The 69,050-nt window shown below is 46.2% G+C and overlaps 7 protein-coding genes, 2 long non-coding RNA genes, 1 other non-coding gene and 1 pseudogene across 17 annotated transcripts in view; 9 read left to right on the top strand and 2 right to left on the bottom strand.

Annotated features, from left to right (window-relative positions):
- Window positions 1-5,658: 5,658 nt before the first annotated feature.
- LOC117843785 (uncharacterized) lies at window positions 5,659-7,416 on the top strand. The gene is made up of 2 exons (XR_004637834.2): window positions 5,659-6,649; window positions 6,941-7,416. It is a non-coding gene; the product is annotated as an uncharacterized lncRNA (long non-coding RNA).
- A 6,898-nt stretch (window positions 7,417-14,314) lies between these two features.
- Window positions 14,315-15,831, top strand: LOC117864840 (uncharacterized). The gene is made up of 2 exons (XR_011897111.1): window positions 14,315-15,018; window positions 15,432-15,831. It is a non-coding gene; the product is annotated as an uncharacterized lncRNA (long non-coding RNA).
- A 7,538-nt stretch (window positions 15,832-23,369) lies between these two features.
- LOC117840648 (protein G1-like1) lies at window positions 23,370-25,882 on the top strand. Its single transcript, XM_034721196.2, has 2 exons — window positions 23,370-23,793; window positions 24,721-25,882. The coding sequence occupies exon 2, from the start codon at window positions 24,750-24,752 to the stop codon at window positions 25,557-25,559; it is 810 nt and encodes a 269-aa protein (XP_034577087.1). The 5' UTR covers window positions 23,370-23,793; window positions 24,721-24,749; the 3' UTR covers window positions 25,560-25,882.
- A 6,620-nt stretch (window positions 25,883-32,502) lies between these two features.
- LOC140221530 (protein ALP1-like) lies at window positions 32,503-33,435 on the top strand (annotated as a pseudogene).
- A 4,384-nt stretch (window positions 33,436-37,819) lies between these two features.
- On the top strand, window positions 37,820-41,678 carry LOC117864159 (biotin--protein ligase 2). Of its 3 annotated transcripts, none has more exons than XM_072291927.1 (10): window positions 37,820-38,166; window positions 38,464-38,915; window positions 39,005-39,066; window positions 39,515-39,663; window positions 39,774-39,894; window positions 39,978-40,133; window positions 40,334-40,379; window positions 40,625-40,691; window positions 40,762-40,838; window positions 41,045-41,678. In XM_072291927.1, exons 2-10 carry the CDS (start codon window positions 38,503-38,505, stop codon window positions 41,088-41,090), a joined length of 1,137 nt encoding a protein of 378 aa, XP_072148028.1. In that variant the 5' UTR covers window positions 37,820-38,166; window positions 38,464-38,502; the 3' UTR covers window positions 41,091-41,678. The 3 variants fall into 3 exon arrangements, with proteins under 3 accessions (XP_072148028.1, XP_072148030.1, XP_034604068.2); XM_072291929.1 differs by having other exon boundaries at window positions 38,295-38,915; XM_034748177.2 differs by having other exon boundaries at window positions 37,820-38,915.
- A 1,871-nt stretch (window positions 41,679-43,549) lies between these two features.
- LOC117859651 (thiosulfate/3-mercaptopyruvate sulfurtransferase 1, mitochondrial) lies at window positions 43,550-47,244 on the top strand. 2 transcript variants are annotated; one of them, XM_034742817.2, is made up of 12 exons: window positions 43,550-43,708; window positions 43,854-43,971; window positions 44,231-44,290; window positions 44,370-44,432; window positions 44,671-44,795; window positions 45,067-45,229; window positions 45,314-45,373; window positions 45,644-45,702; window positions 46,259-46,340; window positions 46,415-46,478; window positions 46,692-46,759; window positions 46,838-47,244. In XM_034742817.2, exons 2-12 carry the CDS (start codon window positions 43,903-43,905, stop codon window positions 46,943-46,945), a joined length of 921 nt encoding a protein of 306 aa, XP_034598708.1. In that variant the 5' UTR covers window positions 43,550-43,708; window positions 43,854-43,902; the 3' UTR covers window positions 46,946-47,244. The 2 variants fall into 2 exon arrangements, with proteins under 2 accessions (XP_034598708.1, XP_034598714.1); XM_034742823.2 differs by having other exon boundaries at window positions 43,557-43,708; window positions 43,896-43,971.
- A 156-nt stretch (window positions 47,245-47,400) lies between these two features.
- LOC117859640 (pentatricopeptide repeat-containing protein At4g20770) lies at window positions 47,401-50,400 on the bottom strand. Its single transcript, XM_034742806.2, has one exon. It carries the CDS (start codon window positions 50,386-50,388, stop codon window positions 47,965-47,967), a length of 2,424 nt encoding a protein of 807 aa, XP_034598697.1. The 5' UTR covers window positions 50,389-50,400; the 3' UTR covers window positions 47,401-47,964.
- Window positions 50,401-56,084: 5,684 nt separating this feature from the next.
- Window positions 56,085-57,176, top strand: LOC117853347 (putative germin-like protein 2-1). The gene has a single exon (XM_034735737.2). It carries the CDS (start codon window positions 56,471-56,473, stop codon window positions 57,143-57,145), a length of 675 nt encoding a protein of 224 aa, XP_034591628.1. The 5' UTR covers window positions 56,085-56,470; the 3' UTR covers window positions 57,146-57,176.
- A 2,543-nt stretch (window positions 57,177-59,719) lies between these two features.
- On the top strand, window positions 59,720-62,679 carry LOC117851794 (tubulin beta-1 chain). The gene is made up of 3 exons (XM_034733696.2): window positions 59,720-60,233; window positions 61,113-61,382; window positions 61,783-62,679. Exons 1-3 carry the CDS (start codon window positions 59,840-59,842, stop codon window positions 62,457-62,459), a joined length of 1,341 nt encoding a protein of 446 aa, XP_034589587.1. The 5' UTR covers window positions 59,720-59,839; the 3' UTR covers window positions 62,460-62,679.
- Window positions 62,680-65,220: 2,541 nt separating this feature from the next.
- Window positions 65,221-65,292, top strand: TRNAD-GUC (transfer RNA aspartic acid (anticodon GUC)). The gene has a single exon. It is a non-coding gene; the product is annotated as a tRNA-Asp (tRNA).
- Window positions 65,293-65,529: 237 nt separating this feature from the next.
- The window catches only part of LOC117844460 (SUPPRESSOR OF ABI3-5), a 7,754-nt gene continuing 4,233 nt past the window's right edge, over window positions 65,530-69,050 (bottom strand). For 3 of the 5 annotated variants that reach the window (XM_034725161.2, XM_034725167.2, XM_034725172.2), the window contains 6 exons: window positions 68,911-68,979; window positions 68,654-68,824; window positions 68,113-68,281; window positions 67,030-67,965; window positions 66,493-66,683; window positions 65,530-65,895 (listed from right to left, as the gene is read on the bottom strand). In XM_034725161.2, coding sequence (XP_034581052.1) covers window positions 65,716-65,895; window positions 66,493-66,683; window positions 67,030-67,965; window positions 68,113-68,281; window positions 68,654-68,824; window positions 68,911-68,979 — 1,716 coding nt within the window. In that variant the 3' untranslated portion in view covers window positions 65,530-65,715. Of the gene's footprint in view, window positions 65,896-66,492; window positions 66,721-67,029; window positions 67,966-68,112; window positions 68,282-68,653; window positions 68,825-68,910; window positions 68,980-69,050 lie in introns of those variants that run through there. The other 2 variants (XM_034725186.2, XM_034725179.2) reach the window with 2 other exon arrangements.

Below are 69,050 nucleotides of genomic sequence, written 5' to 3'. Positions count from 1 at the left end.
TTTCACAGTTCTTATCAAAGTAACAATACTTTCACATGTTATTCTGTGCAGCAGATTTGCTAATGGACCTCTAGTGATCAGGTAAGTAAACGTGTTGCCTCTTTAATTTGATCCCTTGTTACTTGTTGAGTTGTTTGAGAACATTTTTCATCCTTTTGCTTTCCTAGTTAGCTAGGTAGCATGAATTGTTGCATCATTGCATGCATGCTTACAAGTAGAGCTTCAAGCTTTTGGTTAGTAGCAAGGAATTAATGTCAATTGCTCATTGAGTCGTTTTAGCACCCACATTTTCCATGCTTTACCTTTCTTTCCTTTTCTTTTTTCTAGAGTTTTAGGGAGCATGCTCCAGTAGGTCCATCATTTTTGCATTGATGCATTGGAAAAACAGGGATGAAATCGATCAGTTTTACATCATCAATCTTTCACAGACAGCAATAGCTTGCCAACTGAACATTACCTTTCTTATTTTACATTTCTTTGTTGATGTATGCTTTAACTTCCTGCTAGATACAATACAATGGAGAATTGCATGTGCTTAGAATATACATGTCGTTGGGCAGGCCCTATGGCACACCCAGGCTTTGCCCACACCCAAAGACACATCTCCATGGCCCAATCCTCAACCTCCCCAATTTCAGCCATGTACATATGCCCAAACCCATTGGAAAATGGGGAAGCTAATGGATGAGAGGTGATTGTATGATTGCTGATGCCTACTGCCCTGGTTCTAATTACACACTAACCACAACCATATATTTAAAGACAGATTTAGTGCTAAGCCTTAGCTAGCGTTGAAGGCGATCAAGGGCATTTTTTAGTTACTTACCATGTTCTAGCTATTCCTGAATGTGCAGTTTTACTTTTTATTAGAAAAGAAAAGAAGGCAAAATCAAGATGATCTTAATGCTGCCTCCAGTACAATATGCAGTAGTAGGTGTTTGTTGATCATGCATTAGAGTTGCCATGTACACGAGTGTACCAGAAAAAAAAAACACCAGATCTTGTGAACATATACAAATACGGTGGAAACCACATACTAGATGGAAATGTAGAAATCCTTTGAGAAACCTGATTAGAAGTTATGAAAAGAAAACTAAAACCTACTATGTGAGGAGGAATTGATGATGTGGAAGCATATAAATTTTCGAGATCAAACTCGACGTCTTTTGCGAGCTAGATATAAATGTGAAAGATAGTTAAGAAAGGGTCAAATTCAGGATGCATGAATGGTTTTGCTGAAAGATGTCCTTTTCTTTGCTATTTGTCTATTTCACATCTGACAAACTAAGTTGGAGTTCGATCTTGAAAATTTGTACTGTGTTCCTGTATACTATTACTTCCTCTACATATTATAGTTTTCTTAAATCTTTTCATAACTTCTAGATATGTTTTTCAAAGATGTTTTCTTGTTTCCACCTAGTAAATGGTTTCCGCTACATAATTTCCCTGCCAGTGTACACATATACTGCTATCTGGTCAATTAGGAAAGATTGCACATTTTCATCCTCGGTCAAATTTTAAACAAACTTTGCATTTTCGCAATATATACCTCTAAAACAAAATGCGGACACAGTAATTTAGTAGTAGTATTAGAAAACTCTCCAGTTCATACGGAGACTGCGTTCTCATAACCAATGTCTATAGCCACTCTTTTGCATGGATAATGGATGGTAATTATATAGATCCTAATTTATGAATCTGCAAATAATTTTTACATTTTCTTGAATACTGGAGAGTTATATATATTGATCTAAAAAGGCAGGTAAGTAAAAAGTGCATGCCTGTTATTTTTTTTCTTGCTTGCTTGTTGATTCTTTTTTTTTGTGCTCTGTACGTATTTTCTTCCTAACTAGCTAGCTAGCATATATGGATCATCGCATAATTGCATGTATGCAGTATGCTTACACTTGGGAGTCTCAATCTTTTTGGTTAATTAGTAGCAAAATATGAATAATGCAAAATGTTTTTTTCTCCAGAAACACATATGAGCACAAGCTCATGTAATATTGTTTTTTTTAACGAACAGGATCATGTAATACTGCTTGCGCCACTACAAAACCTGAACATGGAGAAAAACAACAACAGGGTGTCCTTATAGTAGCAGCATATACTGTTTGTTCACATGACTATTAAGCATGATGCACTTAATTTTATGTGTTGCTTGTCTGCTTCATTCCTACTAAATTGTAACTGACTACCTTTTGTGACCTACCTTCCTTCTTCCATTTTGCAGTGATCATCAGCACTTCAGCATATAATCACGCACTGTCTCGATCCCTGAGCTGTCTTTGAAACAAAATGTGGAGTAGTTAAGTAGGAAGGTTGGAACTTTGTAAGTGTTACAAGTTTCTTCCATGCTAATAACTCGATGGCTGATGTGCAGGTTATCATATATAGTAAAGCTCAACTTCTACGGACCAGCCATATATAGTAATTAAAGCTCAAGCTCAAGTCGTCCAGATCACAGTTCAGCAATGCATATTCATGCTGTGCACTCATGCTGTGCACTCATTTTTAGACTCAATCCTCTTCGTTCCACTCCAATACTCTTCTATCCAAACAAAGGTCTAAGCATATCATTTGTTAGTCGTTCGGCAGGCAAAATGATTGCAGAGGATGGATCATTTGTCAGTCCTGGTGGCCCGGGTGCCGCTCCTTTCTCCGAGCAGCAGCTGCGTTCTCGGCGTCCTCCTCTCTGGTCGTTGCCAATTAAGTAACGTTGCGTTCGATCGACGCACACACCACCAAAAACATTCCAAAAGGAACATTACGTCAAGTTTGTCCATCAGTGTGCCTTAACCTACCACCAAACGAGAGTGTACGTGCCTGCCTATGATAGTACGTTTAGGTCTTGTTTACAGTTCAGTTGTTCACATGGCAACTTGTTTACGGTTCGCTCTCATCACTTGGCAACTTTGGAAGGAACGCATCAGCCGGCGCTACTGCTCAGGATGATCAAGCAGGAATGGGACAACTGGATCGTCGCAGGAGCAGATCACCTAGGTCGTCTGTTCAGCGAGTAAAGCACATCCATCTTGTACCATTTGCCTGTCCCGGTTGTGTAATATAATATCTCCCTGTTGGTTCTGGCGTGCGTCTCATCGGCCACGTGTTATGTAAAAAAAAAACTCACTGTCTCTATCTTCTTAATTCAATAATGTGCAGCTCTCCTGCGTATTCAAGAAAAAAAATTGGTCACATGGCAATTGCAGGCTAACCGTGGACTACCTGCCACTTGCAGTCTCCGTGACCGTGCATTACTAATTTGACTTGACTGCCTAGTGTAGTGATGTACTGTAGTCACCAGCACTCTACTCAGAGGAGCCATTTAGCTTCAGACTCTGCTATATTTGGTATCTCCTTCGGCACGATTTTTGCGCGTTTTCCTGATCTGACTGGATCTCCAATGTCGATCCCGGGAGTGGTTGACGTTGATCATCAACTGTGGGAGCTAGCCATGGAGGTTGGGCTTGGGCCGTGGGAGCTCATGGGAACTTGGGAAGTGATAGTGATGGTGAAGGTGTTCCCGGGGCCGGGTTGCAGGTCGTCGTGGACGAAGAAGCCGGCATGAGGCTAGGGTCAGAATCAGACATCGTCGACGTCGAAGGTAAGCAGACTAGACCAGTACCCCAGGTTGCTAGCTGCTCGCTCGTTCGTCTTTTTCCTTCGATGTTCGATGATGAGGTAGCCTCCGCCCCCGATTCGAACTGCAGATCAGCAGTGAATGAGTGAAGAGCCAGCAGCCGCGGCGACGCCGAGTAATTCCACAGAGAGGACGGCTCTGGCCGTCGTCCGCCACAGCCCGACAGCCGCCGTCGAGCTGGCCAAACTGTTCTTCCTCCTCCGCGGCGAAGCCGTGCGGCACTGTAGCTGGATCGGAGGAATCTCCATGCTATTTTCGCGTTCGCGGGCTTCCTGTCCGCTGCCGGCCATGTTCTCTTCAGGCACGCCGCGGGACACGGGACGATCGTCACCGCGGCGCCGCCGGCGGGTCCTCTTGGTGGCTTCTGCCGCGGCGCTGTTCGCTCGCTCCCTCCTGCTGAACGCTCAAGAAGGATGGCGCGACACGGGGTTTTCCTGGCTGAGCCCATATGCCGAGCAAGCCAGGATGGATGGGCCTAACAAGATTTGAATGGAAATTGTCTTTGGGCCGATACCTGCGAAGTGGGATCGACAAGATAGAATGCTCTCTCATTTTTATTCCTCTTCTTTTGGCAAATTATTTAAGATTCAAGAGGGAAGAAATTCGTGTAGCTTTTATGTAAACTAGCACGTCTCGTTAAAGTTTACCATTTTTATTTTTACATGTACAAGTTAAATTTTAAGTTCAAACTTTTTGATCGACATAGGACATCATGAATTATACTAGAAAAATACATTAAGAATTCTATTATCTCACAAAACCTAAGCTTAAAACTTGAATTTATTTGGAGAAATGAAAATGAAAATTTCAGTAAGGAATATATTGATCCAGTTCAAATAGGTTACAAGAGTAAATTGAACTAAAATTTTATTCATGGGTCAAATATAATGGAAAAAAGTAGATTGCTCAGGCCAGTCAAGTAACCGAGTTTTTGGATCACCACCAAACAGACTGATACCATTATCCAAACATTTGAAAGAATCGAAGCCGGCAGAACACATTTCCAACTAGCCAAAATCCCGCGCGTTGCCACAGGCACGATAATAAATCTTAGGATAATATTGAAAAGTTTGAAATGATGATGTACAGTAGTTGTGGGATAAGTGATAGTTAAAAATATTAGCATCTATGTAGGGATCATGACGGGTAAATATTTCAACAAGTACAAAAACATGGATCTCTTTTACGAAATCACAGGAACTGTATGGAAAGTGGACATGCTATTTTGCTAGAAACAAAAGGGGTGCAAGAGGAGTTATAGTAATAAATAGTCAGGTCGGCGCATGATGCGCGCCTAGATGTTGAAAATAAGATAATAATAAAATATGAATTTGTCATGTTACTGTGCTCAAAGTAGCATCTCATCGATCGATGCATTGAATCAAATAAATAAATAACACATAATCTGAAATCAAATTGGTCACATCTAATACTTAATTCGAATATTTTTTAAATGCTAATGGTCATTAGAGAACTGTATAACAATTTATTTATGAATTCACTAATTTTTGGGTGTTATTAGATATAGTTGATGGATCAACGTGCTATGTTACATTGATTCTTGATTTTGATATGAGTAAAAGATAAAATTAGTAATGAATGAATAATTCAATCATATTTTACGAGTTGATGAAGTAGTGAAAGTAAAGTCCAAAAAGTAGTAGGGCTACTGAACGTAGTAGACAAAATTTAGTTAAATATATTTTATACTTTTCATACTAAAGACAAATAATGAAAAAACGGACATCAATAATTTTTTAAAAAAAATTACGAGACCCACTCAATAGTACAGTGGGTCCCACTAAATAATGTGCGGGTCCCACTGAAAGGTACATTGGTCCTGTGGATCCCGCTTGAATAGTGTGTGAGTTCCACTAAACAAATGAACCAACTCTGTTGAAAGCCAAATGAACCAACAACCTCAGCAATTTGATTGCATAGAACGAACTGTGAACTGTTGAGCTGGTAATGTTCGTGAAAATTGTCCAGGACTTCGTCCCCGGGTCACCGACTCACCGAAGCGTCACGTGACGTGTCCGCATCGCGGCATCGGTGCCGTACGGTCGTTTGCGCTCACCGATCTCGACAACCGCCGTGCCACGACGACGGCGGCAGTTAATGCTGTCGATCATTCCGCATTTCCACGTAGCTTCAAATCCAAGATACCGGCATGACAAAGGGGTTGGTTCCTTTGCTTAGGGGTGTTGTAGACACATCGGATGCTAATTAGGAGGACTAAACATGAGCTAATTATAACTAATTCGTGAGACGAATGTATTAAGCTTAATTAATACGTACCACACCCGACACGGCAACATCATCGGTAAAGCCAAGGGCGTTGAAAATAGGAGCATATCCGTTGCATCGGCGTCGATTGCTTCGAATACAAGCAAGTTTCGTATAAAACTGCATCGTCCGACGATGAGAGAGAAGAGCCTTCGTCTTCGTATAGACCATGACGGGCACCAAACCCCACATGCTCTCTTTTGTTTACTGATGTTAGCACGTCATATTACCACAAATATTGTTGATTTGTTGGACAAAAATATTACTACCACGAATAGCCGCTGCTGATGCCACTTGCGGAAGCTCTTTTGTTGGCGACTTGCCTGCAGCAAGATGCTTCACGGAAGCTGCCACCCTTGACCGTACCACGCGGCATTGGAATTCTTTTTTTGGGGCCATCCCCCGACCGTCGTTATAAAAGAAGAGGAGAGGCCCACGGGCCCTTCCGCAAACTGCGGCCCCGGCCGGGGCTCTCTTGTCGCGATGGCCCAGCACCTCCTGCCCCTCCTCGTCCTCCTCCTGACCGCCGCCGCCTCCACCTGCATCACGGCGCTCACGTCGGCGAGCCCGCTGCTACCGGAGTTGTTCTTCTCCTTCTTCATGTGGGCCCTGGCGTCGGCCGCGCTCGCCGTGCACCTGCCGCGTGTGGGCCGCGGCGGCGCCGAGTGAGCGAGCTCGCCGATCGACGGCTGCCGGCCCACTCGCTCACTCATTATCGATGTCAGTCCCTTTGCCTCCTCCTCCCCCTTAGTTTTTTCTCTCTTTCCTTTTGCTCTCCTTGTGCTGTGCTGTCCGCCGGACGGGAGTCAGGCCGTCGTCGACGCCGGTCGCCGGATATCCCTGCTGCAGCCGGGCGCACGTGATATCGAAGCCGCTGGGCTTGCCAACTTACCATGGCCATCCAATTTAAGGGGGCTCGCTGATTTCCTCGGTCTAATTGTTACTCGATTTTTCGCTTGCTCCTTTTTTCCCGGAGAAAATTTGTACTAGTAGGTTCTGCTTGTGTTGCAGGAGACGTGGCCATGCTGGCAGCCGGCGTTCGCCGGCAGATCGACCAACGCGTACGTCGACCTCGCCGGAGACCCAGCTGGAATCCCACTTGCAATTCACCGTCGTCAGAGGCCGCCGGGCCGGGCTGTAAGAGCTATCCAGTTGGCTACATGGCTACATCACTCTCTATTCTCTAATCAATAAACCTCTAGCATTTAGTCAATGCATGTTCCACGCGCCAGAAGCTGAAGGATCTTGTGGCTCGTTGAGTCGTCGTTGCAGTCGGAGACCCGCCATTTCTCCTTACAAAGAAACGGACAGGGTCAACGAGTGGTTCAGGGCTCCAACCACCAAGATCATATGGGTCTTGACGCGATTGTGTAATGAAATTCTCCATCTATTAGTAGGAGAATGTGCTTGTGTTGTACTGCGCTAATATATTATAAAGTGCTTGAACCCTTATATATATATTTGTGCCCCCAGTTTGATTGATCGAATTATGACGACATGCCGGACATATTTTGATCTCTATCTCTCTTTGGTTGCTATTATTCAACATGCTTATGAAGACAGTTTTGGTGGATGCATGCACGCCCTAATCTAAGAACCAAAAAGGTCCATGTCTGTTTTAGACTTGAGAAGAGTACTCCTGCAAAAGGAAAACACGTGATGATCTTGCAAGGCTTGGCATGACCTCTGCTCCATGAATTTTTATTTTATTTTGTTCATAAAAGGATGACTAGTGGTAACATACTGTATCAACCATATTTGGTTAATATTGGGAGAAATAAAATGACCACAATTTGTTGAGCTGTTTTGGTAAGGAAGACGAAAGGAGAATAAAAATAAAGGGTGGGTTTTGGCACGGTTCCGTGCACAGTGAATTAATTAGCTATGAGCTTAATTATGAGGTGTGGATCTATGGGGCTCCTATTTTCTTTCGTCTTCCAGGAAAAGTCAAACAAACCAAAAAAAAAACTCCATCAAGATGCTACGAGAAGGGGATCATATTGAAGGTTCCTATCTGCCTTGATTTGAGCAAGCATGTCTTTCTGTCGCGGGTGTACGACTTCACCCACCTAATTCAAGCCTTTGTCAAAACTTTTGAAATAAGCATATCTGAGCAAGCATGAGAACAAGCCATTTGAATTTTGTAAGACTCTCTTGGTCATCTTCATCGATCAGTTGGGTGCAACCGAAGCGCGCGTTTGAACTGGGAACGCCTGCGGTACTCTGGTGGCCTACAAATCTTGTCCGTTTTCTTTCCTAGTGCACCGCATCTTGTCCCTCTAGAAGGCAGAGATACTCCACATCTTGTCCCTCACGATAACGTTCAGGCACGCTACTCCAATGCAACCTCCATATAATCTATAACTGCTGCCTTAAAAAAGATTTACTAGTGGCCGTTTCTTCCTTCCATCATCCCAAAACATTGACCCCCGCTGGCCGGCAGACACCGGCCGGCTTGCCGTGTCATGGCCATGGCGGATTGACGACGACCTCTCGGGGCACGGCATGGACATGCATGGCGCCATGGTGTCGGGTTCCGTGGAGCCAAGGCCTCGGGCCTGGCGACGTGGCCAAATCGATCAGCGCTACGCACGGTCGTCTCGCCCACCAATCACTTGTCACGCTTGACTGCCCAGCCCTAAACAAAGCAACGGGGACGAGAAAAGGCGGAGTACTGATCTAGCTTATCCACAGGTCGAGCACCATATAGGTCGTTAGTTGTAGCTTTCCGGCGTAGTAGACAAGGGCCACCAACCACACGCCTGCAGTACGTCTTAGTCTCTAAAGAAACCACGTGTCTATGGGGTGTTTGGCAGCATTCCACTTCAGAAAAATTAGCTCCACTCCATCAACTTCAAAAAAACTCGCAACCAAACATGTCTAGCTCCACCAACTTCAGCTCCAGAAAAAAGGTGGAGCTAGGGTCAGATCCATATTTTTTTAAGTACCTTAGGGGGTGCTCCAAAAACTCCAATTTCAAACCTCCTCATAGAGCTCAATATGGCAACGGGTAAAATCCGCGCGGATACAAGGTTCAGATATCCGTATCCGCGAGCAAAAACCACACCCGCGCCCGCGCCCGCTATCCGCCACGGGCACAAAACCGCGCCCGTGCCCGCTATCCGCGGATAGCGCATGCCCGCGGGCATGCCCATATACCCGCATAGGCGTTTATACAACAGCACCAGACAGTAAAGCAAACCATCGAATAATAGTTTAACAGAAATAAATAAGTCTAACCAAGCAAATAAATAGTTTTACACTGTTACACACATTAAGCCATACAAGTCATTATTCAACACCATTACATACATAAAAAGTTCAACCAAACTTAGTCGGAATCATCAGCAGTGATGCAAGATTCTAAACTCATCTCTTCTTGAATGTCTTGAAGGCATGATCAGAAGCTATCCATCCTTCCATCAGCATCATCTACAATAAAATTTCATATATTTTAGTAGCAACAGCAAATAGTTCTTATATGCAAATGAACAATCTATTACAGGAGTAGTGTAGTACCTTTTAGAGTATGACGAAGCCAACTTTGGCTACACATCAAAGCTTCCAATATTTTAGGAGTAAGACGGCTGCGATGCTCACTTAAAATCCTTCCACTAGTACTAAAAGCTGATTCAGATGCTACAGTTGTGATTGGAATAGCCAAGATGTCACGAGCAATTTGCCTCAAAGTAGGATAACGAGTTCCCTCTAACTTCCACCAACCAAGGACATCAAAATAATCATTCTCATCATAAGGAAGGATTTCTTCATCCAAACAACGATCTAGCTCATTCTTAGGCCCTGTTTGGCATGGCTCCACTCCTAAACTCCAGCAACTCCATCAAAAAATTTAGCCAAACACCCCAACTCCAAAACTCCATGGAGTTAACAACTCCATGGAGCTGTAGTGCAAATGGAGGTGGAGTTTTGGAGCACCTCTTTTGCTGCTCCAGAAACCTCTCTTTTGTACCTCCTCGTGGAGTTGGTGGGTAATTACCCACCAATGCCACTGGTTACACAAAAAAACGTTTCATTCTATTCTCCCGAGCCCCACTCGCCGCCAGAGCCCCGCGCGTTGCCACCCCCGTGGCCGGCCGGCCCCGCCACCTATCGCCGTCCCGCCGCCCGTCGCCACGCCTGTCGCCCGTCGCCGCCTGTCGCCGCGCCCGTCGCCGCCCAAGCTGCCCCACCGCTCGTCGCCGCCCACCCCGCCGCCCGCCGCCCGTCGCTGCCCAGCGCCCCCCGTGGAGGGTCTCCCGTGTGCGGCACAGTGCAGTGGAAAAAGGGGAAGAAGAAGATGGGATAGAGAGGATGAGAAGTGGGGCCTTAATTGGGGGGCAACAATGGCAATCCACACTGAAATCGATCTTTTTTGGAGCTGAGAGCACCCATCTAGCCAAACACCCTATTTTTGTTCTGGAGTTTTTGAGCGGAGCTGGCTCCATGTGGAGTTCTGAAGTGTAGCAGCTCCACCCGGAGTTGGAGCCATGCCAAACAGGGCCTTACTTCTAACAAAGCTAGTAGTCTTCTTATTTGCTGAAAGGGTTTTAAAAATAGACAACACAACAGCTACACCAACTGAAGAAGAAGCACCACTGGATGATGTACCCACGAAGTCTTGCTCTTTGACATGATAGTGTTTCATCAAATCAGTTAACAATTGATGGGCCTCTGTAACATAAGACCCAGCATGTTCCTCACCAAAAAGGGCAACATAGCAAGCATGTAACATCATCATCTTAAGACGTGGATCAAGAATGACAGCAACAGCCATAAGACCATGTATATCAGTCCAATACTTGTCATACTTTGCTATCATGGCAGCAGACATGTCCCTAACAGTATCATGTTCATCATGCTCCCAAGATTTGAGTTTAAGTTTAACCTCACATACTTTAGGGAAGAAAAGGTTGGCTGTCATATATTTAGTTCCAGAAAATAGCTTAGTAAGGTCATAAAATAATTCTAATTTCTCACAAACTATAGAAGCAAATATCCAATCATCCGGTGGTGGACAAGTATAGTTCCTATCAAGCTCATCCAAACGTTCAAAAACCTTCCTATAGGTTATAGCAATATTGAGCATGATATAGGTTGAGTTCCATCTAGTTTTGCAATCTAGTTGCAACTTCTTGCCTAATTCAACATTTTCATCTAGAGCAGTTTTCTCAAACTTTTCATACCTCTTTGGTGTAGCAACCCAATAAGCAATGCTTTCTCGGATGTTTGAAACAGCAGTTGCAATGACTTCCATGCCATCTTTGACTACGAGGTTGAGGATGTGCGCGCAGCAACGCATATGCAGCCATTTCCCTTTCAATAGCATGTTACTTGCACCAAGTCTTGTCTCCATTAAGCCAATCATGCAATCATTGGAGCTGCAGTTGTCAAGGGTAATGGTTGACACCCTCCGATCAATATCCCAGCTTTGGAGACACTTGTGCAATGAATCACAAATTACTTCTGCGGTATGGGGACATGGCACATACATAAACCTACACATTTGAATCACACATAAGTTGAACAGGTTCACAAATTACAGAAAATTCAAATCTGAACAGCAAGCAACAAAATGAAAAAAAATTGACAGTCACCTCAAAATGCAGCTTTTAAGCGTCCATGTGTCGTCAATGAAATGTCCAGTTACTGCCATATAGCCTCTTCTTTGATTATCAGCTGTCCACAAATCAGTTGTATAGCAACACAACAATTGGTCCTTTGCAAGAATATCCTAGCTTTCCTTTTCTCACCCTTATAGAAATGCAAGATGTCCCTTCTAATAGTGTTTCGAGTGCCTATTTTAAACAAAGGCTGCAGTGCACTAACAAACTTACGAAAGCCATGGTGATCAACAATAGACATCGGGTACTCATGTAGCATGACCATGGAATAGAGAGCTTTTCTAGCTACTTCTTGATCAAACACATAGTTTTCTACACTCACTGCCCCAGTTTCAGAGGTTCCAAATCTTAAATTAGTTTGAATTTTATCTCCTACCTTCTTTTTGAAGTAGATGCAAGATTTCAGATGGGTTTTTAGATGTGTTGTACCGTTTCTTGAAACAGCTGAAAGCTTCTTGCCGCAGTGATTGCATCTAGCCTTCCACACTCCATCAACACACACCTTCTCAAAGTCATTCCACACTTTTGAAGTGAGCTTCCTCTTTGAACCAGTACCAGTACGAGCTTCTTCCTCACCATCTGATATGTGCACAACATCATCCCCGTCAGTACCAGTATCAGCCCCAACAGCACCAGAAGTTTGGGAGGGTAGCACACGCGAGCTACTAGCCATGGCAACTGCAAAACAAGTGCAGATGATCCATATAAGTACAATACAAATTAGAAATTTAGAAACTCTGAATATTAAATCTCAAGTACCAAATTAGAATTGTTTTGATTACCTTCCATGCTTCAGGTGAAGATGGGGGCGGCGCTGGGGGAGATGGCCGGCGGCAGGATTGGAGGGAGATGGGGGCGGCGGGATTGGGGGGAGATGGCCGGCGGCGCTAGGGGGAGATGGCTGGCGGCGGGACTGGGGGGAGATGGCGGCGGGCCGGCGGCGCTGGGGGGAGATGGGGACGGGCGGGCGGCGCTAGCAGGCGGCACTCGGCAGCACTGCGGAGAGCCGGGGAGATGGGGGCGGCGGCGGCGCTGGCGGCGGCAAGGGGCGGCGGTGGCGCTGGCGGCGGCTGGCCGGCGGCGGCGCTGGATCCGTGGGGGAGATGGGGACGGCGCTGGATCCGGGAGCCCGAGAGAATGAGAGATGCGAGTGTGCTGTGTGCGGCCGGCCGAGGGAGAGAGATTGAGAGTGAGACTGTGAGATAAATGAAATCCTAGATTCCGAGTATTGGCTTGGGGCCACATGTCAGATATTGGAGCGGGTTTGGCGGGTTTGCGGGTGCGGATATCATTTTTTCACGCCCGCGAGCAAATATCAGTTGGGTTTAGGGTCATGCCCGAACCCATGCCCGCGGGCACGTACTTAGACCCATATCCGTGCCCATCGGGTTTCATATCCGCGGATTTGCGGGTATTTTCTACCCGTTGCCATTTTGACATAGAGCTATGGGGTAATTACCCACCATGCCACTGGTTACACACATACCGCTTCGCGAAACAAAACAAAACAAAACATCGCTGTTCTCCCATCACCCCCTCCCATCCTCCCGTCGCCCCCTCCTCGAACCCGTGCCACCGCCGGCCCCAATCTCTGGCAAAAATGGTTGTGGGCGCTGCCTCCAAGCCCCATGCCGCGTCGGGGCTGTAGGCCGCGGGGCCTCGCAGGTGGCAGCCCCAATCTCCGGTGAAAATAGCTGCAGCCTAATTAGTCCATATTTGACCATGTGATACTATAGTAAATATGTGTTAATTATGGATTAATTAGAATTAATAGATTCGTCTCGCGAATTAGCCATAGCTTATGCAATTAGTTTTATAATTAATTTGCATTTAGTCCTTCTAATTCGTATCAAACATCCGATGATCCCTGAACTAAAAATTAGTTCATTAGTTCAGGTATCCAGACGCCACGAGAATAGAAGGATGGCGAGAGCTTGACGTGACGCTACTACGGTATCACATCATCTAGAACAAGAGAGCACAGCTGCACCCTTATTCCATAGTTCCATCTATTGCTTACGCGGCCTCAGCTGTACTATCACGTATTGTACCCGTGTACCAATGCACGTCAGGTCGTGTGTTGGCAGTAAGTGCCTAAGTGGTCGACACTTGTGAGGTTCTTGACTCGGTTGTGTGTTGTACCCCCTTGCAGGAGACGTGGCCGTGCATGCTTGGCGGCAGCCAGCACTCACCGGCGGATCAACCCACGAGCTCGCCGGAGATCCATCTCGGAATCCACACTTCCCAGTTCGAGGCCGAGCTGGAGCGGTACCCACCTCGATGCATTCATTCCAGGCTGGTGTATACGGTCCGCCAACCACAGACGACTATACTAGTTCGTCGTTGGAGTTGGAGGCACCGATTTGTGCAGTTTAGTAGTTCTTGGAAAGAAATGGCTACCGCTCGGAGCCGGCGAGCGAAGCAGTATCCAACAAAGGGCATGCAAATTCATTCACTCCGCAACGTTCTTGTCACGAAAGACCGATTGAGCGGGTGCCCGTGCCTGAATGCATGGAACAAGAACGATCAAGCTGTTATATACAGAACTTGATAAGCAGCTTCGCATGAAGCCGACGGAACCATTTCGAGACGCAGCGCATGTATAAACTACAAAGCATACTTGGTTGTACGCCGACGGAACCATTCTATGGAAGCGGAGGGGGGGAAAAGGCCCAATTCCATACGCATTTCTTCAAACATCCTTTCGACGAGTTGTACCGGCTGCCTGGCAGTGTCCCTGAAGATCCTGTCGTTCCTGTCTTGCCTTTTACACAAAAGATTAGCAACGCATTTCGGTCGTCACAAACTGTTTAAAAGAGAAGATGGTCTGGTCATAGAAAAACATCGCAATTCTCCAGTGGTTTCAAGCGCGGGATCGGCGTCTCGATCGACAACGCTTTGTACGAACTCTTCTTGGGCACGATCTGCGTGTTCCTCGATCGACCACGCATTGATATTTGATCAGACAGGGAGGAACAATTTCCGGGCTGCGCCCTCTGAGTTATCTGCGGAAAATCCTCAGCCGCCCAGCAGAGTGTCGTGTCGCGGTCACAGCACCGACCGCTCGCCCCACTGTGACCGACCGCCCTGTGTGAACACACTGTGACGAGAGGCTTCCCGGAAGCTTCACCTCCACCAAGGCAAAGCTATATATACAACACGATGCCATTCCTGAGCCAGCCACACCGCACCAACGTTCAACGTCCAACTCTATTAGCCTACGAGCAAATGGACCAGACGGTCCTCCTCCTGCTCATCGTCTCGGCGGCCTCGTGCGTCAACGTGGCCCTGACCGAAGCCCCGGCGCGACCGGCCTGGCCCGTGGCTCTAGCTGCCTACTCCGTCTGGGCGCTCGCCTCCGTCGCGCTGGCCGTGCTCGGTGCTCCTCCCGCGCCGCCACCCCGAGTGATCCGAGAGACCGCGTCTCCGGCGGCCGCCATCCGCGTCCACGCCCCGCGATCGATCACCGTCAGTGCTTTCCTTTGGCGCACCCTCTCGCCTCACTTTCTTTTGCTCCTGCGCCGCCCTGTCCGTGTCCAGTCCCGCCGCTTGGTTACAGGGTCGTCGTCGACGTCACCGTCACCCGCCGCGGGAGATTCCTCGGAGGCCGGCTCCCGGGCCTGACATCTTCTTGCATGGGCCAAGTCCAAGTCAAGGGGGCCCTCCTCGGCTCCTCCTCACCCCTCGACAAAATTCTTAGCGATACCCAGCTTCCTTGACCCTTTTTCTACTTTGTAACTGTAATATTCCTAGACGTGCCCTTAATTCCAGCTGACTTTTGTACGATTCACTTTTCAGATTTTTTTTTTTGGAAAAGGGTATAGAGATTGTAAATTTGTACTAATTTCAAGCGAACTGACCAAAAAATTTTTCCGGTTCAGGAGAGCATGGCGCGGCCATGGCCCATGGCGGCAGCCGACGGTTCGCCGGCACCCCACACGCTTCACGATACCCTCTGAACTAAGGTGAGTATACATGGCCCACGCGTCAATGACAGAATCGAGTTTGTGGAGGCACGCATCTCGTTGTCCAGCTCTCTCCAGGAGAACAAACTGACACAGTCGACACGAGACGACGAGTCCGGAGCACCAGCGCGACCAAGAGAACTAGTTGTTCACTCCAGTGCCCGTCTGCTCCTCGTATCTGTTGGTATATCCATGTATTGAGTAACGTTTGTACTGGTAGTATATGGCTAAAGAACAGATGGTGAACGTGTATTGGTCTCTACTACAACTACGTATTGCACATCAATAAAGTTGTGAGTCGACAATGTATTGTCTACTTCCTACCGGACTATTTTTTTTTCCCGAATCTCACCCACTCGAATTTTTGGACGGTTAAATCTAAAACAGATGGCTAAGATCAACTGCACATCCTCGGACCCTCCTTAACAACTCATTACCACGGCTCTTTCATCCATTCACCCCATGATGCGCCAGTACTTTTCACATCCGGCGCTGACCCTCTCTCCCTCCTCCAGTTCAAGCTCACCCCGTCATTCGTTCCAGTCCCCGCTAACGGCTCCTTGACTGCATGCACACTAACTTATCGCCGGTGCTCATCATCATCGCTTCCATCTCCCAACAAGGGGTCCATTTGCCCCCTCCTCCCACCCCCACCCATGGGCAACCTCTCTGTTTGGTAAGACTCTAGCGAAAACTGTTGGAGAAGCCGGAGTCGGAGCACTACCAAAATGGCTCGACACGTACGCGTCCTCGCTGATGCCAAAGTCTCGTGCGTGTTGTCGTCATCGTCGTCGATGCTTGCTCGTACACGTCCCCTTCCGCGCCGTCGTCACTGCTGCTGGAACGATTCGTCGTGCGAACTGCATTGAAACGTCAAAGGACGGACGACACACCATGGGCCACGGCCAAAGCTTGCTTGCGTGCATCGTCGTCTAAAAAGCGCCGGCCGATAAGTCATCGTTGAATTTCCGGCCGGGGCACTCGCGCGGCATGGACAACTTGGTCCCGATCGCTCTCGACGTCGACTGGCCGCTGGTGATTCGCGCGTGGGACCGACGACCAGCGCCCAAGTCCGCCGTCCAAGAGCTAGGGCCTCCAAGTGGTCCGGAGCGCGACCGCGCCGGCGCGCACGGTCCTTTGTTTGTTCTACTATAGTTAGCGTACAGCTAGTGCTAGTGTACTGCTCAGGGGGGGAAAAAACTACGGATTTTGTACGGGACTTCAATTACCTGCCAAATTTTGTTCGATTTCCAATGTTTGGTTTAACCTTTAGGTTATTGGTACGGCCATTTGAGGTGATCCGTGCTGTTTGAATTGTGCGTGTTTTTTTTTTTGAAACGTATTGAATTGTGCGTGTAGCTAGGGAGTATTTGTACAAAAACAGTCACTTTCGCAAACACAAGTAGCAGGAGTTAGGCAGCACGGCAGCATGCATGATGATTGGGACTAGACAGTTTTACTGGGCTCCACAAGGATCTTCCCAAGCGCCCGCCCCAGCAGCCAGCACCCATGATGATCGGGACTAGACAGGCAGACAGCTACGTGGTCCCTGCTCTTTTTCGAAACAGTCAGCATTCCACAAAACAGTCAGCATTCCACAAAACCTGTCGCTGCTCATCGCTAGTCGTCTCAGGTCACGCCGTCCAAGGGTCGCGCTGTGGGCTGTGCCGGCACGGAAAGGCAGGTGATTTGCCACGGCCGATCGTAGGAACTGAATGCGAGGCCGTTCCGTTCCGTTCAGTGACGGCTGTGTCTGTGACTACTACGTCCCACTTGGCTGGTTGACACCCTGCCGGCGGGCTCAGCAGCCCTTGCAAGTGGCACCGGCCATGGCGCGTGAAAGTGCAGTGCAGGTGTGGCGGAAGATGGATACATCGAGATGCAGCGCAGTCGTCAACCAAGTGGGATGCGTAAAGCGCGCCTGCAGGAAGTGCAAAGTTGCCACCGTGGTGGCTGCGGCCGGCTCACTCTACCAACGTGCCAAACCGCAAGTCCGCAAGCTGCTGCTGCTTCCTCCGCCAGTTGCAAGACCACGTGCGTTTATTTACAGCACGTCACCTCGCCTCCTCCAATCCGCCTATAAGATACTAGGTCCCCGGCCCGGCCGGGAGGCAATGCCTCACTAGTGAGCAGTAACACGACCACCCAAACACACAGAGTGCTCTAATAAACTCTCGTGCGTGGTCGCAGAACCAGAAACCCCCCTCCCATAGTCCCATCCCCCCTTCCAGAACGAAACCTTCGGGCACCGCGGCCGCTCGACACTGCTGCGACATGGACCCCGCAGCTCGGGCACGGTTCGTGCTCATGGTCATCGCCGCCGCGGCCTGCACCGACGCCCACTGCCTCCCGTGGCCGCTCGCGCTCGCGGCCTTCGTCCTTTGGCTCGCCGCCACCTTTCCCCCGCGGCGCCGCCGCCGCCGCCGTGGCAACTGAGGATTCCGGCCGGCCGGCCGGGAGCCCACTACTCCAGTCTCCAGGCGGGCGCGACAACGAACGATGGAGAACACAGCCCAGGGTCACACACCGCTGCACCTCCTGGCGGTTGGGGTGTCCGGCCCATCACTGTCACGGCTGCACCCAACTCCTCTGCATCCACCCCATGTACCACAGAGAGGCAATATGTATGGCCCTTATCCGATTACTAGCCAACAGAGCTTTATATACTTTTGCATCGGTTCGTGGATTCCTCTAATTTGCTCGCTGCATATAGATGATGGTCTGCGCCTCAAACTGGCTGAGTCAAATTCCAATGTCTAAATCTTTTCTAATTTCTAGGTGAACAAAGCAGAAGCAGCTGCTTTGTGAATTCTGAATTGCAGGACGTCACGGTCGCAGCTCCAGCTTTGGGCTGGCAGAATCGGACGTAGTCGATGGAGGAAACACATGGCCCAACATCAGGCTTACTAGTCTCAATTTTTAGGCCCATGAAAGTCGGTTGACATCTTTTTTATTCCGTCTTTTTTTCCCCCACACAACCCAGACATGATAAAACAAACGTGTTACTGGTTACATGCAACATGTTCTCCTTTTCTGTTTATCGGAAACGTCGCCTACTACTCAGCGAAATTATAAAACATACTCTTTCTTATTTATTTTCCGTAATTTAAAATTATAAAATAATATATAGTGCACGCACAAATAAAAGTGGGGGATGTAGCTCAATTGGTAGAGCCATGATCAAAGCTTGACATAGGTACGGGGTTCGATTTGATTCCTCGCATCTCCAATAATTTTCTTAGTTTTATATTTTCAGATAATTATCTAATAATAAATAAAATAATAAGCGATGATCAAAGCTTGACATAGGTACTGGGTTCGATTCGATTCCTTGCATCTTCATCTCCAATAATTTTCTTAGTTTTAAAGTATTTAAATATAAATAAAATAATAAATAGTGCAAACATGAACAAAAGTGGTAAAGCGATGGTCAAAGCTTGACGTAGGTACTTTGCATCTCTCCAGTTATCGGTTACGTTCCTTGCATCTTTTCTTTAATAGATTCTCTTTCACATAATTGGAACAATTGTAAAATAACATATAGTGCAAACATGCATAGACAAAATTGAGGATGCACCTCAACTCAATTAGTAGAGCGTCCGTCAAAACATGATAAAGGTATTGATTTTGATTCCTCACATCTCCAATTGCATTTTTGCTCGCGACATCTTCATTAAAAAGAATGGAAATTAAACATTACCCGTCTTCGACATGCACGGAGACTAAATTCGGCCCTCAGTCCTCAAGATTTGATAGCGCTACAGATCTTCAAGTCTTCGACTTGCACGGAGATCAAATTCGGTCGGAGGTCCTCAAAATAAGTTGGGGATGTACTTATTTGGTAGAGCGTTAATTATAGCACGACGATGGTACGGGATTTGATTCCTTACATATCCAATAATCATACTCCTTTTTATTTATTTTCCACGATTAAAAAATTATAAAGCAATTTATAGAGCAACACACAAACAACAGCAGAGGATGTAGCTTAATTGGTAGAGCGATGATCAAAGCTTGAAAATAGGTACGGGTTTGATTCCTCACATCTCCAATTAGTTCTCTTTTATTTATATTTCAAATTATTTAATTATAAAATAATAAATAGTGAAAATATAGACAAAAGTGGGGGAGGCAGCTCGATTGGTAGAGCAATGATCAAAGCTTGATGTAGGTACGGGGTTTGATTCCTCGCATCTCCAAACTATTGTTCTTTTTTATATAATATTTTCAGATTATTTCATTATAAAATAATAAATAGTGCTCACATGAACAAAATTGTGGGATGTAGCTTAATTGGTAGAGTGATGATCAAAGCTTGATGTAGGTACAGGATTCGATTCCATCAAAGCTTGATGTAGGTACGGGGTTCAATTCCTTGCATCTCCAGTTAATTCTTTTTTACTGATGTAACTCAATTGGTAAACTCAATTGGTAAAGCGATGATCAGATAAAAAGGGTAACGTGATATATAGCGCGAACATTAGCAAATTTTGGAATGTAACTCAATTCGTGAAACACGAGCGTTTATCAAAACTTAATAAATTAAAGGAACAGGGTCGGGTTCCTTGCATATTTAATAAATTCTCTTCTATACACAATAAGATAATTTATATAGTGCAAACATGGCCAAAATTTGAGGATGTACCTCAGTTAGTAGAGCGTCCGTTAAAGCATGATAAATATATGGATTTTGATTATTCCTCGCATCTCCAATTGCATTTTTGTTCGTGACAACTTTATTAAAAAGAATGAAATTAAACATACGGAACCGCGGAATTTTACCCGTCTTCGACTTGCCCGAGATCAAATTCGGTCGTCGGACCTCAAAATTTGACAGCGCTAGATCATCTTCGAGTCTTCGACTTGCATGCACGGAGGTCGAATTCGGTCGAGCCGTCGAGGTCCTCAAAATTTGACAGCGCTAGATCTTCCCCTACCGCCTACCGGTGCACTGCTCCAGTCCGCTGTACAAGTTCCGATCGGGAGCAGCGACGACAAAACACCGGTCAGAGCTCGGGCGCACAAACCCCCATGCCTGCCTTCAGGTCAGGATCAGGCTTCCTTCAGGCCGTCTCTCTCCTCCTCCTCCTCTTCACTGCTGACCTTCTGATCCGAACTCTGTTCCTCTGAGGCTGAGCCAAGCCTGCTGCTGCTGCATGCTAGAAAGCCCGGCACGCGTAGGTCTCGTCACAGGCGAAAAATCTTTTGTACGAGCATGCGATAGCTAGTGGTAGTAGCACAGAGACGACAGGCGCGCCGTGCGACCCCAAACGCAGCAATGCAGCGTCTTGTTCTCTCCGCCTGGCCGTATGGACTCTTTGGCATGCATGCTTTGCTTGGTCGCCAGGAGCTAGCTCTCACAGTCTCACGTCACACGTGCCTCTTCTGCTGCTCTCCACCGTGTTTCCGGTATCGGAGAAAGATAGGTCGAGGCAGCCGTAGCTTTTTTTTCTCAAGTTGTAGAAACGACCGCTTATCTTTTGAGATCCGGCTACAGTAAAGGCGGAATCGAACTCCTCGTAGATGGTTTGTTTGGATAAGCGGTGAATTGGAGTGGAATGGGAGGAGTTGGAGAGAAAATTAGTTCCTTTTAGACTCAATCTATGTTCGTTTCACTCCAATACTCTTCTATCTAAATAAGGTGGGGGCACTTGCTCCTCTTACCGAAAGCACAGGGACCTCCTTCCCTCGTGATTTGGCGGCTACGGCGTGTGTGAGTAGCACACGCCGTCGAGCGATTGAACAAGAAAACAGCAAACGAAGGAGAAGATAAAAAAAAATTACATTTAAGGGAACGTTTTGTAAGACGAGGTCACTAAATTAGTTTGCTAGCCACGATCACATCCGACGATAACAGGGCATCACAACACCAAAGAAGCCTGAAGGCCGAAAACTCCAGATTTTATGCTCTCATTTATGCCACGTAGCCTTGTGTTACTTTTATATTATCAATTATACATTAACTAATATGGATATGCCAACCTGAATAGATCGGTTATTTTAGTTTTAGAATCTTAGTGTAAGTTGAACCAATATATTATCTGTGGTGTTGAAGATTTTGTTAGAGGCAGTAGCATCTTCAGTCTTCAAACATTAGCAGTTCGTGCATTTATTTGAGTAAATTCGATAAGAATACGGCATGCATGTCGACCTTTTGTACCCATCAAGTTATTTTCATCGCGTGTTTTCGCTCCTCCCTTGGAGTTATTTTTGTCGCGCGTCTTGCTTCCACCTAAAATTTTCATGTGTCCCACATAAATCGATCACGATGAGGCATTCCAAACTTGCGTAAACATGTCGTTTCGGCCGGAGAAATAAGCAAGAACTTTCACGCCGCCGGCCGGGCCGGGGAGTAGTTCCCATTTCATCCCAGCCAAAGAGCCCAAGAAGCATGTCATGGCGTACTCGAGACAGCACATGCCCATATGCCTGTACACTCGCACGTCCACAAGCCACTATTGACTATTGGGATCCAGAGCTGACGAACAAATGTCTCGGCAAATCTCATGCAAGCCCGGCACTGTGTACACGCTCAGCTACGACTGTATCATGCATGCCAAGCACTAAACACATCCGAACTTAACGCTGGCAGCGATGAGAGGAGAGGACAGCTCCGGGCAGGGGAGCAGCGGCGTATAGTACGTGACACGCAGTGCGACAGTGGGGTGAGCAGCGCCACGTCTGCAGCTCACTCGACTTTTCGCCAGCGCCAGTCGAGCAGGCACCTGCCATATATCGTGCTGCGCGCAGCACGCACGCACGTGCGCGTGCATGCGCACCACACACGGTGCGCCCCTTACAATAAGGTACGTGTTTTCTTTCTTTCACACAACTTTAAGGTTATAATAGTATCTTGGATTATAAGAATTTTAAACTTTTTAATTCCTCGAGAAAAAGATTCATAGTTCCAAAAAATTTAGTTTTTTCTCTAGAAAATCTGCATATCACTGTATTCAAAAGAAAATAGTTGCTTGAAAAATTGCAATGCTATAACATGGCACTCACACCAAACAGCAGGTGAACAAAAGAAAATTGTAAATGGTTGGATAATATAATCTACACGAGAACTTCGTGTGCTTGGATATGATGCAGATCATATTGAGATGGTTTTCTGAAGCCTACTACTGAAACATAAATCCTCTCCTCTTTTCTCTGGTTCATGTTAAACGCTCAGCAAACTCGGCTGCTCATTTATGTGCCAAGGAAGCAGTGCGTCTTAGGACTTCAAATGTTGGGGTGTGCATGCCCCCGGTTTCCTGCTATGTTGTTTGCAGTAGGATTGTAGTCCTAACAATTAGCTAATGAGGGGTTGCTCCTGTCTAAAAAATACACAAATCCTTTGCGTGCTTTCTCATTACTTGCACACCTCCTGTGCCCTGGTTCTCCTATCGTTCTCACGCCGTGAGACACGCCCAATCACTTGAGAAAACCAAGCTGGAAAGGCCCGAGCAGAATCTCAAGGATCGCGTGCACTATGTGTGTACGTGACACTGTTGAGTACATGTCGCGCGCTGTGGTAGAGCTCCACCCAACCAACACACATGAAATATGGACGTACCTCGCGGCGCGTGGCAAAGGACCCAGCGAGCACGAACGCAATTGCAAGTCCGCAAGTCCCACAGGAGCTTGCGCGATCGCCACCGTCCGCACGGGCACGGCGCCTCCTCGCCCCCGATGGATCCGAGACGCACGCTGCAAGAGCGCCTGCTCCGTTTAGTTTGTTGTCTTGCGAGGTGAGGTGACATCTCCGGAGCGGGGAGCCCTGGCCACTACGCTCGCATTAAACGCGGCGGTCGGCCCCTGCAGACAAGAGACCGGCCACGGCGAAAAGACGGGGGATGGGTGGGGCGAGAGAGAAAGAGAGAGACAAGGCTTGAGGTGACAACTGAGGTGACAACCTTTTGTATAATGGGGAAAGAATCGCGTCGTCGTCGTCTGTCCTCTCTCCTCTGATCGTCGTCTCTCTCCTCTGCTCTGTCCCCCCTCTCTAGTCTGACCCACGAGGTTGATATCTGCGCCGCGTGCGGGGCCCGCGCCCAATCGCCCCTTCCCTCCCTTCCTCAATCCTCACCTCACCCCCTCTCTTCCTTCTTCCCCGGCCAAGCCTAGCCTCCTCCATATATGTCTCTTGGTCGCTGCATACCTGGCGATATCTTCTTCTCCACCGCTCACCAAACTTGCTCAAGCTGCTGCCCTCCTCCCTCTCCAAGCCTCCTCTCTCCAGCATAGCATAGTCCCTCCGGTCCCTTCTCACCGATCGATCTTCTTCTCCTGTCTGGTAAGGTCTCTTGCCCGTTGCCATCATGATTTGGTTCGTTGCTTTGCAGTTCTTTTGCACGCGTGTTTTCGAAGCTGTACGATTGATCTTGCTGTTCTTCATTTGCACAACAACCCAATCCATGTCAGCATGCGATCGATGTGTGCTTCTGATCGAGCTGCAGTGGCAGCAGCACTCACTCAACTTAAAACTGCTCATCTTGTGTTCCTCCTGTCGATCGATCGTGCAGGACGCACGCATAGACGAGTGGTAGTAGTGGTAGGCAGGCCTGCGCACAGTACTCCCACACATGGATCAAGGGCCCTGGAACCCTGTTGCAGCTACCCTACCGAGCCATTAACCGACAATCATTTCGGCGTTTTGGTCCTTTGGGATTAACTCGGCTTTCTCGCCAGTAGGTGTTCAACAGTTCTAGTCCCCTTTTCCGATGCGTCTCAGATAGGCTTAATCTCCTTGCAAACAACCAAGAAACTGAAATTTTCTTGATCCCTTAATTTGAAGCAAAACTGTTTTCTGTTGTTTTTTGCAGTCTTTTTTTTGTTCTGCTCGGTTCCGTTTTGTGCCTTTTTTTTTTCTGCTGCGTTTCTGAATATTTCAGTCTGTGCGTCAGTTCTTGCATGCCTGCCAAAGATCAGCTGCATGCCTGCATCACGCATCAGGTGCTCTAGACGTGAAATCCAACTGTGCTAGTCACCGGTAAATAGGGTGGCCGGCAGGTAGCTTCAGCCTCAAACCCTAGTTCATCCAGAATTGAGAATTCTGATCCGTCCTAGTAGCTCTGCTGACCGGCCCGGAACCGATGAAGCAGCAGCTCCGATCTGAGCATCTACCCTTCGCATATCTTCCATTCATTGTTGTTTCTTGTGTTATGACCATTGGTCAAAGCTTTGGACTAACTAACAGGCATGGCATGCTATGGCGCTGCAGATCTGAGCAGGAGCTCAGGCGAAGGAGCCATGGAGCTGGCCGGCGTCGCGGCTGCGGCGGACAGCCCGGGCGCGGCGGCGGCGCGGCCGAGCCGGTACGAGTCGCAGAAGCGGCGGGACTGGCAGACGTTCGGGCAGTACCTGCGCAACCACCGGCCGCCGCTGGAGCTTGGCCGGTGCAGCGGCGCTCACGTGCTCGAGTTCCTGCGCTACCTGGACCAGTTCGGCAAGACCAAGGTGCACGCGCCGGGGTGCCCCTTCTTCGGGCACCCGTCGCCGCCGGCGCCGTGCCCGTGCCCGCTCCGGCAGGCCTGGGGCAGCCTCGACGCGCTCGTCGGCCGCCTCCGCGCCGCCTTCGAGGAGCACGGCGGCCGGCCCGAGGCCAACCCCTTCGGCGCCCGCGCCGTCCGGCTCTACCTCCGCGAGGTCCGCGACAGCCAGGCCAAGGCGCGCGGCATCGCCTACGAGAAGAAGCGCCGCAAGCGCCACCCGCCGGCGCACCGGCAGGCCAAGCAGCAGCACGACGCCGCCGCCGCCGCCGGCCAGCACCACCACCACCACCACCACCACCAGGGGGCTGTGGCGCACGCCGCGGTGGTGGTGACCGAGAGGCGCGCCCCGGCGGACGTGGCCGATCCGCCGGCGCCGCACTTCCTGATCCCGCACGCGCACTTCCTCCACGGCCACTTCCTGGCGCCGGTCACCGAGCCGGCCGACCCCGCCGCGGGCGTCGTCGGCGGCGGCGGCACCGGGGATGACCTGGTGATGGCAATGGCGGCCGCCGCCGAGGCGCACGCGGCCGCGGCCGGGTACCTGATGCCGCTGTCCGTGTTCCACTAGCAAGCTACTACTAGCTAGTAAGCTAGGTCCACTCTCCACTGCCTCCGTAGCTCCGTTGTTGATGGGCTTGGCAGGTATGCAAGGCTAGGTAATTAGGCGTGTGGTCAAGCATGCACAGGCGTTGCTAATGGCGATAGGATTGGTCTCTCTGTGATATTGTCAGTGCCACATGCTTGAACCAGTGCTGCCTCTTGGTTGTATTTTGGATGGTGTAGGCAAGTGATGGAATGGCTAGATTCGGTGGCTTGTTTATTCTCCATGACTCGTTCTTGTGGGGATTTCATGTACTGCAGCTGATCAATCGACTTAAGTTTACACTCTTACCTTGCTCCTGATGGTGCTAGTTACTTGCATGCTGATTGTCATATTCTCTCTCTGGCGGCTAATTTAGGTTAAAATAAACTAACTACTTGGTAGTATTCTCTAGACTTATTAGAATTTCGTTTTTTTTGGGGAATTATTAGAATGGTGTTTGTCAAAACTAACTACATTTGCTGGAACTTTGTGAGATGAACTTTGGTGGTTTTGGAGTTGCTTTGTGTTAACTATCTGACATTCATCTGTCTTAAGGAGATTTGTAGTAGATCATTTGTAATGTGTAACGCTGTACCCCTTAGGGACAAATACAAAGATGGCATTTTGCTTGGGGGCAAAAACACCCTTGGATCGGATGATACGTTGATGTGCACCTTCATTCTTTTCATACTTTCTGAATATGCATCTAAACATCGATCTTCTTTTACTGATTTTAACACGAGTCCACCAATGTGAAGATGTTTACTTGTCAGTCATCCTCATGACTGAACAAACGAGTGCTCGCATCTTGTGATGGCATTGATCATGCATTGCATCGTTAAATGCCTTCAAAAAGGATGGGTATTTTTCTCTGAAAAAATTGGAGTACGGCCGGAGCAGGATTGATGAATGATGATGGACGTATCACGTATGGTGGAAGTGGAATGCAAGCACGGATCTTATCTCGCTGAAAGTATGAAAGAGTTGAGTCAACGGTCATGTTGAAAGGCTATGCTCTACTCGTCCGCTTGGTGAACAAAGTTAGTGTGCCATCCTGCTCTCAGTGCCTGCTTTTACATTCGTGCGGCTGCCCTTTTGGAAATGCAAAGCTACATGCACATGCGCCTACTTGTGGTGCCAGTGTCTCAACCATTCATCCCTCTTATGGTCATGGAGACCTGTGGCCTAGGTTGACGGCCCTCATTGTATTTGAATGTGGTCTTGTTATAGCATAGCATTTGGAGAACTGGAAGAGTAGAAACTTAAGCATGCCGTGTGGCTACTATGTACTATCCATGCATGAATCTAACTGAGAATTTGGGAGCATATTTTCTTTCAAGAAAAACCATCCACCTTTTCCGTGCAATAGGTGATTTTGAGCTTGTTTTAAGTTAATATTTTGAATTAAAATATTTTTGGTTTGGTAGATGATAAATTTAATTTGGTAAAATTTATAAAGAAGAATATTAACATCTACCAAAACAAAGAAATGACTATAAATAATAATGTCTTGTAGTGTATCAATGATGCTCTCATTTGATATCATACAGAATGTTGTTTTTCTACGAACTTTTATCAAACTTATTAGATGCAATTTGACTTATGATAAACTCAAATGACTTATAAATATTTATGGGTGAAGAGAGTAGTTGTTTTTACGTGTTGTTTGGAAAGTCTCTTGTAATCTTATCTTTTTATACGTGTAGTCTACCATGATGTGTCTTCTTTGGTCATCCAGGCTTCCAGCCAGATCTGAGCTACACTTCACCCAGCCAAGTGCTTTGCAGTACCATTCAGAGAATGGTGGCCGCCCCGACAGTGAACGCATGGTGTCCATGCGTGCGTACACTGTTCTTCAGGCTTCTTGGTGGCCGTCTCTGCTTCTGCTTCTCGACCGGTCAGCCACTGACAAGACATTCCAGTTCAAAGCAGATGGAACCGTGCATCATCCGTCGTCCATGATCCATGGGAATCCTTCCAAACCGGAAGTGGTCCTTAAGAAGGAAGAATGTATGAGTTGGAGTTCTTATTCAGTGATTTGTGGTCCTTGGCCAAATCTGAAAATCACAGGGCTTCAGTATAATCTTCCAGGACAGATGTCCCCACATGTTTTTTAGTTCCTTTTCATGAAGCAAATGTTAATGATGCTCTTTTTGGTAAATTTAACCACACTTGTGATAACCAGGAGTCCTCGAGATTACCGGAGAACAAGATACAAACAAATGGGTATAGTTCATGGGATTTCATCGCTATTGCATACACTCCGAAGAACTTTCGAATAAATGGAAAAAATTTAAAAAAAAATCGCTTCAGTACCTGCAGCATACTATCCTGTTCTTTTTGATTTGATTTTGGAATGGCAGTCGCCGCCGCTGCTGCTACCGCGTTGCTGCGTGCGTGGGTGTCGGATCGGAGCGAGCCCCCATGTCTGCCTGCAAATGGCATGCATTCAGGAAGCCCTGCTCCTGCAGAGACGACGACGACGCCGCCTGATATCCCATGTCTGTCTTGTCCCTGGGATTCACCTCTCCCGTCACGCACGTCTGCTGCCTACTCTCCCTCTGGCCTCTGCCCAGGCGTGTCAAACAAGCCAAGTGAGCTGATCTGATCTGAAAGGATATGGCTCATGGCTGGACGGCTGAATGGGTAGGTGTGATGAGTAGGTGGCCAAGAGGTCGTCGCCTTCAATTGGCAAAGAATGCAGCTGCAGGCTGCGTCGCGGATTTGTACGAGCGCAGTAAAAAATGGCAAATGTATCTAGAGGAAGGTAGGGCAGGAGAAATTCGTAGGAAGAACTCTAGCCTCCTCCTGCTCCTGCTCCCATTCCATTGCGGCATCCGCACGTACCAAGTACTCGTACTCTTGAGAGATCGAATCACAGAGGCCGTGATTTCAGACCTGAGGCAGGCTGGCCCCGTCCGGGAGCCAGGAGCAGGACGCGTACGTGCACGATCCCGACGTGTCGGGCGTCGTCGTCGCGTCGAGGTGAGTTCTTCTGTGTGGTGCCGTCCCATCGCGAGCCCCACGCGGCAGGGGGCGGTAGATTTCTTGTCGCGGGCACCGTCGTGCATGGGCCAGCATGGCAGTGGCAGGACAGGGCAGCTCGATCACACGCGCGCGTTTCCCGGATCTTGGATGCCGCGGCCGGCATGAATGCGAAACACACAAACGAGCTAGTCACACCCAACGTTGCTCTCCCGGTCGATGGATTTGGTAAAATTTCGGCCTGGTTTGGTTCCATTTGCTTATTTTTAAGCAAGTGTCACATCAATATTTAGATACTAATTAGGAGTATTAAACGTAGACTATTTACAAAATCCATTACATAAGTGGAGGCTAAACGGCGAGACGAATCTATTAAGCCTAATTAGTCCATGATTTGACAATGTGTTGCTACAGTAAACATTTGCTAATGATGGATTAATTAGGCTTAATAGGTTCGTCTCGCTGTTTAGCCTCCACTTATGTAATGGATTTTGTAAATAGCCTACGTTTAATACTCCTAATTAGTATCTAAATATTGATGTGACACTTGCTTAAAAATAAGCAAAGGAACCAAACGCACCCGAAGTCAACAACCCATGGCTAACGGGCTGTCTGATGTCTAAAGTTTAACTCTTGTCACATCGAATGTCGAATAAGATTAAATATGATGTAATTATAAAATTAATTGTAGAAGTTCTGGGCTAATTCGCGAGACGAATCTATTAAGCCTAATTAATCCATCATTAGCGAATGGTTACTGTAGCATCACATTGTCAAATTATGGACTAATTAGGCTTAATAGATTCGTCTCGCGAATTAGCCTCCATCTGTGCAATTAGTTTTGTAATTAGCTTATATTTAATACTCCTAATTAATATCAAACATTCGATGTGACAAAGAGCTGAAGTTTAGCCACAAACAGGCACTAAGCTTGCTAGCACGGCAATGCGTGCCTGTACGTGTCCGGTAACTGAGCATGCATGGGTTAAACTAAACGTAACAGATTTCCTCAGGATCTTATTATTAGGCAGTCTAGCTGTTCTTTTCCGTAGTAAAGTATGGAGTGTCATTTCACTAAACCCTTTTATTGCTACCCTTTGGTCTTATATTCTTCGGAGAGCGAGCGGCTGAGCAAGATTTGATCTGGAGGCTGCCTGCACTGCACTACACGCACGCGTGCATGGGCTTCACATTCACAAGATGGCACGCATCGGCTTGCCACGAGATGTAGAAGGCTCCGTTTGGATTGAGATGGATTTTAAGAATCCAAAAGCCGGAATTCAGGAAGCCTCCAAACGAGGTAGATTTTCGCTTAGATTCCAGAAGTCAGATTCCGGATTCGGAGAATCCCAAAATCTGCTGAAACGATGCTTCTGATAGCTTCTCCGCACGTATTTTACGATTTTGCCTGTTATCCTTCCAGAAAATGACCGGATGCCCACTCTTCCCCCTTCCTTCCCGCACAGCCGATCTGCTCCCATTTCCCGTCCCCTTCCGCGTCGCCCGCAAGATCCCACTGCCACAGCCTCCCTCCCGTCTCTCCCCATCGAACCCATGACCCTTGCGCCGCCTCTTGCCATCCGGCCCCATCCCCATACCATACCTCGGCCGTTTCCACGCCCATACTCGCCGCCTGCCCGCAGTCACTGCCCGCCAGATCTGAGTGACGGTTGGCCGCCAACGCCGGTTTCGACCAGAGCAGCAGGCGCAGCTGCCGTCCGCAGAAGGAGTCGCAAGGGGACCTCAACGACGATGAGTTCTTCTGGGACTCCAAAGCCTCTCCGACGAATCTGGGGCTCGACTTCTTCAGCCAGCCCCTGAGCTTTCCCCTTGCAGCTTCCTCCTCTGGTGGACGTGGCACACGATGTTGTCATGTAGCCGGCGGATTGGAGGGTCTGGACCTCAATTCGGAGGTCGTGGACATCATAGACAACATGTCGTACTTGGACCTTCTACGCTCGTCACCATGGATTGGTTGAGGACGGTGACCTCCTTGGCGGCATTAGGCGTGGCGCTGGCCGTGCCGCCGGATGTGGCGCCAGTTGTGCCGCTAGGCATGGCGCCGGCTGTGGACGTGGTGCTGGCCGTGATGCAGCAGTGCCAATCGGAGAAGCAGCTGGCCAGGATGTCGGCATCCCTTGTTAGCCGGCCGGAGGTGCACGAGGACATGCCCGTGCCGCACCGACTCGTCGTCCTAGCACCACTGCATCGTGTCAATTCCTTCCACCACGTCCTGTTGGAGGATGAAGCAATGGCGCAACTCCTAGTGTGGCTGCTGATGCCTTCGATGGTGGCCTCAAGGAGCCTGAACCCCTACAATGAAGAGGCCGATGATCTTCAGGAGATAGATGCATCGTTATAACTATTTGACTCCACATGATTCTTCACTTTTTACTCCTTCTCATTTAATTTGACATTTCTATGATTGTTTAATTTGACCAAATTATGTTAACCAATTTCATACTCTATGTCTTTATGTCTATGTTGTGTGTGCGCGCGCAGCTACTAACGTTACATGGATGTCTGAATATTTTGTAGTAACCTGACATGCTATTTGATATACTGTATTTTTCTTTCTTTCACATGACTATGATTGTTTAATTTGAGCAAGCTATATTAACCAAACGAGTACTCCAATCAGAGTAATAGCTATATGCTTAACTTTCTCTGCTTTCAGATGCGGTAATGATCATGCAAGCTATATTAATCTTACATGCTATTTGAGAATATCTTACTACTACTAGACATTTAATCTCTTTTAATTGCGTACATTACCTATCCACTTGCAGTTGCTGTTAGATATAGTACAGTTCCATAGTGTTCATTTTTTTTCACTTGTCCCATCATATTTTTGTTTGTACACTAGAGCAACGATTTATTCGACAAGGTTGATTGGGCCAACAGCGCCAACAATGCTGCATTCTATGAGCATATGTATTAAGACTGCACCTTAAATCAATCCTCTCGAACGCGTAGTGTATGCCTGTATGATGTGTGCATGTGCAGCTACTAACCTTAGATGCATCTCTGAATATTTTTTCATTGACACATGAGATTTGTTACTACATATTCCTTTCTGTGTGTTGAATGATGTTTGATATACTGTATTTTTTATCCACTTGTCTCTGTTCTATTTTTCACATGTGTTATCATAATTCTATTTGTACAATAGAATGACAACCTATTTGATAAGGCTAACTAGGCCAATAGCGCCAATGATGCTGCATTCTGTGAGCTTTGTGCTGAGAAAATTACAGCCGGTAATGGCAATAAAGGACACTTGACTAATAGGGCCTACAACAATATAGCTGCAAAATTTGAAGAGAGAATAAAACTGCGTCACTCCAAGTAGCAGTTTAAGAACCAATGGGACACCCTTCGATGCATGTATTCCTTCTGGTTGTATGCAAACAAATAGAGTGGACTTGGACGGGGTAGAGGCACGGTCGTGGAAGATGACTCGTGGTGGAAAAAGCACACAAAGGTATTTGATGCCTATCCCCTGCTACTTCCATATTGAACATACTTGTGAGACATGAGCTTTGTGCATTAATGTCTTTTCTATATTAATTTCAGAACCACAGCGAATGGAGGAAGCTGCGATGTGGGCCTCCAGATAATCTAGATGAGCTTCAAGTGATGTTTCAGAATATTGCTATGGATGGGTCATCTTCTTGCATACCTGGCGAACAAGTAATTGGAATAGGTAATTGAAGGCTACGAAGGTGATGTTGGTGACAGGAGTCCTGAACATACCCTTCCTGGAAAGCGGTGTAGTAGTACTAGCACAACTGCAACTAGCCTAAGGAAGAGGACAAAGAGTCCTATGGTGAAGGTAATGAAGGGGATATGGAATTGGAATGCACTGTGGTAATTGGAGCTTGTGCATCAATTTGGAGCTGTGGGCTACATATTCAGTATGTACTATGAATCTGCTTTTATGAACAAAACTAAGAAGGTGAAAACTGGTCTTTCTGGATATGTGTGGGTCATGACAACACTTAGCAATCCAACAGCCTGCTACGACATGTTTAGAATGAGTAGGGAACTTTTTCATAGGCTTCATGATGTGTTGGTGTCATCATATGGACTGAAGTCATCAAAAAGGATGAGCTCCATTGAGTCATTGGCATTATTTCTGTGGATCATTGGAGCACCACAATAATTGAGACAAGCTGAAAATCGTTTTGATATGTCGATTGAGACGGTTAGTAGGAAATTTGAACAAGTCTTGGATAGTGTATTTAGGCTCTCAGCTGATGTTATAAAACCTAGAGATCCTCATTTCAGAACAATGCATCCTAGAATAGTACTCATTTCTCACCTCACTTTGATAATTGCATTGGGGCAATAGACGGAACACACATCCCTATTGTTGTTCCATCGTCAAATGTGCTTTAGCATGTTGGTCGACATGGCTACTCGAGTCAGAACGTATTAGCTATTTGTGACTTCGACATGAGATTCACGTTTGCAGTTGCGGGATGGTCGGAATCTGTACATGACATGAGGGTTTTCAATGATGCAATAAATAAATATGGTGATAAGTTCCCTCATCTGCCACAAGGTAAATAACCATGTTATTTAAATGTGGCAAAAAATATTGGTTATGTGTTATAATTATGCAATTTTATTATTAGGGAAATTTTATCTTGTGGATTCGGGGTACCCTAATCGACTGGGTTATCTTGCACCTTACAAGGGAATGAAGTATCATTTGCCAGAATTTTAATAAGGTCAAAGACCAAGAGGTAAAAAAGAGGTATTCAATTACTTGCACTCATCCCTGCGCAATGTCATTGAGCAGTCATTTTGAGTATTGAAGATAAAATGGCGGATTTTGTTAGACTTGCTGAGTTATCCAATGAATAGGTAAAGCAAAATAATCCTTGCTTCCATGGCTCTATATAATTTCATTCGAGAAAGTAACGAGGGATCAAGATTTTGATATGTGTGACCAAGATGAGGAGTACATGCCAATGCCGGTGGCCTCTTCTCCTCAACGAAGCAGTGTTAACAATCATTTAGGTGATGAGGATGTCAACATGAATGCATTTCGAGATTCTATAGCAAATGCTTTGTTTGCTAATGAAGAGTAGAGTCATTGTGAGAGGGTGTTTTTAATGACAAATAGTAAGTATGCGAACTTGTATGTTGTTGTGTGAATACGTATGCTGTATTCATGGACTTTCGGATCTCTATGTGACTCATTCAATGCATTGGTGGGAAGCAATATTGTAGCTAGTGGCAACCAAAAATACTAGCATGGGCATAAATGGGAAGTAGGCATCAAACATATGTAAAATTAGCTACTGGAATCCAGAATCCAAACAACACAATCCAGATTTTATCTATAATCCAGATGTTGTCAGTCCATCCAAAATCCATATTCTTAGAATCTGAGTTTGTATCCAAATGGGGCTGAAGTAAAAGTTCTAGTCGCATTGCCTGCAGTCAACTACATCTCTGCATGCAACCCATCAAGCGCATGGGTAGAAAGGCAGCTAGCACAAGACACGTGCAGTCTCGTCGGCGACAGACACGCCATAGGCCTCGACTCACTGCGATCATCACTGGCTCGCACGGCCACGGCCACGGCCACAGACTGTGACCTCGGAAGGAAGGCTTTTCAATCCATCGTCTTCGTCCACCCATGCTCGATGCAACGGTAAGATAGGGCCTCGTGATCCGGCCCACTATCTGTTTGCCAATCCAACCCAGCCAATCCCAACTCACTCCATCCGGCCCACTATTTGTGGTCCCCACTCGGCGGACGGAGTAGGGCGGGCCTCCACCACCCATCACAGCCCACTTGTGTATATGGAGATAATAAAGAAAGGAAACAACCCACTTGTAGAAAAAAAAGAAGCCCAATTGGCGGCGGAGGAAACGAAGAAAACCAATCAAACTTAACTACGGTCCTGTTTGGACTAGAACAGTGTGCGACGTTGTCGTGCGGAAATAGCCCTCCATTTATTTGGTTTGAAATTTATATTTTTATGGTTAAATGGAGCACACAATATTTATGCAATATCGAAAAGTGAACTTTGAAAAGTATCTTGTAAATAAATTCATGTATGTATCGAGATGTTGTATTTTGTTGTTTTTTTGCCTAGATTTATTTTTTTATTGGATACTTTTGGTTGCAACAAAGCCAACGAAAGCTAACTTATATTTTTATCATTTTTCTATGTTTCAAAGTGTCTCGGTGCATCATATAAACCAAAGTGACATTCGATTTATTATTTAACAAATTACCAATTTGTATCTCTATTATTTTTCTATGTTTTTGTTTCTATTTTGCAAAGTGGCAGTTTATTTATTAGTTAATAAATTATCAGCTTGCATCTCTATAATTTTTTACATCTTTATTTATATTACTTGTGGGTTGGATGGCAAGGTGATTTTGTTAAAGGTAAAGGGTTTTCTTAGGAAATTGCGTGAGAGAGGTCCGTGGATTGCGGGTTGTATTCCGACAAAGTATGGATTTTTTTCAAAAATTTTGTGTGAGAGGCCTTGGATGGCGGGTTCGATTCCGATGATGTTCATGGTTTTTTTTGAATGATTGTCGGGCCTATCTGTATCTAGACTGCAGGTTGGATTTTGACAAAATTTGGGGGTTTTTTGAAAAAGTTTATGTGAGGCCTTTATACTGCTGGTTCGATTTTGATAAAGTTTGGGGTGTTTTTGGAAAATTGTCAGGCCTCTGTTTGACTACCTGGCCTGCAGGTTGGATTTTGATAAAGTTTGGGAGTTTTATAAAAAAATTCTAGGGCTTTTGGACTGCTGGTTCGATTTTGACAAAGTTCGGGGTGTTTTTTGAAAAATTGCCATCCTCTGTTCAATGATCTGGGCTGTCCGCGCACGATAAGACGGCTGAAATCTTTTATGGCGATGTGGACAGCCTTCCTGGCCTTGAATGCGACCAGGTTTAAATCATTAAAGATGGGCAAGAACTAATTTTTAGCTAGGACTAAAGTTCAGCTGGATGTTTGCATCCATAGACTACAAGTTAACTGAAAAAAGTGGGTCTATTTTAGCTAAAGTTTAGTCCCTGTCACCTCGAATGTTTAGATACTATGTAAGAGTATTAAATATAGGTTAATTACATTGCATAAATGAAGGCTAATTCGCGAGACGAATCTATTAAGCCTAATTAATCCATGATTTAACCATGTGATGCTACAGTAAATATATGCTAATTATGGATTAATTAGGCTAAATAGATTTATCTCGCAAATTAGCCACGACCTATGCAATTAGTTTAATTAGTTCGCGCTTAGTCCTTCTAATTGGTATCAAATATCCGATGTGACCCGAACTAAAAATTAGTCTATGGATGAATGGATCTAAACACCCGCTAAAGCAGCAGCCGCTTCTCTTGTAAAATAGGTACGAATCACCGAGGTCCAATCCCAAGACCACAGCTGCAGCTTGGTTTTCCTTACGCTGCCACCCCTCTCTCTCCAATCTCGATCTCTCTCCGCTCCCAATCGGCAAGCACACCAGTGCAGCTCGCTCGGCTCACCCAGCGTGTGGGGACGGCTCCAATGCGTGCGGATTGGGATCCCGCGGAGATGTGGCCGCCGTCGATGGAGCTTCATGGCCGGTGGTAGTGGAGCTAGCGGGAGGAAGCTCAAATCGACGACAAGGCCCCTCCGGTTGTGTCCACGCCGTTTTGGCTAGCCTCCTCCGGTGGTGGGAGCGTGGCGGGGAGGTCGAGCAGTGGCGCGGCGGCGGTCAGCGCGAGGCCCAAGAGAAGGAGAGGAGAGAGTTGTGGGAGGGTAAAATGGTAATTTGTCATATATCAGATCACTTTTAATCCGCTTTAGCTACTTTTAGACCAGTCTCAACGGGAGTGTTATGGGCATTTAATCCCATGCCACATCAGCAAAATTGCTGATTTGGCAGGCTATTTATGAGGAGGGAGAAGAGGGGAGTTTCATCCCATGAAACCTACTTGCCACACGGTTACCAAGTCCTATGAAACCTAATGAAACTTGCACTGAGCATGTTATGGTTTTATGGCATGACACATTTGGTCATAGGATAACGCAAAAATTAAATGATTTAAGCTATCTACGAAACTATGCCATGAAACTATGCACTGAGAGTGACAATTTCATTTCATTGAAAAACTGACATAGCACTCTTGATAATAGTGCGATGAAACCATGCACTTACACTGGCCTTGGCTCCCTTCCGGCGACTAGAGAACTAATCGTTAGCTCGGGGTTGAGTCATCTATTGTCATTCCAACTTTCTTGGAGAGTCAAACCATTTTATGTTTGACCAAAATTATAGAGAAGATCACAAAGGTCTATAGCACCGAATAGATATATTATGAAAATATATTTAACAAAGAACTAATGGTACTTATTTGGTATCATGTTAGTACTTCATTGTATAAATTTAGTCAAACTTGATGATATGTTTTGACTCTCCAAGAAATTGAAATTACTTATAATTTGAAATGGAGGGAGTAATTTTTAGTCCATGGTCTCCAAGCAGGGGGTAATTTTTAGTCCACGGTATCCGAGCAGGGGCTAAGAGCATCTCCAAGAGTCTCTAAAAAATTCTTCCCCAAAATTATGTATTGAGAGTTTTACTAAAAATTTTTTCCTCAAAATCATACCATTCTATAGTTGATCCTAATAATAAATTTCTCAAGGTTTTTAAATATACCACATCAGCACGCGTGGACCGTGAGTTGGGCTGCGGCCTGGGTCGATCCATCCAATCTAAGTCCCTGACTAGTGTGATAAAACTCCAAGTTCTGGAGCTACTAACTTTAGTTTTTGCCTAAAAACACAAAGATCTTGATCAAAATGGATCGATCTAATATTTGGACATGACATGCATAAATTGTATGATAAAATTTAATCACGTCTTGACTTCCAAAATTGATGCCAAATACAAATAAAACCTGCCACATCGAATCTCGGGAAAAAAATCAGTTGGGGACTGAATTTTTGCTGACTTCGTGGCCTTCTATCTTCCAAACCAAAGTCCAAATCAACAAATCATTTATAGAAGATTTGTTCACCTATAATCCTTCTCAAACTTTTGTATTTGCTGATCGAAGGGCTTCAACATGAATTTTTGAGAAAATTGAATCAAAGTCCTTAACTGAGTTGACCGACTGAGGCCTCGGCCCCGACGGCCGTCAGAACGCCGTCAACCCGCAGCGGCCGTTCTCTGCCGGCAAGACATGCCGCTCTGTAGAAATACGACATGTATTAGAGTAGGATTCTATTATTTTCCTGTATTCATACAAGCACTAGGAGTTCTCCCTTTGTCTCCCTTCCTTTTCGTTCTTCCTGCTGCTTCTTCCTGCGAACACAGACCGAACCGAGCTCGACCCAGACTACTTCGCCGGCCAAATCCAAACACCTCCGACCGTCCCCTTCAAATCGCTGCCATCCACGCCTTCCTCACCTCCCAAGATCCACCCTCCACTACTCCTAGGCGTCGGGCATGTTCCCTTCGGCCGGGGATTGAGGTTCCCCGACCCACCATTGCCGATGCCGCCCGAAGCTCCGCCTCGCCGGTGAACTCCACCCTCCGGCCATCTCCTTCCCCAAGCGACCATCAAAACGGAATCCTGGTGAGACGCTAGTGCCCACGCCCTCGCTCCCTCCCTCTCTCCGCCGCTGTGGTCGCCGGAATCGGCGCGCCGCCGGTCCGCCGTGCCACCGCTGGCAAAATAAATCGCGGGAAACTAATGGCGCGCAGGAAAGGATGAGCGCTCGAGGGGCGATTGGGGAAGCGCTAGCTCGCGCAAATATGCGGGAGAACGGAGGTCGGATGCGGGTTGCCGTATTTTTTCGGCGACGATGGGGGAGTTGTTGGAGCGTGGGATTTCTCCTTTTCTCCCTAAATCTGATTTTCGCGTTGTTTTAAGGGGGCTCTTGGAGTTGCTCTAACAACAACAGCGATAGTAATGCCATTCCCCGTGCGCCTCACGCCGCCGTCTACCGGCGCCGCCGCGGCCGCAGCCGCCGTCGGGGCCGTGCTCGCCGCCGTCGCGCTCCGCCGCTACCTATCCACTTCCCGCCCTCGGCCATCCGCCTCGGTGACCATGTCCGCGCTCAGCAGCTGCAGCAGCGCCGCCGGAGCCGCCACCACGCTCGTGGCGTACGGCAGGTCGCCGCAGGACCAGGAGCTCCTGGCCTCCGCGGCCGGTTCCGTCGCCCTGGGGGAGGGCGTGTCGGCCGGGGAGTTCGCCGTCGCGCTGTCCTATGAGGGCGCGGGGTTCGACGCGGGCGCGTACATGGGGGCGCTCCGGGCGCGGCGGTTCGGGAGGTGGATGCTCTGGTCACCGAGGATTGGCTCCACGCAGGACCTCATCGCACAGTGAGTGCAAATTTTTGATTCGCTGACTGGGGATTGGGCTTTTCCCTGTTCTTATTGTACTTTGCCTCGGCGTCTGCTCGTGTTTGCAGGAACTTCGCAAAGCTGCCGGTGGGCGTTGTCTGCGTTGCTGACGTGCAGTTCAAAGGGAGAGGTGCGTGTGATAGTGAAATTACTGGTTGTTATTCCCGTTGTTGTTCTATTCGTGATGAATCTGTAGCTTTGGTTAGCAAGCTCTTGAGTTTTAGGCTGATTGACGCTTTTTTATTCTGCATCTGATATGATTGGTTAGATTGACGAGTCGACACTAACTGTTATCTGCTGCGTATTCTCTAGGATTACTTGTTAGGGGAAAAAACAGTCTGAGTGAACAAATATAGAACCTGTTTGTAGCTTGACACCTCTTTTATCAAAAGATTGAATCTGATTGTAGATTGATTCCTCTTGCAATTATCAAAATTTGTCAGGCTATATGTATCCAAGACTAAAGCTGCGCATCATAGCATTTCGATGTTTTCTATCTTTTTAAGTTACATAATTATATTATGCACCTTGCGGCATAGTGAGATAAATAATTTAATCTTCCTTCACAAATTGTGCAGGACGTTCGAAGAATGTGTGGGAATCACCACCAGGTTGTCTCATGTTCTCTTTCACATCACAGATGCAGGATGCACGGAAGTTGCCCCTTATGCAATATGTTGTCTGCCTTTCTATGACCGAAGCCATCAAGGAACTATGCCGTGCTAAGGTTAATTTATAATTCAGTGCAGTCATGTTTGCTGCTCATTGATTTGCATCATTTTATTTAGGCTAACTACTTCTGTTGGCACCTGATGCTGTGGTTGTGATAAAACTCAGGGACTGCCAGAACTTGATGTAAGGATAAAGTGGCCTAATGATCTCTATCTGAAAGGATTAAAAGTTGGCGGCATTCTATGTACCTCGTCTTATGAACCAAAAGTCTACAATATCTGTACTGGTAAACATGCATTTCCAATGTTGCTGGTTCTAATAATTTAAGATATATTTTTACAAGCATGGAATTCCTTTTATCTTAATCAGGTATTGGTTTAAATGTTGACAATGAGAAGCCTACCACATGCTTGAATGCTGCACTTCAAGAAGCAAGTGTTATATCACCCAGATTGAAACGAGAAGACATACTGGCATACTTCTTCAATAAATTCGAAAATCTTTTTGAGGTCTTCTCGAATCAAGGTAATTGCCGTCGATGTATATGCATAGATGGTTCTTTTTCTAATCACAACGGATTCAATGATAAACTAGTTTTGCCATAGAGATTGATTATTTTCCTACGACTCATTTAGGTGCTGCCAAAACATTTTTCAAACTTAACTGCAATTTCCTTTTTTTTTCTTGGTAAGTTGTGTACTTAACACTCTCAAATTCCACTGCAGGATTTCAGGCTCTTGAGGAGCAATACTATAACTCATGGCTCCATAGGTATGGGCTATAATCTCAATACCTGTTCATTGGATCTTATTATAGAATAGTAGGTGCAAGAACACCAAAAAACTTAAAAACCTATAGGATTTTGCCCTGAACTACATGTACTACCACTTGAATTTTAAGCGTGCTTTTAAGTGGTGATTGTAAACATCTTAGACAGTGCTTGCAAGTTAATATTATGTATCTTTGGTATATGCCACTTCATCTGAATGAGATTTGAACTTTTCATTGTTATGTAGTGGCCAGAGAGTTGTCGTCCAAGATGCACATGAAGGCCAGTCTGTAGACAGTGTCGTCACTGTCCAGGTTAGCACAAACAGAAGTATGATGACTGAATATCAATTTCCCCTTCTCTAACAGTACTAATCCTTTTCAGGGTTTAACACCAACTGGGTACTTGTATGCTATTGGTGAGGATGGCAAAAACTATGAGTTGCACCCAGATGGCAACAGGTACTGTCCATCAGTCCCTTTTTGCTCATCACATATCATGATATCAATACGATATTTTTGATGTATATCACTATTCAGTGTCTCTAGCGTGTTCTGTATGCATCTCATCCAATATATGTCCCAACATATAATATCTCATAGTCTATCAGACTATCACACACATTCTTTTTTTGTCAATCATTTGACACAGTACTGTGCGTTTGCAGCTTTGATTTCTTTACTGGATTGGTGAGGAGAAAGATGGAAGCTTAGGGCACCAATACAATACATAGATAGGTTCAACAAATTTGTACAAGTGATAGATGTTTAAGAATGGAATGAGAACATGTAAGCATCAGCGCTGCCACCTGCATCCCTTTGTGTGCTTCAAAGCTTGTTCTTTGAAGAAATAGAAGAAATATTGTTGTGGAAGTTCTGCACAGCTGCTTTGAGATCCTCTCAAGCATTAAGAATTGCTCCAGCCTTCCACTTCAGCCTCCGAGGGCTCTCCAGACGCAAATAAGGAAGGGAGCAACCAGGACTAAACTATGGGCATGAGTTCAGACGTCAGGAGGGTAAAGCCGCAATAGCTGAAGACCCTTGAATAAATCATAGCAAGAAAGCTATGAAGCGCCTCTGCTCTGCTGCTGGAACTTCTTCGACAGTGTTAAGCCTGGTGTATATGCATCGGGTTCTGTAACTTAAACATTGCAATAGTTCTTTGTTCTTAGTGAATTGAGTTGCAGAGCTGTAAAGATTTATAGTGGTTATTCTAGTGACTTGTGTTGGAAACTGTACTTGCATGGAAGCTTAACTTGTTTTGACTTTAAATCATATGAAAGGAGATCACATCTTTATATTCGTGATGTTGTTCGCTTGGAGTGCTGTCCTATGCGTAACTGAATATGCATAAGCGTGTGTTGATTTTCGATAACTTTTGCACAACTATGGGCACAAACCTGGACACACAGTTCGGGGGAATTCAGGAAACAGCACTTGTTTCATGCGGTGTCCAGAAAACAGCACCGGGAACTCAGATATTCACGAAACAGCACCGCAAGCACACATAAGGTTCACGAAACAGCATTGCTAGCTCTTATTTCTCCCTGTTTTAATTTTCTCCCAACGACTTCATCAAATGCAAAAGACCAACTTGCCCCTCATGTTTGTGGACCGTTCCCAAATTGTAATGTAGATTAACTGAGTCTATTTTGAAACCAAATATATATGTTATCCTATTTATTAGCTCATGTTATTTATTTCCGTAATATCATCATAAGCCATAATATAAATTTGTCAAGCAACTTGTAATTAGATTAACTGAGTCTATTTTGAGCCCAAATGCATATGTATCCTTATTTATTGGCTCGTGTTTTTTATTTTTGTAATATCATCCTGAGCCATACTTTTAGATATTGTTATTAGCTTTGGTATGGTGAAATTTTATTTTTGCTATCTGATCTGAATGAGAGTAGTAGAAAGGGAAACTGGTGTACCAACATGGGTAATTTTGTCTATTTGCATGTGAAGAAATGAACAAAAATTAAATAGAAGTGTGGAGAAATTTAGTGTAGTGCTATTCTATGGATCCATTCTTGATAACAGTGCTATTTGGCGAATTCATACATTTGGAGTGTTAATTTCTAGACACAGCATGAAACTCTTGTTGTTTCGTGAATTCCTCCCGGTTCGAGCTCGCAGGACAGATCCGAATCAAACAAGGGGTGTTTGATACCGATTCTGGTCGATACTTGCCAAAATAATTGAGCAGACCCCTCCCAAACTAAGCAATTCTCGCTAGATTCCACGGGAATCGATTTTTACCACAGCGAGCAACAGGTCTACAAAACTACCCCTACAGTTGGGATGAAACTACCTGCCCTTTGCCACCGGATAAATATCCGCTTCTAGGTTCGGATTCCACCTCCCCGACTCCAGTCGCGCCGCCAGGAACACCGTCGCCTCCGCACCCCTCCCCTCCGCGCGACCGCACCCCGCCGTCCGCGCCGTAGCCAAGTCCTCCACGCCTCGTCCGTCCGTCCGTTCGAGCACGGCCGTGGGGACGACGCTCGCCGAAGCCCGAGTCGACGGGTCTGGATCGAGCCGTCGCCGACACTGCTGCCCAGCGACCCTGCCGTTCCCCCGCTCCTCAGCCCCTCCCCAGCCCCCCGCGCGTGGCTCTCCTCGGTAGGCATAGAGCAGCCCAGAGGTGCGAATTCGCCTCCAGGAAGATGACGCTTCTGCAGATCCACCAGCTTGAACCAAGCGATTCATTTTTGCTTGATGCGATTTTCCTCATCGTTTTGTGATTGGATGATCATTTTGTTCAATTGTGAATGGTTTAATTTTTGAATGGTGGATCCGAATGAATCACTTAGTGCCTGTTCAAGTAGATTCGATGCCATTTGTTTTGCGAATGACTTTTGCTCGGTTATAGTTCTAAATGATTCATTTTTTAGATTTTATTAATATTGTAAAAAGTGATCTATCATAAAAAAAATTAACACCCGAATGCAAAAAATTAGTGAAAATAGTGAGTTATGCACTTATTCAGCAACAAAAAACCATTAAAAGCTCTAGGGGTATACAAGTGAATACACGTTCAAGACAAAACAATCTTACGACAAAATCAAGCTCGCCAAACACCTTACTTATGCAGCCAGCGATTCTTGAGAAAGCGGATTCTTGTAACAGCCAGCTTCTTAGAAAAACGATTCCTAGACAAGCTGAATCAAACAGGGCCAAAACTTATTTGTTTATACTAAATTCCTTGACGTGGCTGCCTCACGGGTCCAAATCGGCTCATCTGCTCCGCTCATCGTCTCCCTCCTCGCCGTCTCGAGCCCTGCGCTGCGGCCTTTCTCTCTTCTGCCGGAATCCGAATCGACAAGGTCAACTCACCTCTAGTCTTGGCCTTAATGGTGGCTCGCTGCCGGCGGCTGAGAAGCTGATTTATTTATTCTCTTTTGATTCATCTTCTTGGGAGGCTATCCTCCAGCTTGGGAAGAAATCTCACCCGCGAGCTTCTTTTTCTAGCTAATCCTGTCCGGCGACCTCGGTCTCTCTTCTCGCCCGCAGGTCGGCAATGGCGCAGGATGATCCGGTTGTTTCTGCTCAGTGGCTGCACCAGCACCTAGGAGCGCCTGATGTTAAGGTAACTAAAAATTTAATTCATCTACTCTGCTGTCTCTGCACGTTCCTCTTCAATTCAGAGATGTGCTTGCTTCTTTCAGATACCGAATAGCATTTTAGGAACAATATCTTTTCTTCGTTTACCATCCAGCTATGGACTTGTGATAGTCTGCCAATTTTATTTACATCCTTGAAGTCTTGTGTTCTTATTGTTCCCATGAAGAATTAGAGAGTTACTGAAGGATGTGTTTTGCGACGGTTGTCTACCGTGTTTTATTTAGGTTTTGGATGCTTCCTGGTACATGCCGGTAGAGAACAGGAATCCATGGGAAGAATACCAGGTTTTCAGCATCAGCCGTAACATGTTTCATCTCCCCTTTTGAGATAATTCTTTGACCTAAAGTGTTATGATATCCTCAGGTGGCACATATCCCTGGCGCAGTTTTCTTCGACATAGATGCCATAGTCGATCGGACAACTGATGTGAGAAGTCTTTCTGTATATACTTTCAGTCATTAGTTTAGTTGAAGTGAATAAGCAACAAGTTTTTTTCTGGTGCTTTGATGATGGATATGGCCCTATATTCAAACAACTGGAAGCTTATAGTTTCAATTAGTTACTGCAAGATGGCTATAAAAAAGTTTTATTCTTTCTCCTGAAGCATAACTGTACAAATACATACCTATATAGGATACATGTTTACCCCATGTCGTTGTTTCAGTTACCACACATGTTGCCATCAGAAGAGGCTTTTGCAGCAGCAGTTTCCGCGCTGGATATAAAAAACCAGGATAAAGTTATTGTTTATGATGGAAAAGGATTCTTTAGTGCGCCTCGTGTTTGGTGGTAAGCAGAATGTTTGGATCCACTTAATCATAATGATGAACCTAACTGAACTTTGCTATTTATATGAGTTGTTGATATCAAAATAAAAAAGTAGATTAGATGTTGACATTATCAAGAATTCCATTGTCTTCTGTTTGTGAATAATTGACCTTGTTCTTGTCAGTGTACTGGTTTCTTTTCCGAACCAGAGTGGCCACTCATTGTTTTACTCAATTAACATTCTTTATTACTTGTGCACAAGATGACGGCATTTATGATTATCAATTAATAGGATGTTTAGAGTTTTTGGGCACAATAATGTTTGGGTGCTAGATGGAGGTTTACCTCAGTGGCGAGCTTCAGGGTTTGATCTGGGAAGTGCCAGCCCTGATGATGCAGTACTGAAATCAAAAGCTGCCAGTAAGGCTGTTGAAAGAGTTTATAACAGTGAACCGGTTAGTTAGTTATAACGATGCTGTATATATGATTACTTGAAATTCTTATTGCTTATTGGATAATTAATTTTTTTTCCTGTGCAGACAAATATAATCACCTTTCAGACTGAATTTCAACCCCGCCTATTATGGACACTGGAAAAGGTTAGTGCCTTTTTGCACCTGAAAATTCGAGTCTTGCCTGCATAGACTATAGGGATATGCATCAATCTGATCATGAACCCTTGCGCTGTCTTTAATTTTTGCATTGTTCCTTTACTCAATGTTTGCTGGAACTCCCTGAAATATAATCTTAATTTAACTCCCAAATAATATGGATTATTCAAAAAGGAGTTATGAATATTGGCAACTAAGTGAAACATTAATTTCATTGGCTATTTCCACGTGAAATGAGCTGTTTGATTCATGCAACAGGTTGCACATAATGTCGCTGCTAAGACTTACCAACAAGTAGATGCCAGATCAAAGGGCAGGTAACATCTTGTACCTTTAGTAACAGTAGATTGTAAAAGTTCTGACATTAGCGGAATGTGGCATGGAAACTCTTATGAACTATGGTTAGTAAAGGCACTGTTGCAGTTTCAAGCAAGTATACCAAAGGGATTACATTAAACTGCTATCTGTAGATATGAAAAGAAATTTCACCTTTGTGAATCTGTTAATTCTCAAACTAACTGTTAGTATATACATTCACAGCATGGGTACATCATACTCCCTCCGTCCCATGAAAAATGCAATTCTAGCGTTTGAAAAAAATTCTAAAAAAAGAGTGCAATTCTAGGAATTAGATTTAACTATCTGCCTAATTAAGTGGTCAGATTTGATTTGCATGCCAAAACTTGCTGCATGTAGCCAACAAATAAAGGTATGGGAGTCTTTTCACACCACCACTAATCTGTCTGAAAAAATCCTAGAATTGCACTTTTCATGGGACGGAGGGAGTACCATTTTTTTTTGCTATTGATCCTCTTCCTGAGCTGCCTGGAGTTTCTTGTTATTTTGAATAAATTTTGACTTTTGAATTCTCAGATTTGATGGTGTAGCGCCAGAACCACGGGAAGGAGTAAGAAGTGGACACATACCAGGAAGCAAATGTGTTCCATTCCCAGAGGTGGGTTCAGTACAGCACATAATACTTGGATAACCATGAATTGCTAAGAAATGCTGCTGCTGAACTTGTCCCAGATGTTTGATGGTGCACCAAGGCTTCTCTCCGCAGATGAGCTGAGGCAAAAATTTCAGCAAGCAGGTTTGGATTCTGTTATAGCTAACTTTTCTGGTCTGAAACTTGTAATTTTCCCGTGTTCTTTGGTAAGGAAGAAACCAACTTCTTCAGAGTAAAAAAAAAGATATGAGAAGCAGACCAACAACATTGATAATTAAACTATTAGGTCAGACTAAGAAGTTTTTTTTTTTAGGGATATCACATATGTAAAAGCACTGCATTTTATGTTTGTTTCAGGAATTTCCCTTGACCACCCCATTGTTGTCAGTTGCGGATCTGGTGTAACTGCCTGCATACTTGCTCTGGTCTGGAATCTTCCCTGCTTGTCATGGATTTTGCCTTGTATATGCAAAGCAATCCCCAACGATATACTTTTTTTACAGGGGCTCTATAGAATTGGAAAGCACAACGTTCCAGTTTATGATGGATCTTGGACAGAATGGGAAGCACAATCAGATTCTCATTACCCAAAAGCTACCACCACTGCTTAAATTCCCCAACTCTGAAAAGGCGAAATACAGTTCATCCATCCTTCCTGGAGCATTCAGTTTAGATTGTCAGCAAAGATGGCATTTCCCTGTGACAAGCTTTGCACTTAAACAAAGGTGAAAAGCTTATAGGGGCAAGAAGTGCGTAGTACAATGCTGTCCTGTGATTGGAAGAGATAATAGAACATGTAAAGCAGGAACAGAAAGTGCACCCTTGCTAATTCTTGTGACCCTATTGTCAACATCAAATTTGTGGTTGACATCTACTAATGTTATCATTCAAGGAATAAGCTTTAAGACAATGCTAACAATCCAAACTGATTTTTTTCCAATCATTGTAAACGTTGCATTTGTATGCAGATCTCCTGTATTTTCGAGAAAAATAAACATTGCATTTACCATACAGATAACAGATAACCATGCTCGCAATATTGTAGTTGAATGAGTCAAGCACGACGAAATCAAATATGGAAATTGTTTTCTTCTGAGGTCTAAATCAGCAATTGATACAAGAAGTCAAAAAGTGAGTATCTGAAACAGAAAAGAGACAACTGTTTGTCTGTTCTCCAGTACATATTCCCTGGTAATCAACATATGGTACAATTCGTGCTTATACCTATCACCTGTTCTACATGTAAAAGAACAAACTATCTCATTTTCGTCCATTGACCCATCTAGATAGAAAGTTAGAAACTTACTATCATAATGGGGCATGAAGCCAGGAATTCGTTTGAACATCCATATGCCATGGTTCATCACACCCTTTTGCAGCATATGACGAAATGAACTGAGCAATTCAGCATGTAGTCATCTTTACACCAAATCGGCAATGCGCAATTCCTGCTTTGCATTTCCATATTTTGCTTCAAAATGTTCAGACCATGCACAATTTGCAGTACTGCGTGAAGCTAAAACAAGAGTGAGGCTCACAAGAGAATTGCACCATAGTGAGACTGCTGGATTCAGCTAAAATTGGCATAATATGCCGGTGAAATATTGTAGCAGCAGCACCAGATTTCGAATCAGCCGGCACATGTTTCGTCTCGGTGCACTTCTGAAATCCCAGAAGTGTCTTCATCATCACTAAACATTGTCAATTCTCCAACATTTGTTCCAAGATCATCAGCCACCATAAAGGCACGAGCACCATCCTTGTGATCTATCCAGCTGTATCCACGGCCTTTCACAACACCACGACTACTCATTAGTGCCCTAACAGCTGATGCGTCGCCATGCCTGCCCAAGGAAGCATATATGTTTGATAGAAGCACATAAGGTGATGGATTCTTTGGGTCAAGGCGGAACAGATGCTTTGCTGCATATTCTCCCAATTCAGCGTTGTGATGTACCACACAGGCAGCTAGTAGAACTTCCCATATTATAGGATCATCCTTGCATGGCATTTTATCTATTACAGCCTCAACCTCAACAAAACAACCAGCCCGCCCAAGTGCATCTATGAGGCAAGTGTAATGCTCAACTAACGGTGTAATCCCATAATTGCTCTCCATGGAATTAAAGAATGCAATGGCTTCATCAACCAGACCTGCGTGACTGCATCCTGTCAGAACAGCAATGAAAGTCACACTGTCTGGCTGCTCTTTTGTGGTTAACATATACTCAAACAATTCTACGGCTTTCTCTCCAAGACCATTCTGAGCATACCCATGTATCATCTCATTCCATGCCACTATGTTCTTCGCACTCATGTAGTCAAAGAAAAGGCGTGCATCATCCATGTTGCCACATTTAGCATACATGTCGATCAGGGCACTGCCAACATAGACATTCTGCTCATAACCATCTTTTAGAACCTGTGCATGTATCTGCCTACCTTGAGGTATGGATGACAATCTAGCACATGAGTTGATCATGCTAGCATAGGATGATTCTGTGGGGAACATTCCATTTTCTCGCATCTGCTTGAAGAAATCGAAGGCCTCTTCATTCAAAGAATGGATAGCCAAACCTGAGATCATGGAATTCCAACATACCACATCTCTCTCTGTCATCTTACTGAAAATGATCTGAGCAACACCAACCTGACCACATTTTGAATACATATCCACCAGACCATTTGCAACAAACATGTCGTTGTGAAGCAAAAGTCTTACTGAAGCAGAATGTACTTGCTTGCCCAGTTCCAAAATTCCTAATCTAGAGCATGAGCTAAGGATCACAGCCAAAGTTGTCCTGTCAGGCTGCACGTTTTGATGCTGCATCCTCCTGAACAACTCAATTGTGTCTTGATGCAGTTCCTCCTGGCAGTAACCAGATAATAGAGTGTTCCAAGTAGTCACACTTGGCTTTGATATCTTGTCAAACATTACACGAGCAGATGGAACATCCCTCGCCTTAATACAAGAGGCAAGCATGTTACTGTAAGTGACCTCATTGGGCTCAAAACCTGACTCTTGCATGAGGTCCAGCACTTCCATGGCCTTCGCATAGAGACCCACCTGGCCGTATCCAGTTATAAGGATGTTCCAAGAAACGATACTGACGCTGGGCATTGACTCGAAGACTTTCATGGCCTCACCCACCTCCATGCACTTCGCATACATATCCATCAACGAGTTTCCAACGTGTAGGTCCGATCCAAACCCTTTTCTGACAACCAATGCATGAATGGACTGTCCAAGCCTGATTGCACGAACAATACTGTACTCATCAGTGCGAGCTTGCGCACACGCACCGAGAACACTAGAGACAGCCACCGGATCAACACGGACTCCGATCCTGCTCATCCGTGCAAACAACCTGAGCGCACTGTCGACGGCCCCACTCTGTGCCAGCCCACCCATCATCGCCGTGAACGACACCTCGTTCGGGCTAGCCATCCCGTCGAACAGCCTGACGGCATCAGCAACGCTCCCGCACTTGGTGTACATGCCGAGGAGCGCGTTCTCGACGAACTGGTTTCCGTCGAGCCCGACCTTGACGGCGAGCCCGTGGCAGCGCCTCCCGACGTCGAGCGCGGCCATGGCGCCGCACGCGCTCAGCACGCTGGCGAGCGTGAAGTGCGTCGGCGCGAGGCCCTCCTGGAGCATCCCCTCGTACATCGCCAGCGCGTCCCCAGGGGAGTCCGACCGCGCGACGGCGGAGATAACGGTGTTCCAGGAGACGGCGTTCCGTTCGGGCATTCTGACGAGCAGATCCCGGGCGGCGGCGAGGTCCCCCGCGCGGCAGGCCGTCGAGATCGCGGCGTTGTAGGAGTAGACGTTGGGGTGGGGCAGCGCGCGGAAGGCGCGGAGCGCGTGGCATGGCAGGCCGGAGAGGGAGTAGAGCTCGACGAGGCGGTTGAGGAGGAAGGTGTCGGCGGCGAGGCCGGCGGCGAGGACGCGCGCGTGCGCGGTCTTGGCGTGGGCGCGGCTGGGCTTGGGGCCGCCGCTCCGCTTGATGCAGGCCTGGAGCACGGCCGCGAGCTGGGCCGCTAAGTTCGCCATCGCGCGCCGCGGGCGGGAAGGAAGGAAAGCAGTGTGTTGGTGGGTGTGGTCGTCAACGGCGTTTTTATACTGCTCGATACATTCAATTCGTGCTTGGGCCGTAGAATGAAAGTTCAGTTTGGGCCGACTGATTGGAACTTTTTTTTATTTTTATATTTTTTATTTTAGTATTTTGCAAAAATATATAGTCGGATAAAAAAATTACAAAGGCTACTGCCACCGGGTGGCAAGTCGCTTCCGCCGGCCCAACCGCCGCTTGGGCTGGCGGAAGGGCCTTACCGCCAGCCCAGCCGGCAACAAGGGGTACACCCTCCGCACCACACTTTCAAAAAATCATAACTAATTCATATCAACTTGGATGGAGATAAACTTTATATAAAACTTGTACATCTCGATGATATCTACAACTTTGTAGTTAAAATTTTTTTCATTTGATGTCATATTGGTACTCAAATAATCAACACAAGTTTCAGATCTAAAATTCAATTTTTAGATCCGAAACTTGTGTCGATTATTTCAGCAATTAAATGCCTCCAAATAAAAACAGTTTAAACTATAAAGTTATAAATCTTGTTAAATGAAAAAAAATTTAACTACAAAGTTGTAGATATCATCGAGATATACAAGTTTTATATAAAGTTTATCTCCATCTAAGTTGATATGAATTAGTTATGATTTTTTGAAAGTGTGATGCGGAGGAGTGTACCCCTTGTCGCCGGCTGGGCCTAGTTTTGAAATTTTTTCAAAAAAACCGACTATATATTTTTGCAAAATGCTAAAATAAAAAATATAAAAATAAAAAAAGTTCGACTGATTGCATGTGTATGATGTTGCTGTTATGTTCAATGACCTCTCCTCCCTCGGCAAACAAAAAAAGTCACCAATAGTGGGTTCAGAAAATCCCCTTTCTCCAATCTGTTAAACTAAAATTCCTATTAAACATTTTAGAATATTGATGAGGATAAGTACTATAGTATATCCAGATCTGAGCATTTTAGGTCCACTCCGTGGGTCTGGTCTGAGCCTGACATGCCACGTCTGTTGAAGGGCCAAATTTAGGGGGTGTTTGGATACCAAGTGATAAGGGTCAAATTTAGGGGGTGTTTGAATACCAAGTGTTAAAGTTTAGCAGTGTCACATCGGATGTTCGGATACTAATTAGGAGGACTAAACATAAGCTAATTATAAAACTAATTGCATAACCCTGTACTAATTCGTGAGATGAATCTATTAAGCCTAATTAATTCATCATTAGCAAATGGTTACTGTAGCACCACATTATCAAAATATGGACTAATTAGGCTTAATAGATTCGTCTTGCGAATTAGACTCTATTTGTGCAATTAGTTTTATAATTAGCCTATGTTTAATACTCCTAATTAGCATCCAAACATCCGATGTGACAGGTGCTAAACTTTAGCAGCCTGTATCCAAACAGGCTGTTAGTAGAAAACCATACCCGAAGCCCAATGATTTAATTTAATTAGTTTTTAAATTAAAAGGAGTAGGAAGGCCGAACCTCAAAAAATTGTTGAAGTTGGCTATTAGCTAGGGCAAGGCATGAATTTCCAAGCTTTTTTTCGAAATATGACCCCAAGCCAGCTTGATCTATTGCCTTTTCTCCCGTTAGTTGTCCTTTTATTTTACTATATCGCTCTTTTTTCTTCTCTTCCTTTCTCTTTCCCTCTTGCTCTTTTCTCTCCCTACTCTAACAAGGTGGTGCACACGGTGAGGTGCTAATCCGGTGAGAGCGTGCACGGTACTGTGGGAAGAGGGCATATGCCCCGATATGAGTATATATGCAATTTGATAACTATTTAGATGAAAAAATAATAATTCATTCTGCAAACTACTAAGTTAGAGCTCATGCCATTTACTAGAAAAACTTGTAAGGTAATACCACGTGAAATTTCATGTATGCGCTACTTGCGGATAAGTAACTGATTATATTTTGCAACTATATATCCAATACTTATCTCCGTTCTTAAATATATGACATCATTGATTTTCTTTCATTTGACTATTTATATTTTTACAAATATTTATGCAAATAAATAAATCTACAAATTAAATTTAAAGTACTTTTGATGATAGATGTCGTATATTTAAGAATGGATGGAGTAACTCGTTACATACATTGAACATGTAGATAACACTTTCATCAATTTTCCAGTTCTATTTGGGCAAAATATTTTGTGACCAATTAAAATAAACACATTCGATGCATGAAATGCCATCCTTTATAGTCGAACTCGCCGATTAACTCTCATGCCTAAAGTAGCACGCGCGAAGATGGAGTGATGAGGTTGGAGATGGAGGCATCATCGATTTAATAGTGGTAGGGTAGGAGAGGCACGTTGGTACGTAGCTCAATGAAGTCGGAAGATTAATTAATCCAATGAGGTGAAGAGACTTTAGGGTGGGCACGGCTGCAGTGCCATTGCCTCTAGAGACCGGAGGAGGCGCCTCCCAAGCGGAAGGGGCGGGGATGGAAGAAAAAAATATATATACACCATCCCTAAAAGAGAGTGTCTTTGAGTATGGAAACATGGACGGCTGGCCTGTGAGCGTAGGACATTATGGGTCTGCTTGCTTCTCTTGACGTCTTGCCTTGCCTATCCTCGCTAGGCAAGGCTAGCCTTGCCAGCGGAGGTGAGCCAGTTTGGCTTGCTTGCTCGAGCAAGGTAAAACCTTGACAACGCAAGTAACGAGGCAGCAAGTAAAATATCCAAACAACACACACCCTTGCTCAGCCAGGTCAGGCGAGCCCTGGCAAGGGTACCAAGCGGACCGTATAACTGGACACGGGGTGCCATCATGCACCATCTTGATCAGCTCAATAATCGCAATGAATCGACGCCTGGCTTGCGTCACCCTGTCTCGCAAATTACTGTCCACTTGTGCAGGACGCACGAGACGAGACCCCATCATCAACCTGCTGCCCGATGATAATCATATGGACTAGAGACTGGGTCGGTGCATCTGCATGCAGATAAAGAGAAGGAGATCCATCACTACTAGCGAATGGACCTTTCGTCCACGGCCTTAGTTCCGGTTACATTTTGGCCCGGTACTAATGTGAGCATTAGTACCAGGCCTAACGGATAGTCCTCGAGGAAGCCCTCGTGACCCCCTTTAGTACCGGGTGGGGGCTCCACCCGGTACTAAAGAGCTCCATCCGCTGCTGCCGACACTTCTTATCCGCACCCACCGATTGCCGTATCCCTTCCTCTATCTCCTCTATCTCTCCCATCTCCCTTCCTCTCCCTTCCTATCTCCTTGTGCTCTCACCTCACCAGCAGGCGGCGGGAGCGGCGGTGGGCGGGCGCGGCGGGAGCAGCCGCCGCAGGAGGAGGGGGCGGCGGGAGGAGGAGGGTGGCGGGGCGGAGGGTGGAGGAGGGCAGAGGGCGGCGGAGGGCTGTGGGGTAGAGGAGGGTGGCGGGGTGGAAGAGGGAGGAGGGCGGGAGGTGGAGGGTGGCGGGGTAGGGGCGGGAGGTGGGCGGCGAGGGCCGGCGGGGTTGGCGAGGATTTCCTTTTTTTAATTTTTTAATACCCTTTAGTACCGGTTATTTCAACCGGTACTAAAGGTGCCCCTTTAGTACCGAACTACCAATACCGGTTGTGAAACTGTTAGTAAAGGGGGTTCTCAACCGGTACTAAACGTTGATTCCCCAGTAGTGCATGATCATTTCAAAAAATTGCTTGGTGTCTTGGATGCTAGGGACACTTCCTTAAACTGGGAGAGGGTACAACTATAACGAAGAGATCTACAACACTTGGAGGAGCCTTTCACTATAGAGGAGTTGATGTAGGAATCTACATTGCTTAACCTAACTAAACAGGATCATTGACACCCGAACATGAAATAACTTAGGCGATTAGTCAGAAGCACAACCAGGGCAACATTGTGCGATGACCCAGCCATTAGAGTTGGGGACGAAGCTGGGGATGCAGTCGCCGTAGTTGTACCAGCTCGGTGGAGATCGTGTCTTCCTTTTGGCCTCCACCTTGACTGGCCAGGGACTGCGAGAGTAGAACGGCGGCACCTTCAGATGGCTTCAGCGCTGCCGGGATCGGGGTGGCAATGTTAGGGGGCGTGCGTGGTTTTTGGCGTTCGTTGGTCAGCTCAAAAAACCAGCCGGGTCCCCCTTTTTAATGTGGCGTTGGGCGATCTGGGACCGCAACCACGAATTGGTTGCGCCTCCAATCAAGGCACGAGGTGGCACATCGTGATTTCGAGTCCTGGGGCGTTTTCCTTATCCCCTCCTTTTTCTCGACCTTTTTGACCACCTCTGAAATTTTCCAACAGTTGAAGGATGTAGTAATGAATATGCAATCTGAGAAAGCACGAGGCCCAGATAGCTTCATCGGCAGGTTCTTCAAATGCAATTGGGGCACTATAAAAGGAGACCTTATTGAGGCAGTAAACTATTTCTTTGCTCAGCACTTCAACTTGCTAAACACTGCACATATTATCCTCGTCCCAAAATCGGCTGACTCAAAAAGAGTTTCAGACTATAGACCAATTAGCCTAACAAGAAGTGTAGCCAAAATCATCTCAAAGTTGCTCTCCAATAGATTAGCTCTCCATCTAAATGAGGTTGTTTCCAGAAATCAGAGTGCCTTCATAAAGAGGAGAAGTATACATGACAATTTCTTATACACCCAGAATCTTATTCAAGAGCAAGTTGGAGCCTTTTTAGTTTCTTAGGAATCTAATGTCCACCTTTTTTAGATAATGGAAAATGTTCCGGCTTCAAAACCCTCAGAAAGAGGTATCAGTCCGTGATTTTTACAAGCACACTCAGAGTTTAAACCACATTATGTTTAATATAATTAACCAATACACAAGATGAAAGGCCATCCGTGGAATGCGAAAAACAACATGGCTCTAGACTCTAGAAGCTGGCATGCCTCGACAAGCCGCTCCCTTTAGTCGTCAATGTGCTGCAACAGAGCCCAGAACCGAAGTCAATGTGTCCCCATGAAAAGCACCTCCAAAAAAGTTTTTGTCTGCAATTGTTAGACACAATATCATTCCTTGTGAATCAAATTGCCCAACATATAGCAGTGGCTCCTATCAATAACATTTCATTGTGCTTGTGTCACCCCTGCTTAGACCAACTAGTAAACAGATGGTCTGAGTTTACTGGTGGTGGTATACCTAACACAACGTGAATTGCACGCTATAGAAATTTTGCATAATGATATTCGAAAAACAGATGTTGGATAGTTTCCAACTTACTAAAAAACAACGAGCTTTACTCCCGTTCCAATTCTTTCTAGCTAAATTATCTTTCGTGAGGATCACTTCCCTTTTAAGATACCACATAAGAAATTTTATCTTGAGAGGAATCTTTATACACCAAATTTTTATCTTGAGAGGAATCTAATGTCTACCTGTGAGTTTGTTGTTCATTTATGTAATATTAAACCATATATAAAATTTGCATGCTTTCCTTCTTATATGAATTAGCAGTGCTCCTGCTTGTCTTTTTAAAAAAAGAATATGGAAACATGCATGGACAGCTGGTGCCGGCCTGCACCATCTTAATCAGCTCAACAATCGCAGCCAATCGGTTTCCGTCACCCTGTTTCGCAAATTGCTGTCCCGGACGCACGAGACGAGACCCCATCAACCTGCTGCCCGGCCGATGACAATCATATGGACTAGAAGACTGGGTCGGTCCGTCACATCAAGTCCACGATGGAGTGACCCCGTCGGTTTGCGGGCGCGCGAATTCTTAATCTTCTCGTTATCCCACCGTGCCGGATGATTAGCGCCTCGCCGGCCGGAGCGCAAGAGTCTCAGTAGTCTCACACAGGACCCGGTCGCAGCTTCATCTCGTCCAGCGCGTCCAATCGCGCCCTGCAGGCCGAGCAGCTCGTGCGTCCAGCACAGAGCTTCCAGACAAACACGCGCTGTGTGCAGCACCATGCAGCCTCACGGCTATATGTTCACGTCCTCCATGCCTCTGCTCTCCCTCTTCACCGGCTCATCTAGTACCTCAATGCAGCTCGCGCATTGATAACTCGACGAGCTTCTCTAGAAGTTCGTGGACTCGTAGTCAAGCAGGCAGCCATGGCAAGGTCCTTCGAGCTCGTCCTGCTTGCTCTTCTTGTTGCAGTAGCAATTGCGTCTCCCCTGGCTCTCGCCTACGACCCGAGCCCTCTCCAGGACTTCTGCGTCGCCGACACCTCTTCTGATGCAGTGTTCGTGAACGGGCACGTGTGCAAGGACCCGTCGCAAGTGACGGCCGGCGACTTCGCCTTCGCCGGCCTCCACGTCGCCGGCGACACGTCCAACGCGTTCGGCTCCAGGGTGACCCTCGTGGACGCGCGCGCGGTCCCGGGCCTCAACTCGCTGGGCGGCGTCTCGATGGCGCGCCTCGACCTGGCCCCGGGCGGGCTCAACCCGCCGCACACGCACCCGCGCGCCGCCGAGGTGCTCACCGTCGTCGAGGGCGAGATGCGCGCGGGCTTCCTCGCCGCCGACGGGACGCTCTTCGCCAGGGTGCTGTCCGTGGGCGACGCGTTCGTGTTCCCCAGGGGGCTCGTACACTTCGAGTTCAACTGCGGCGACCGACCCGCCGTGGGGATCGCTGGCCTCAGCAGCCAGAACCCAGGGCTCGTCCGCGTCGCAGACTCGCTCTTCGGCGCCAACCCCGCCGTCGACGACGACGTGCTCGCCAAGGCGTTCAGGATCGACGCGGCCACCTTGCAGAGGATCAAGGCGCAGTTCGCCACGAAGAAGTAACGGACGAGCTAGTAATTAATTGTCTCCCTGCCTGTATTACTGCATACGTGCTCGTATTTTTTTTTCCCATTCTTGTTGTGTGTATTTAATCCCTGCCCTTCGAGGCTTCGAAAATAATTTATTTTTCCCGTTAGAAGTTGCCATCTTCTTTGAAACTTTGTAGTTATAGTTTTATTTTTCTTAAAAAAAATGCTGTCCTCATTTCTATTGTTTTTGTGTCGCCGATGTTACACGTATTATATTTCCATGCATTCCACCAACGCAGTGTGGAATTTTGAGTTTAATCGACGCTCTTCAAAGTTCAAAAACTGGACAGAGTCACAGAGACAAATTTTGGGCCGGGGCGTGTTCGGGATGGGCCGAAACAATAAGTGGGCTTGAGGAAACAAATCGCGCTGCCTAAACCGCCGGCCCAATTTGCTTGAGTTTATCGCGTAACAAAAGGAGACTAACCATTTCCTGTAGAAGAACCAAGTGAACTCCTTTTTTTTAAACTAAGTGAATCTTTTCAGACTTGGCATCACGCCTAATGGGTATTTTGTAGCATTATTCTTGCGATGACTAGGTAATGGACGCACACCTGTAGTTAAAACACCCAAGCATTCTGAATCGTGGCGAGTAAGTTCCGAGGATAAGCACGGGACGACAGCTCACACGACATGTGGATCTCCGCTGTCAGCGGGCGCGCACGCGAATGGGCCCGTTGGTCCTCCCCGTCTGGGCCAGCGTGGCTCGCTCATGTGGCGAGCACCAGCAGGGCCCGAGCACGCGCGGCAGGTCTGGCCCTCCATCATCAGTTCATCCAGTTCTCCCTCCAGACGAGTTGAGAAGGCAGGTGAGCGTGCATGCTAACCGCTCTCGCGCTGGCTCGTCGAGCTCGCAAAGGTTCGGACCAATCAGGCATCAGTGCATCACCAGCCTCGGGGACACAGTGACACATTACACATTGGGCAAAGGTATAATCAAGCCTGCAACCACCGCGTGATGTTGAGATTAGATATCTTATCCGTTTTATTCTCTCGGACCCATCGACCCGTCGTCTTCCAGGATAAGAACAGGACATGGCCATTGACACCGGCGGCTGTTGGGAACACCCACACCACAAGCCTGTGGTTTGCTTGCTCTTGAAAGCCGCCCATCTGCTACCACTGACTGATGATGATGGCTAATTGGGTCGAGATCTTCTGCAGCCGGATGACTGACGATACACGCACCCTTATAAATACATGCACGCAATTTTATGAACATCTACGAGAGATCGGAAGATTCGCTTAGGGGGTGTTTGGGAACACCAGGCTAAACTTTAGCACCTGTCATATCAGATGTTTGATACTAATTAGGAGTATTAAACATAGTCTAATTATAAAACTAATTGCACAGATGGAGTCTAATTCGCGAGACGAATCTATTAAATCTAATTAGTCCATAATTTGCCAATATGGTGCTACAGTAACCATTTGCTAATGATGAATTAATTAGCTTTAATAGATTCGTCTCACGAATTAGACTCTATCTGTGCAATTAGTTTTGTAATTAGCTCATGTTTAGTCCTTCTAATTAGCATCCGAACATCCGATGTGACACTGCTAAAGTTTAGTACCTCGTATCCAAACACCATAAGGTAGTCATATGTGATTTACCATATGTCATGCATCTTATAATTTATTATACCTTTGCCTAAGAAAAGCTTCTTATTTTTTTGACAAACGCACATATACTAATAATGTGTTGATGGTTCCAAAATGTAAGTACTTTGGTTTGGTTAAATTTCTGTAACTTTATTTAAGTGTATAGAAAAAAAATTATTGTCATGACGTAGTCCGATTTTGAAAAAAATTAAGTATATTATATTTGTTAATGGAGGGAGCACTAACAAACTACAAATTGTCTAGAATGAACTTGCCCTTGTTTCCGAAAGGAATTTGGAAAAAATGGCTCTATATTAACATAAATGAATAGCAAATCATTTTTTAAATAAAAAGAACTCAGCACCGCCCGAATAAAAATCCTCCAAGCAAATTTCCGAAAGGAATTTCAATTTTTTAAATACATGCATACAACATTAGCTCTATGGATACCTCGAGATTGAGCCGACAAATTTCACTTAAGGTCGTGATCTACCACATGTCATACATCTTATAATTTATTATACCTTTACCTAAGAAAAACTCCTTTTTTTACAAACGCACATAACATTAATAGTGTGTTGATGGTTAAAAAACGTAAGGTACTTTGGTTTGGTTAAATTCCTCCAACTTTAATTAAGTCAATAGGAAAATATACTGTCATGACGTAGTTCGATTATGGAAATTATTTTTAAACGGGGGGAGCACTAACAAACTACCTCGAATGAACTTGCCCTTGTTTCCGAAAGGAATTTGGGAAAAAATTAGCTCTATATTAACATAAATGAATAGCAAATAATTTTTTGAAATAAAAAAGAACTCTGTTGTCACCGCCCAAACAAAATCCCCCCTCCTCCAAGCAAATTTCAAATTCCTTGCCCGGCCTCACACCTCACGCGCAGGAGGCCCCCCCCCCCCTCACGCCTCCCCAATAAAACGCCCTCCCACCCGCTCCCCTCGTTTCCCACCCCCCCCAACCGCTCGCCTCCTCCTCCTCCGCCTCCCAGCTCGCCGCAACCCTAGCGCCCGCACCACCTCGCCGCCGCCGTCCCCCACCTCCGCCGCCGCCATGAGGGAGATCCTGCACATCCAGGGCGGGCAGTGCGGGAACCAGATCGGGGCCAAGTTCTGGGAGGTGATCTGCGACGAGCACGGCATCGACCACACGGGCAAGTACGCCGGCGACTCCGACCTCCAGCTCGAGCGCATCAACGTCTACTACAACGAGGCCAGCGGGGGGCGGTTCGTCCCGCGCGCCGTGCTCATGGACCTCGAGCCCGGCACCATGGACTCCGTCCGCTCGGGCCCCTACGGCCAGATCTTCCGCCCCGACAACTTCGTCTTCGGCCAGTCCGGGGCCGGGAACAACTGGGCCAAGGGACACTACACCGAGGGCGCCGAGCTCATCGACTCCGTCCTCGACGTCGTCCGCAAGGAGGCCGAGAACTGCGACTGCCTCCAAGGTAATGTTTGCTGCCCTTCTCCTCGTAGATCTGTTCGTTCCGTTGGAAATGCTCGTAAATTCGGCGCGATTTGGGGGTTGTCAGCGTGCGGATCTAGTGCATTTTTATGAGGTCATAAGAGTGATAAGTTGCAATGTTGTGATTCACGGCTTGTAGATCTAGCCAATTGTTTGTGCGGTTTCCCCGTTATTTTTGTGAATGCATTCAATTTATTCCCGTGCTTGGATGAAATGCGTGGCTCGGTTTCCACGGATTAGTGTTTGCCGTGCAGTGTTATGCGGTTGAAAGTACCGAGATCCAGTTATTCTGGAGTGGTTCTGGTAGCTAGCAGTAAGCTTGTTGTGTTCAGGGCATTTAATATGGCATTTCTACTTGCATGGTTAGACTTTATTGTCATGATCCTCAATCACAAATTTGGCCACTGTTGTTCTGCTGGTGGCTCTCGTGTGCTACTGACAAGGCTTTATTATGCCATTTGACTATAGAGATGTGAACTCATATAACTGATGAGTAATTGCAAAAGTTTTCCTTGCAATCTGTATTCAAACTCTGTTGCTGGTTCCTGGTTGTGTAAGGTTTCTAAATCAACTGTTAACTTATTTTCTTTAGGTTGGTTCTGTTGGACTTATCTGATACTCATATTTCACTATGTATGAAAATTGTGCAAATGCTGTGCCTATGAGAAAATCCATTTGTCAGGCCAGTAAAATGGTTTTCAACTCATCTTGGCTAGTGGTTCCGAAGGATATGTGCTTGGGATTCATGTTAGGGTGTTGCAACTAGGATCTCCATTATCGTATATGTTGCTATCCTTTTAATTTATACGTGCTCCAGCTATGGAATCATATCTGAAATAATCTTTTTTGTTTTCTTCTGCAGGATTTCAGGTTTGCCACTCATTGGGTGGAGGTACTGGCTCTGGTATGGGCACCCTGCTCATCTCAAAAATCAGGGAGGAGTACCCAGATAGGATGATGTTGACATTCTCAGTTTTCCCATCACCGAAGGTGTCTGATACTGTGGTAGAACCTTACAATGCTACACTCTCTGTTCATCAACTTGTTGAGAATGCTGATGAGTGCATGGTCCTTGACAATGAAGCTCTTTACGACATCTGCTTCCGCACTCTGAAACTTGCTACACCCACCTGTAAGTTTGCATTGCTACTTTGCTCAGTTCCTGCACCCAGATTCAGTATTTATTGCTCATTTATTTCATATCATGCTACGGAAGAGTGGATTGTAGCCATCTCCATGTGAAATGCTGCGATACAAATCTATCCCCTGTGATGCTGTAATGAATTACTGGTCCTTGTTTGCCATTGCTGCATATTTATTGCAATGCACTACTTGTTGAATTAATGTGAATGTTGGGCACATGCATTTCACTAGCATTTTGACGCCTCTATCTGTTCAAAATTTTGCATGTAGTGCAGAATACACTTTAATACCTTGAGGTGATTGTATCATGCTTTCCTGCCTTGTTTCACACACAGTTGTTTCTGCCATTTAGACATGAATCTGACTCTTGCCTCTTTCTGCTGTTCCAGTTGGTGATCTGAACCATCTCATCTCTGCAACCATGAGTGGTGTTACTTGCTGCCTGCGGTTCCCAGGCCAGCTGAACTCTGACCTTCGGAAGCTTGCAGTCAACTTGATACCCTTCCCTCGCCTCCATTTCTTCATGGTTGGCTTTGCACCGTTGACCTCAAGGGGATCCCAGCAGTACCGTGCCCTCACCGTCCCCGAGCTGACCCAGCAGATGTGGGACGCCAAGAACATGATGTGCGCAGCCGACCCACGTCATGGGCGCTACCTGACAGCCTCGGCCATGTTCCGTGGGAAGATGAGCACCAAGGAGGTGGACGAGCAGATGCTGAACGTGCAGAACAAGAACTCGTCCTACTTCGTGGAGTGGATCCCGAACAACGTGAAGTCGAGCGTGTGCGACATCCCCCCCAGAGGCCTGAAGATGGCGTCCACGTTCATCGGCAACTCCACCTCGATCCAGGAGATGTTCCGCCGCGTGAGCGAGCAGTTCACGGCCATGTTCCGGCGCAAGGCCTTCTTGCACTGGTACACCGGGGAGGGCATGGACGAGATGGAGTTCACCGAGGCTGAGAGCAACATGAACGACCTGGTGGCTGAGTACCAGCAGTACCAGGACGCGACAGCTGACGAGGAGGAAGACTACGAGGACGAGGAGGAAGAGGACGTGGCTGCCTAAGCCACCGGCCCGGGGGCCATGTTGGATTGTGTTGCTATTATTGTTGCTGTTAATCTTGGTGCTTGTGGAGTTGCGGTGCCTTTAGATTGCTTGTGTTGATGGGTTTGATGCTGCTGCTGCAAAACTGTGAGATTAGTTTTAACTGTGGACCTAATTACTATTAGATCATGCAAGTGTAATTTGATAGTAGCTGGATTCTATATTTTAGTACCTTTTGCTATGCTTGTTCAGTGTTGCTTTTGTTGGGTATATGCAGCTGTGGAGCATTAAGCAGCAGAATTTGGATTCGAACTGGTCAGCTTGCACAGTTCTTTTTCAGTTAACTCCTATCCATAAAACCACTTAGCCATTAGCACATACTACTCCGTTCTTAAATAGATGACACCGTTGACTTTTTCATTCGTTTGATTATTCATCTTTTCTACAAATATTTTTGCAAATAGATAAATTTACAAGTTAAATCTAAAATACATTTGATAATAGACATAATGATATATATTTTACATTTTTTTGATAAATGATATATATTTTACTTTAGTTAACTAACTTGTGTTCAATAGATATTGGTGGTTAAAGTTGGAGTAAAAAGTCAATGATGTCATCTATTTAAGAATCGGAGGGAGTACATGATACATCTGGAGATAAACAAGCCATAGTTAAACTGAGGAGCTAGACTAAACCAAGGTACCAAACCCTACGCGCTTCATCCTCACGATCTTCGTCAGGTGATGATCCTACCATTCGTTTGCGGTTCGCCTATCCTACACGCGATGATTTGCCAGCGCCGAATTATGGCACTTTCCTTGGCGACGCCACCAACGGTGTGGTCGGCCTCAATCGACAATCAGAACGCGCTTGAACAAGGCGATGCCGCTGACACACCAACGGCTTTGATCAGGGTGATAAGAGAGAAGGCTGCCGTCGAGCACCACGGTGGCGAACCCAAGATCGTCTCCAACGTCGGCGGTGAGGGATTCCACGGCGCGCTTGTCCGTGGCCGTCCCGGCGTCCGACATGCGCGTCAGCCGGACAACGCGACGCGCCGCCGCACGAGGGTGCCACGGCGCTGAGCCGATCGCCGGGACCGAGGTTGTCGATGACGAAGCACGTGGCCTGCTGGCGTCGAGCACTGTGGCGAGATCGAACGGCCGCGCCGGGAGCCTTGGCGTGCACTGGCGCCGCGAAGCTGCTACCACGCGCGATAAGAATTGGATTACAAATAAACGATTCGGGCTTTATGAAGAAAGTAACATGGTCCATTTTTTTTTGGGCTCACGTACGGCTCATCCGAACATGAACAAGTGCCACGATTCAATGACACAACCCGTTTGGCCAAGTAAAACATTGATCGTTCCGACAGCACCAACTGAAAAATGAAATCTTGTTTTTTTTCCGAGAGAACAAAAACTGACCTATATAGGGAATAATCCATATAACACACACACACACACACACACACACACGAATATCTAACTCCAGAACGTGCACTCGATGCACAATAGGAACACGCCAGCACTTACACGGCGGCGTACACTACTGCATGTTCAAGTACATCTACTCTCAGAGGCTCATCGGAGGTGCGGCTCCGCCGGCTCTGTCAGTATCGATCGATGGCGGCGGTATCGCGGGCCCCACGTCGCTCCACTGCGCGCCGCAGGCGGGGCACGCGTGCACGCTGCCGGCGAAGCAGCGGAAGTGGAACGTGTGGTTGCACTGGGACGTGACGGCCGTCTGGCCGCGGACCACGGCGCCGCCGCAGGCCGCGCAGGATGGCGACACAGCCGCCGCCGGCGCGTACGCGAAACACGCCGGAGCCGGTGGCGGCGGCTGCTGCTGATACTCAAACGTGCTTGTCTGGAAGTGGTAATGCGGCGGCGGCAACGGTCGGTAGAAGTATGGCGGCGGTCCAAACAGGTCCGGGTGGGGGTACTGCTGGTACATAGATGGCGGCGGCGCAAACTGGGCCGGCGGCTGCTGCTGCTGCGGCTGGAAGGGGTGCGCCGGCGCCGGAGGTGGCTGTCCAAACGGCACCGTGTCGGAGTACCGCGATGGAGCGGTGGGGATGGCCGTCGCCGCCGGTGGCTGCCCAAACTCGTCGATGTCGGAGGGCGACGGCGACCGCTCGGGCGAGCCGAAGGAGGACCAGGACCAGGTCGGCGAGCCGGGGGCGCGTCGCAGTTCCACTCTCCCCCGGTTCATCCCCCGCAGGATGCTATGCGGGCACTGGTCTCTCCAGAAGCCGGTCTCCGTGGGTCTGAATAGGCCGCCGCAGACGTCGCACTGGATCACCGGCGGGTCCTCCCCCACGCTGGCGGAGGGGTCGCCGTTGCTCCTCATGTCACCCGCCACGGAGCTGTCTGGCGGCGAGGATGAGGCGGCCCCGCCAGCACCCGCTTCCGCTTCCGGCGTGGCGGCCGGGCGCGTCCGCGGCGTGCGGCAGCAAGGGCAGGCGTCGCTCCCGCTGGCGCACGCGGCGTGCAGGGCGTGGAAGCAGTCGAAGATGACGGGGGCCTCCCCCCAGGGCTCCAGGTTGCCGCCGCAGCCGTCGCAACGAGCCCGGGGATGTTCCATGTCGCTCGCCGTGTTTCCGATCGCTTTGCCCCTCCCTGTCGTCGCCGTGTATTAATAGGTTACGTGAAACTGTGGAAGAGCCGGGCCCGATCGCGTTTCGAATTCTACGTATTTGTTCCGGAGTCTTTAATCGATTTGTTGCGTAGAATTACACGGTTTTATAGATGGCATGCAAATCGGTAGCATCGAAGTCGTTGTAGTATAGTGGTGAGTATTCCCGCCTGTCACGCGGGTGACCCGGGTTCGATCCCCGGCAACGGCGTTTTTTATTTTTTACACGTTTTGTTTTTCGAGTTCCGACTCGGACGCGGGACACCCGTCATCGGATGACGGAGAATGCCAGCGAGAGCTAAACTTCGGTGGCCATAGATCACTTCCTCTACGCGCTAATCAGTTGCAAGATTTCCAACTGCCATCAGAAAGATGTACAGCAACCAACTCGTGGTCCTTCCAGTAATCTTAAGACTACAAGATTATGTAGGAAAAGAGGCATACATCATAGCACTTCAACTGATCAGTCACACCAGCACATAGTAAGATACAGAATGTGCACATTTGGAGGATTAAACACTCATAATTCTAAGTTTCTAACTAAAGTGCCAGTCCATGGAAAACAAAAAAAAATACCACAAGTAAAAGGACTACAAAAAATGAGACAACAGAAACACAGAATAGAGAGAACAGTCTAGGACATCTCCCTGAATCTTGCAATAGCCTTCTTCTGGATGATGGTTTTGTAGCTGTCTCCGGCTTGGGCCTCCAGCGACGGATCGGCTTTCCGCTGCTGACTTCCGAGTCCAGCCCTGACGTCAACGGATTTTGCCTGGACTGGTTCCTTGATACCACTACCATCCTTTCCCAAACCCTGGATATTTGCAAAGTCGTTGCAAGAAACAAAAACAATACCAATGCACACTCACGTCAGGAGGAGTACAATACAACAGTTTTCGTGGAAATATCGGTACACTGATTCCCCCTGCATTCAAATAGTAACTTCTTGTGCCCAAGAAACTATGCATTCTCTCGAGCTAGAATCATTAAGTTCTGATTCCTAAGCAGGTGGTCCTAAGCCTTTTCAAGTAGATAGTATAAACACAAAAGAAGCACACACACTCTGAATGTATTAGTGAAGACCCATAGATATCATTTGCTAACTTATTCTGAAAAGGATCTACAAGAACTCAAGCTTTGAGAACTGACAATAATTTCCAGCTCATAAGAAACCTGATACTAACAGCTTACCAATATCTCTAAAGTGCAAATAATTTGAAATTTATAATAGCAGTTGTAAACAATTTGATCTCTACAGTGCATTTTGCAATGCCAACAAGAAACATAAAGGGGGGGGGGGGGGGCAACTCTTGATCAAATACAGGAGATATTAGATGCTAATGGGAAAAAATTGCAGTCAAACCATCTAAGAGCATCAACAAAATGAGAAATATGCGGGGGATGAACTTACCAGACCCTCCTGCCACCCCATGTTGCGTAGAATGCGGTTGCCCACATTGCTTTCGTCGATTGCTCTATCCGCAGTGATAACTTCATAGTTTTCAGTGTTGCTAATTTCACCACTAGAGCGTTCACCCACACCAGGAGGAAATGGCATCGACCCTATCTCACTTGAACCCTTTCGGGACGGATAGTCACCAGCTTGACAACAAGTAATTTCCAGAAAATCAATACAAACCTTGAACAAGTAAAATCTAAAATATCATTCCTATTATGTTTGTGGGGTCAAGGAAGTCATAATTAATACAGTACTATCAGCATGACAATATAAAAGCTCCCAGCTATATAAGGTCAGCCTATATATACTACCATAAAACTGCACGTACAGTCAACACAGCCTCAGAAAAGTGAGAATGAAAATAACGAAGAAAATTACATTTCTGGACCGACCGAATGTTGCTATTGGTAAAATCTCGTGCTCAAGAAATGATGATGGGAAAATGACAGTGATTGTGCATGATGAAAAGTTAAGAAAGTGTGTTCTTACTTGAATCTAGTCCAACACTATCATTGCCAAGCGATGATCCATACAGATTTCGTCTTTCTGCAGCACGGTCTCTGTACTGGGATTGCCCTGGTGCCTCAGAAAACCGACGTTTACCACTCCCAGAAACTCCAGATGAAGTATTAGAGACTAAGGCAGATATATCTGTTTTGTAGGGTGCAGGAGTTGCAAGTGCCTCAGGAGTAGTCATTAAGCCCTTCGTGCTTGTTGTTGCAGTGGTGTGGGGCTCGGCACTCCCAGTATCAGATAATGCATGAAATGTAGTATCCGACTTGATCACTCCTCTAGTGGAACCCCTTATAACACCCATAACTGTAGTTCCTAAACTGTTACTGACAGGTCTAGGCTTTACATCTGAATCCAGCATTTGGGTCGATGAAGTTCCCTGGCCAAAGGAATTATAGCTTGCAGAAGAGTTCATATCTTTAACATTTCCAGAGTCAGAACTCGGCTTACTTTTCAGAGAGAATCCAGTTCCGCTGTGTGAATGGTTAGATTTATCATCAGAACGTGATGGTTCTTTGTCACCAAGGACAATTCGTGCAGCCTGTCCTTCTTGATTCCTTTGCTTCCACATAGCTAGGACATTGTTCATCTTCTTCTTATTAGCTATCAGACTAGTTTTTGAGGCCAACTTGATCTCTTTCGCCTTCTCCTTTTCTCTCTTTTCTGCAGCCAGTGCTGCATTTGCAGCAGCTTGAACAGCATCAGGAAGCGAAGTTTTCTCACTCTGTTTAATTGTGGCAGCGGGTGCAGAAATCACAACCTTTTTGCCAGTATTACTATCTGCGGTTGTTGTGTTTTCATTGGCCACAACCCCAGCTGCTTTAGTATTGTTTTGGTCATTGCAAGGTACATATTGTTGAGTTTGTTGATCGTAGGTATACCAAACTCCAGAGTTACTATCATAGTAAAGGCCTGCAACAAACACAATATAATAAATGGAAAAAAATTCCACAACAGCAGAGGATTTGTAAAGAGCTCTTTGCCAAAGTAGATTTCTAGCATATTCCAAAAAAATAGTCACAGTTTAGCAAAATTGACATAACAGATTTGCATACTTACCAGTATTTCCATCATAATAGAATCCAGAGGCAGAATCATAGTAGTAACCAGATTTTTCATCCCAAACAAATCCTGACTGTGCTGCAGAACCATCTCTTTGAGACTCCGAGTTGCTATTCTGTTTTTCATCAGGATTGTACTCTTTTGGAGCCCAACCTATGGCATCATACTGGTCCAAAAAGCAAAGGAAATAAAACAGTAAGCAACATGTCCACAACCTGCCTAAATTATATGCCATTTTTAACATAAGAACATGATGAAGATTCTCCTTTTTTTATTCTGCCAATTGATATCTTGCCATTTTCAAATCTGACTTTGTTTTTTTTACTATAACGAATAAATGATACCATATAGCATTATAAAGTATTTTTAGAAACAAATCTAGTGATATTTTTCATATGCTCAATCTCCATAGTTTCAGAATTGCCAATCTTTGAAATTTAACAGTGCAACTTGCTAAGAACCAAATCAGAAAGAATGAACTAATATCTAATCAGTAAATGCTTAATCATGAGACTATCATTGCGACAGGAGCTACTACCTGCTGAGCAAATGATGCAGCCTCAATGGCAGCTGCGGCAAGGCTGTTTGACTGCGAACCCCCTGATACAGGTCCATGTGTACTTTTAGCGTACGCTACACGCAAAACCTCACCATTTTTCTCCAGTGTAATCCCATTTGTAGCTTCAAGAGCCTTAGTAGCATCTTCCACCTGTCACAACAGGATGTTGAAAATTGTCAGGCATACATCAAAAAGAGAAACTCAACTCATGTATCCACAAAACCACCACCACTTACTGAATGGAAATGAACGAAGGCAAAACCTCTAGACACATGAGTAAACTTATCACGAACAAGGCGGATATCCTGCAGAGAAATAGCATGAAATTGTGTCGAGAAAAAAGGAGAGAAATCTAATCAAGCAATTAGTTTATTCC

The sequence above is a fragment of the Setaria viridis genome, chromosome 1 (assembly GCF_005286985.2).
Source record: "Setaria viridis chromosome 1, Setaria_viridis_v4.0, whole genome shotgun sequence".
Taxonomy (NCBI): domain Eukaryota; kingdom Viridiplantae; phylum Streptophyta; class Magnoliopsida; order Poales; family Poaceae; genus Setaria; species Setaria viridis.
The sequence above is the reverse complement of the archived record's forward strand: the minus strand, read 5'-3'. Positions and strand labels throughout refer to the sequence as shown.

Excerpts from the sequence above, each read along its gene's own strand:
- LOC117859640 (XM_034742806.2), bottom strand. The coding sequence starts at position 50,388 with ATGGCGAACTTAGCGGCCCAGCTCGCGGCCGTGCTCCAGGCCTGCATC.
- LOC117853347 (XM_034735737.2), top strand. The coding sequence starts at position 56,471 with ATGGCAAGGTCCTTCGAGCTCGTCCTGCTTGCTCTTCTTGTTGCAGTA.
- LOC117864159 (XM_072291927.1), top strand. The coding sequence starts at position 38,503 with ATGCCATTCCCCGTGCGCCTCACGCCGCCGTCTACCGGCGCCGCCGCG. Across the intron at positions 39,067-39,514 it reads CGTGCAGTTCAAAGGGAGAG|GACGTTCGAAGAATGTGTGG; the intron begins GTGCGTGTGATA and ends CAAATTGTGCAG. Across the intron at positions 39,895-39,977 it reads AGTCTACAATATCTGTACTG|GTATTGGTTTAAATGTTGAC; the intron begins GTAAACATGCAT and ends TATCTTAATCAG.
- LOC117859651 (XM_034742817.2), top strand. The coding sequence starts at position 43,903 with ATGGCGCAGGATGATCCGGTTGTTTCTGCTCAGTGGCTGCACCAGCAC. Across the intron at positions 43,972-44,230 it reads TAGGAGCGCCTGATGTTAAG|GTTTTGGATGCTTCCTGGTA; the intron begins GTAACTAAAAAT and ends TGTTTTATTTAG. Across the intron at positions 46,341-46,414 it reads AATGTGTTCCATTCCCAGAG|ATGTTTGATGGTGCACCAAG; the intron begins GTGGGTTCAGTA and ends AACTTGTCCCAG.
- LOC117851794 (XM_034733696.2), top strand. The coding sequence starts at position 59,840 with ATGAGGGAGATCCTGCACATCCAGGGCGGGCAGTGCGGGAACCAGATC. Across the intron at positions 60,234-61,112 it reads GAACTGCGACTGCCTCCAAG|GATTTCAGGTTTGCCACTCA; the intron begins GTAATGTTTGCT and ends TTTCTTCTGCAG. Across the intron at positions 61,383-61,782 it reads GAAACTTGCTACACCCACCT|TTGGTGATCTGAACCATCTC; the intron begins GTAAGTTTGCAT and ends CTGCTGTTCCAG.
- LOC117840648 (XM_034721196.2), top strand. The coding sequence starts at position 24,750 with ATGGAGCTGGCCGGCGTCGCGGCTGCGGCGGACAGCCCGGGCGCGGCG.